We start from the raw sequence: 60,948 nt of genomic DNA, 5'->3' as shown, positions 1-60,948 counted from the left end.
TAGGTTTCTGTTAAGGAGAGAAGGCCTTGCAAAGTGTAGGAGAGCCATGGTACCCGTCTCCTGGTGTCTCATCAGGGAACATCTCTGTAGGATGGACCATCTCTGTAGCGAACAGGACACTCTTTGCCCACCTAAGCTGTCTGGTCTCCAATCACTTACTGATCTGGGCACTTTCCACAGGGGTTTTTGGAAAGGAAGTTTATTGGTGTGGAATAGATGATTGAGCCCCTGAGACCTGCTAGTCCTGCTCTGTGAGAGCTTGTTGGTTGACCCTGACCCTGGGCCTCCCATATATGCAATAAGAAAGATGCGCTTGATCATCTATAACATTCATTGTAGCCCAGAACATTTTACATTAAGACTCAGAGGATTCCTTTGTCCAATGGCAAAAATGAAAGCCACATCTTCCAACACAGGTCCTCCTGTCTATGAGCTTTCAAGTTGTATTTGTTAAATTCCATAGGTCCTTAAGACTATATCCATATTTTTTCCCAAACTCTTACTTCTTCCAGTAAGTTATTTATAGTCATCCTAAAATACAAGTCTCTTCAAAATAGCTGCAGAAGCCAATATTCTCCCAGAAGAGTCAATAAAGGAGACATTTGTTATTTTCAAAATGTTGGGGCGAGATGTGGTGGTGTACACCTATAATCCTGCCTACTAGAGAGGCTGAGGCAGGAGGATTGCAAGTTCAAGACCGGCCTTGACAAATTAGCAAGATTGCCTCAAAATAAAAACATGGGCTGGGGATGTAACTAAGTAGTAGAGTACCCTGAGGTCAATTCCCAGGGCAAAAAATTTTAAAAATCCAACACAAAACAGAAAAAAAAAAAAAAAACCTTTGAGAAATGAAGTAGTAAATAACTTGCAATTATGTAAATTATTTGGCTCTCAAGACTGTCTTAGGGTGAGTATCCTGTGCCCAGTCAAGTCCTATTAAAATGAACTTCTAAATGCAAACGTGTTTTCAGCAGATGAGACTACGAAAGCTCATCTTGCAGTAAGACGTGACCAGAAGTCCTACGCAAACAACTTCCCCTCACAGCATAAGTTCTTTGCAACCCAGAAGCCCAGGTTTAATCAAAGAGTAAGCCACATCCTAAATGTTCTCTACAAATATAAAATCTGGAAACTCAAGTCACATAAAAATACCAATAATGGGATAGAAACCAGTGCATGGAGTAGGAGCTGAAAACAAAGTTCTGTCACCTATGTGTGACCTCAGCCTTTAGTAGTAATTTTATTACTACTTTTAATGACTTTAGTCCTGGGCAAGTGTGACTCTTTCAGGGTCTTTCCTGTTGGGGACTCACTCTCAGGAGGAGAAGTTTGCAGGGTCAAGAAAGTCAGAGCTTAAGGCCTCTTCTCCTTTAGGGCCATTCTCTGGGCACCCAGGATGCTGGAATTTTTGCCCAAATGCTCTGGGGCTCTTTCCAGAACCTGCCCAGTTTCCTCTACTGAGTTTATCTTCTAGAGGGCAGACTACATAGAAGCCCGAGGGGTGGAAAGGGGGCAAATCCATATGTGGGGAGATGGCCAGCAGAGCTTGGCCAGTGGGCTGAGATGTATAGTTCTGTGCATGTGAAGCTTCTTAAAGAGCAAGATGGAGCTGAAGGAGGTAGGATGGGAAGGGAGGTTGCACCATGTGCTGGTGGCTGGGTCTTCTAATGCCAGCAAGTTCTGCCACAGAATTCCAAGGAGCCTTAGAAATCTAAATTTGGATCTAGCCTTCTAGATTAAAAAAAAATGAACGTGTGTAGATATCAAGGTAGAAGGATAGAATAGATAGTCTTTAAAACTTTCTTAACTGAATTGGTAAACTTTAAATACTTAGACCTGTAGTCTATGGACTTCTATTTGGGTTTTTGCCTGCCTCTGGCAAATCTCTTCTGCCTTCCAGGTGTGAAGTTCTTTTGCACCATGAGGACCTGGGTTCCTTAATCTCCACTGGCTCATGGAGCTCTGTCATTCTTTAAATGTTGGCTGAAGAGGCTGAAACTGGTAAAGAGCAATGCATGTAATCTCTGAGTCACAATGTCTTTCTTTCCATAGACGTTTTAATTGAGATTATTTTAGGTGGAAAGGCCACAAATCTGACTCAAATTGCCTTAAATAAAAGAAGAAAGAGATTATTTTGGTCTTCTTGCTGAAGAGAAATACATATTGAATTACTCATATAACTACATATAAATAACTTCATATACATATTTAGTTATCATAGTTATCCACAATTTGTTTCCATTTCTTGGTTCTGCCTTTTATCTAGGTTTCTTCACTGAGGACAAACCAAGATAACCACCAGAAATTCCAGGCTTGAATCTGATGACCCCAGCAGGAAGAGAACAGACTCTTCCTGATAGATCCAACGAAAATCCTAAGATTCTCATTGGCCCTGCTTGGTCATATGCTCAAGCTCTAAATGAATCACTGTGATTCACTGAGCAGGCAAGTGGGGGAGTGGAAGATGGCAGCCTGACCTGAACCACCTGGATATATAGGGTGTTTCCAAAAGGAAGTAAGGGTTTCAAGGCTTGGAAGCAGGACCAGCAGAGGCTGGGTAGGAAAAACAAAACAAAACAAAACAGGTATTTCTCCATTGATACTTACCACAGGAACTGTGAGAACAAAGGAAGCAGGAACATGAATATTTAAGAAAGAGCTAGGGATGAAATAGTCCAGTGGAGAGATGTGCTAGAGGCCAGTTCCCCCCACCACACTGAGCAGGCAGTGGGTCAAGTGTATGCATTCCCCCTTGGCCATAGCTATAGGACCCAAGCTGAACCAATCAGATTGTTGGCACAATACAATTAGAAATTGTGACTCGGAGATCAGGTCTTTGGACTGACAAGCTACATGGAGATAAATAGAGAAAGGTGGTCTGTGAGAGAATGAAGCAGAAATGTGAACAAGCCCAGGAACTAGGCAGCCCAAGTGTGGGGAGGCATGATAATGTGAGCACAGGCTGTGCTTCTTCCTCCAGCCAGGGCTCCAGCTCCCTGTGAGACTCAGCTGTTTTTCTTGTCCTTGACAGTGACTTCAGGTCCTTAGAAAGAAGGAGGAGAAAAAGGAAGAGGAAGATGGTGGGGGGGGGGGGGCAGTGACAGAGAAAGAGAGAATGTGTGTGTGTGTGTGTGTGTGTGTGTGTTTTAAAGCTGGAAACATTTGCTAGTCTACAAAGCACACGTAAAATAATACAGTAAAAATACGAAAGCAGGAAAAGAATGATGTTTTTTTTTTTCTTGTAACTTGTCAGTCAAGTGTTTCTCAAGCATGTTTTGATTTTTATCTTAATTTTTCACAAACATCTAGAGGAGGGACAGGGAAATGTGCACGTGCATCAGCAAGGCCCAAGGCCAAGGTCTGGGACAAAAAACTATCACTACAGGTCTGATGGGGACAGGGATCATGCTCAGCAGGCTATTGGGGAAACACTGTTGCTTGTTATTCTGTAACCCCCATCTAACTCCACTTTCCCCAAAAGATGGAACTTGAGTGGCCCTGGGATCAATAAAGAGAATTTTGGACACTTAGGTCATAACTGTGGCAGCTGTGTTGCTCCTGATGTATGAGTGACATCACCAAAGAATTTTATGTAAAACCAGTGATTATAAACAATCTAATTTTTAGTGCTTTGGGGGAACCTACTACACTCTTCTGTTATAATTCTCTTAAAGCCCCTTTGCAAAGTGAAATACAAGCCCTTTATTGGCATTTGTATGAGTCATTATTTTAAAAAATCAGAAGAGAGCATTTTTGGAAGACAACGAGGTTGATGGACAAGTAACTTGAATGAATCAAATTTCTGCTTCATGCAGTTTTCATTAATTGCTGTCAGAGCCAAGTTGAAGCCTGATTATAGAGCTGTTCTTCGGCTCCCTAAGCAAATCTGTTACTGGAAGAGAAGCAGTGAGCACTTACTTTTTGAAAGTAAACTATATTTTAAAAGTGCCAAGGGACCAGTCTATTTAAAAGAACAATGAAGTGAGTGGAGCTCTAATGAGGGGATTCCAGCTTCGGGGTTTTGGTTTAACTAATGGTCTCTCGGGGGTCCTTTCTGCTGAGTCAAGTGAATAAACAAACACCGTGTGATGGAGGGGTTCTGAACCACTGCGCTAGCTCATCAGCTTCACCTGGGGAGTTGGAGCCCAATACATATGCGCAGGTCCCTCCAATCTCAGAATTACTGAAATGCAGACGACATGGCCTCTTAAGCTGGAGAAACCCCCCAGGTGTTTTAGCTGGAAGATTGCTGGTTAAGAGCCACTCTTCATGGGTCCTTTTTCAAAGTTCTGGTTTTCACATTTTGCAAAGTCCATTGCTTTTTAAATGAGTCACCTTTAGGTAAACTGGCATGTTGCATAACATGGTGGGACCTGGAAAGGAAAACGGGGACAAGAGTCACTCCTGAGAAGTCCTAAACTGGTTTAGGACGTTGGGAGGGCGCTGGCTTTTCCTCAGATCACTGGAGGGAAGGTTGAAGGGGGAGACTGCAGGGAGCTAAATGACTTAATATTCAGCCAACCAGCCTTTTAATTAACTTGACATTCCAGATAAGGAAGCTATTACTAAGTGAGAGTTTCTTAATTGAAAGTGGGAAGAGAGATTTGTTTTATATTTTCAAACTCATCTATAATGAGCTTTATTAATTTTACAATCAGAAAAAAAATTTTTTTTCTTGAAAAAGCATCTGGCGATTTTCAGTCGTTAAAAAGAAGAGGTGGGCATATCTACATGTGGCAGCTTAGCCAGCTCTGCTCTTGCTTCATCAGGAAGCCCGTGCCTGATAAGGCACCAGTGACAAAAGGCAAAGTGGTTGATTCTATTTGTATGCAATTTTTTCCCCCGGGAATTTCACCTACAAATCATTTGTGCCACCGTGTCCCTGGTATTTTTCCAGCCTCACCCACTACTGACCTACACCTCAAGCTCTGAGTCCAACCACAATGAACTCATTTGTAGTCTCTCAGTCCTTCTTTCTTTTCACACGCAATTTCCATGGTCATGGAGTATGGAATACCTTCTCTTCTTTCCCCCTCATTTCCCTTCAGCTTCCAGATTCCTTCTGGCCAGCTTATAAGTCACCTTTACAATCTGGGTTCAAGGAATTCCTCTGAGGATGTCTCTGACTCCACTTGAAAGACTTGGGGGCTCCATCTCCTGGGACCCCTTGGTGAGGCACTTTGGACTGCCATTATAACCACTCATTGATTGTATTGTGACTGTGTGTGTGTGCTGTCCCCTCACTGCTCATGATGGTGACATGGGTATTGTCTGAGGACTGGACAGACGTTCTCATTTGATCTTTGCAATTACCCTGCAAGGAAGCTTCTATATTACAGATGGCCCCTGACTTACAATGATTCAGCCTGGGTTTTGATTTTATGATGATATGAAAGAAAATATATTCTTTGAATACATTCACTAGAAACTACTTTGAATTTTGAATTTAGTATTTTTTCCCTCAAACTAGCCATGTATGATATATGTTCTTTCAATGCTAGGAAGCAGCAGCAGTAAGCTGCAGCTCCCAGAAGCCACAAGATCACAAGGGGAAACAACCAGGATATTATAGTGCGCTGACTGAACTTCGGAGCTTTGTTAGGTGTATTACCGGTTGAATATTCCTAATCCAAAAATCCAAAATACAAAATGTTGTAGAGTTGTAAACTTTTTTTTTTCAAATAATGTACTATTTTACTTTTTAGAGAATATGACTTTTTTAGAAGACTCCAGAGATTTAAGAAAATAGTGAGAGCTCAGTGAGGTTGGATAAAAATAAACATGCAAAAAATTAATTTTATTTACCAATAACACACTTAGAAAATATAACTTTAAGAATATCCATCTGGTGGGAAGAGATATATTCTTCCCTACATTCCTTTTGTATAATTTACTCAGTTTTCTTTACAATGAGCATATACCTCATTTTAAAACAAAATGTATCTATTTCCATTGGGTGGAGAGGGGGATAATATATCCAGCCAGGTGTGGCAGGTGTGGCTCTGGACACCTGTAGTCCCAACTATTTGAGAGACTGAGGCAGGAGGATCATAAGTTCAAGGCCAGCTTGGGAAACTTAGCCAGACCCTGTCTCAAAAAAAAAAAAAAAAAATAGAAAGAGCTGAAGCTCAGTGTTAAAATCACTTTGGGTTTAGTCCCCAGTAAAAATAATAATAATAATTACTATTTCCTGATAGTGATAAAATCCTAGGAATAAACCTGACAAAGAATGTGTAATATTTACATGAAGAGCATCGTGAGGTTTTGTTGCAGGGTGTGAAATTTTGAATGTGTGAATAAAAGTACTGTTGAGTTCTGAGATCAGACGAGATTGGGTGCATTCAGGGTGGTATAGAAAATAGAAAATGGAGTGAGATATTGGTGGAAAAGAATTGAATTCTGAAAAAAAAAAAAACTGAATTCAGGCCATATACTACTTGTTGACTTTTAGTGGAAGTCCACTCTGAACTCTCTATCTCATTGATACTCTAAATATAATGGAGAGGAGCATAAATTCAGTTGGGACTTCATATGTAATGATTAGGTCATCTTTTCCTGAGGGTGGGACTTTGAAAGACTGGAAACTTTCTCTCTATCTGTGCAAGGAGAACAAAACCACCCCCCCACCCCCCGCATCAAGCTTGGTCACTTCTGGATCTTTCCTTGGGCTCTCTGCCACCTTAACTGGCTTTATTTAATGACTTATTTTGGTACTCAGGGATGCTGTACCCCTAAGCTACCTCCCAGCCCCTTTTTATTTATTTATTTTGTATTTTGAGACAAGGTCTCACTAAATCCCCCAGGCTGGTCTTGAACTTGATTCTTCCTCCTTCAGCCTCCTGATTCTGGGATGATAGTTGAGCACCAGCATTCCTGGCCTTAGCTGGATTTAAATAGGAACCACTTTTAATGATAGAGCAAATGTGTTTTTCTCTTTCCATGCATCTGTCTGGGCCCTGTTTTTCTAGTACTGATTAGTGTAGGGTTCCATCCCACTGAAATGGTAGGGTTTGGTGTTTGGGGTTTGTTATTGGTTAGTGGTGAAGGTGGAGGAGGGTGACAAAGGATAAAGGGACCTGATGACATGTGGCATAGACAAAGCATATTCTTTGATGCTAGACCACACACACTGATGTGACATAATGAGGGAGATCCCCAGTGGGTCCTGGTTACTTTACCAGAGGCCTGAATACGGTATAGGGCTATAGTTTTGGTTAATCATAAAATATTGCTTTTTGGGGTGACCTTAAAGAAAAAAGAAATTGACTGCCAAAGCAGAATTCAGTTTTTTTTTCATAATTCAATTCTTTTCCACCAATATCTCACTCCATTTTCTAATGATTTTATGTTCCTGAATAGGAAGAAGCAGAATTGTAAAGATGCTCTCCAAGTTAAACTAGAATTTAATGAACTTTCTATAACTATACCCACAAGTTACCATTGTACCTTAACAATATGACTAACTAGATGATCAATTTTATTGATGAATATTAATTTTACAGAACAGTAGATGTCATTGAGGCATATCTGTACATGCATATAATGTTAAGTACTGATATGACCCTGCATGTGGAAAATTCTATATCTGACCTCATGGGACAGGTCTTAGTCAAAATGCAGCCATACCAAAAATATTATATAATATTATCTTTAGACTATATGGATAAGGTGTATATGAAATGTAAATGAATTTTGTATTTAGACTTGAATCTCAATCCCAACTTATTTCATTATGTATATCAAATATTACAAAAGTTATAAAACTCTAAAATCTGAAACATTTCTGGTCCCAAGCATTTCAGATAAGGAATAATCAACCTGCAAATACATTTTTGACTTATAATATTTTCCATTTATGGCTTTTATCAGGGTGTAGCCCCATTATAAGGCAAGGAACATTCTGTAGTTGAAACGCAATGTGGCCAACTCCCACAAGTGGGTGGCTTAGCTTGGTACAATCCAGGTTTGTCCTATGTCTAAGTTTGTGCTCTTGACCCCCTGCCACATAAGCACATTTGGGCCAGAGACTGTCTTTTCATGCTTGTATCTACAATGCTCAGCCTATGGCAGGTGCTCAATGAGTAATTGTTGAAAGCGTAGGTAAGTCCACTGTAAAGGCCTTGACAGATCCCACTGCAGGTAAATCATTCCCTGAGGCCTTAATTACCTGTCAGAGCTCCCTTACTAGAACACCTGTGGCACTAGCTGGCTCACACAACAGATGCAGGCTCAGAGGTCACTTTTGACAGCAGTAATAGAAGGCGTAAGGCTGTAAGGCAAACCTAAGTGGGCTGCTCAAAGCTGTCCATTGTGGGTGTGTTTTAATTTACTCCAAAAGCTGAGGACTTTACAATAAATATGACTTTATTCAATCTAGTTGAGATTGTCTGAAGAGAATGGAGAAAGTGCTAATCTTATTGACAACACTGGAACTGGACAGTAGATTTGATAAAACTACCATATCAATGTTGTATTTATTGAAGTCGGTCCTTGTATCAGTCAGCTTTTCATTGCTGTGACAAAAATACCCAACAAGAACAACTAAAATGGAAAATGGTTCTAAAGGTTTAGCCCATGTTCAACTCCATTGCTCTGGGCCTAAGATGAGGCAGAACACTATGGCGGAAGAGCATAGTGGAGGAGCACTCCTCCATTTGTGGCAGCCCCGAAGCAGAGAGAGGGAAGGGAGAAGGGGGCCACAGGGAAAATGCACCTTTCCAGGGCATACTCCGGTGACCAATCTCTTTCAGCCACGTACCACCTGTCTACTGTTACCACTTAGTTAGTCCATTCAAACTAGGATGGACTGATGAGGTTACAGCTTTCATCATCTAATCTTTTCACCTGTGAATAATCCTGCATCGACATAGGAGACTTGGGGGGACACCTCATATCCTAACAATAGCAGTCATGGTAGTATGGTTTTGTAAGACAGGTATCAATGGTAGAGGAATCTGAAAAGACTATGTGAGTATTCTTTGTACAATCATATTTTCTCAACCTTTCTATAAGTTTGAAATTATGTCCAAATGAAAAATAAAAAAGCAAACAAATGAAAGGCTAATCATGGAAAAGATGCCCCTCCCTGCAAGAAGACATTCTGAATGGTTTTCTTGGTGAAATTCACTGAGCAGGGGCTGGCTGGATGAGCTCTCCTCCACACTGACTTGTCATGACTGGTTTTCTGTCCCTATTGATGGTCCTGAATGTGTTCAGAGTTCAGCTGGCCCAGTTGTTAGAGGCTACAGGCTTTCCTTGTAGATGTGGCACCGGGAGGACAGTGGTGCTTGTGCTTCAAGAAGCCCCCACCATGTGCTGGGGCAGAGGCACATATGGTGGCACGGCTCCAGCCACAGATGGGCTCCCTCAGGAACAGTGGGGTCTGCAGCTGGAAAGCGCCCCCTCCGACGCAGGGCTGTGGAGACAGAAGCATCTGTGTGACTGCTAACTCGTCCCCTGTGAGTGGGAACAGTTAAGGCTGTCTGTGGCTTCACATCTGCTGGGCCATTCACCACACCAACCCTGTGCATGTCCAATTTTAGACCTTCTCACCCCAATGCTTGCTACTCAGCACATAGATGTCAGCTTCAAAGTATGAGGCCGTTATTTTGCTTTTACAATCACCTCACAAAGATTTTTCCAAGCATCTTCTACATGAGGTCACTTCCTTAGCATCATGAGTTTACAAGTAGCATCTTATTTCACTCTCATGCTGACTCCACTGAGCATGGTACAATTAATATCCTCCCATTTTCAAAAGATAGAAACTGAGACACAGAGGTTAAGTAGTTTCTGAAGTGGCACAGAAAATGGAGGAACAAAAATTTCTCAAATGAACCTGCAGCCTGGCAAGGGAGGTAAGACAATCTGCAATGAATTTTGTATCATTTGGAAGAAAGGAGCTGTCAGGGTGATCCAAGATCTTAGTGGGAAATGAAAGAAGGAGTGGTGATTGCTTTTGATTATGGAATAGGAGGTTGAGGCCTCACTGGGGAAGACGCATGTTCATGAGACCTTATAGAGTGATAAGAATTATGGAAGGGAAATTATTAAAAAAAAGGGGGGGGGGGGTACATTCCAGATGGTGTTGTGAGAGAACATGGTAAACTGTGCTGGTAGGTGAGCTACAAAGTGAGATTGTAGCAACAGACATTCATTGAGCCCCATCTGTGTGCTAGATGGTGTGCAAAACACCTTAGAGAAATCAACTCATTTATTACAAGCACCTTCAGTGCCCCATTTCCATTGCATTTTACAATCCAGTGAATGGAGGCATCTGTGGAAGGTTAAGTGAATCTGGTGTGGTGACAAAGCCCATGAGCTTAAAACATGTTTTATGATAATAGCTAAAGGATAAGGAAGAAGGGGAGGACAAAAAGGAAGAAGAAGAGGGGAGGAAAAGGGGGAGAGAATGCAAAGGAAGAGGAGGCGAGAAAAGGGAGGAGGTGGAGAAGAAGGAGGAAGCTTAGGAGTGGCCTGGGGGTCATTTCTGGAGCTCTTTGAGGAGTTGGGTTTCTGTCCAGTCTGCCTTAACCTTGACCTAGCAGGCTACATCATTAGTACTCACTCCTTGCCTCTGGGCACTTGAGAAGTTCATAAAAAAAAAAAAAATTGCAAGCTCTTAAGATAAAAGATGCTCTGGAAACAAGCCATTTCCCTGCCTCAATCATTTCCTCATTTTTTTTTCCCTCAGTTCTGATTCTGGTGTTTGATGTTTCCCCAAATCCTGCAAAGAAAGAAAAACCGTCTCCTGGCGGTGCAATTTGTAGGTAAAACGTGGAGGAAAATGCATCCCAGGTGGTTATGGCAGGCGGTGGGGGATGGGGCGCTTTTAGCAGACACAACCAGTCCTGCAGGGGTTGGATGGGTAGGGGAGCAGGAGCCACAGTCCCTTGTCTCCTGCAGCAGACACTCCAGTGAGAGGCTGGAAATTCCTACAGGCACCTTCTAGTCAAACCTGAACAAGAAAGGTTCAGAAAAATGTGTGTGTGAGTGTGCATGCCCTAAACACAGTTTAAAAAATTAATGGTTTCAAAAATAAATAAATAATTTTTTAAAAATTAATGTTTTCCTCTATTGAAATGTTGGAGGGTGGGTGGACCACAGGGTGGGAAAAGAAGCTCTCAGGGAATGTTTGCCTAATTGTAAAGATGTTCCTTTCCCAAGTTAAATTCAATGTGAATTTAGCCCTTACTGGAAACAATGATACTGTTTTAGCCATTGTTTCATGTAAAAAGATAAGATCAATCAACAATCATAATCCATGTTGTCAGTGTTAACAGCACAAGTAGATTTCCCTTCAAGGATTCTCCCTCTTGATACAATGCAATTTCTGTCTTGTCTGTCTGAATCCAAGTGGAGGATACTAGTTGAAGTTTCATTTCAACTAGCCATATGGCTATGGCTGCAAGGAGCTGGAGCCAAACTCCCCTGCCTCTTATGACCAACCGGTCTAGCTGGGATTTTGTCTTCTTTTGAAGTGACTGCTGCCCATCCCCCATGCCCTGAGCATTAAGTTAATAGAAATCATCTAGCTTAATCAGGAAGAAAAGTAAAGAAATAACAGGTATCAGTCATCATATCTGTCTCACCTCTTCTATTTTGTGGCACAGGGACATTAAGAGGACAAAGGGTGTTCTAGGCTCTTGTTCAACCTCTTCTCGCCACCTTCTGCATTTCCATAGAATTTGGCATCTGGGTCTTCAGGTGAAACCTCTAGTTGAATTGAAAAATTGCAGGAATTTGTGCCCCTGAAGTTTTTTTAGTCAAGTTTTACCGCAGCAATAAAAATACTAGAGTTGATTTAATTGAATAAGCTTCTGTGGTTGTAGGAAGCTTACCCAATTCTGGTTAGTTTCATGAAATGCATCCATTTGGGGGTTTGTGAATATATGTAAGGTCCTTGGCTTCAAGAGAAAAACAGATATACGTTCCTGTCTGTCTCAGCAGGAAACCCTAAATCAAAGGCAACCAACAACTCAACACATACTTATCTGACGGGTGCATTTGTCCCTGTTTGTAATTATGCATTTATTTGTGTGTGATTGGAGCTGGTATGCTTGTTAGTTTCTAAACTCCACCCTGCCCCTGCTTTCTTGATTACTCTGAATTCTATTGCCCGGGCTGTGCCTGGCACAAAGGACTGTCTCTAAATATCTGTGTAAAAGAGAAAGGAAGAGAGGAAGGAAGGAAGAGAGTAGAGTTTAAAAAAAAAAAAAAAAGGAAGGAAAGAAGTAGTGAGGAATGTTAAAAGTGCAAATGTTCTTTATAACTGTCTTGTCCGTTGTATATAGATTTAGTTGCCATTTTTTCTTATATCTTAATAGTTATTTTATGTTATTTTCTAACTCAAATATTGTCATTTGATAAACTATTTTGTCAGGCATAAGAAGCCCCTGCCCTGGGCCTCATGCTTTAGAGGGTCTTGTTCTTGCTATCCTCTGGCTGCAGCTCTCCCTCCCCAGACTTCCAAATCCCAGCTCATATTCCCACTTCCCTGTCCAGAGCCTGTGTCAGTGTGAGGCCCTCTCTGATCATCATCCAGGGCTTTCACTGCAAGTGAGTGTATTCTAAGCCCAAAGGGTGACTATTTGCAGGAGACAGAGTGTGGATGGAACTGAGGTGTACTTGAGACCCCCCTCTTGGTATGGATGGAGCTAGGAACTGGGGGCAGAAGGGGTGTGAGTGTCACAGGTCTTACACAGCAGAAGCCACCTGTCCCTCTGTGACCAGGGTTCAGAGCGGAACCCTAGGAGGCTGAGAGTTCTAAATTCTCACCTGACTGTACAGTCCATTGTGAAGACCTGTTTGTCAATGTAGAAGGTTAGAACCTCTACAATAGTCCTATTCAACTGCTGACAGCTTGATTTGAATATTTGGATATATAGCATGGAGGCAAATGTGAAGAATACATGTACACATGTACATATGTATACTCATGTGTGTATGTAGCTGTGTGGGTATATATGTGTAGGATTCTAAAATTCACTGTGATTAGACCTTGACCCTGGCTCTGGACTTCCTGGGTCTGCCTGCCACTTACCAGCTAAACTCAGTTTCCCCCCAACAAAAATAGGGATAATCTTACTGCCATTTCACTTGATTATTAAGATCAGTAAATGAGAGCAACTAGCATAATCCTGGGATAATAGAAAAGCTCCATAAATATTAGAAGCCAACAATTTTTCCTGCCTTTTTCACTTCATACATAAAAGTATTTTCTTGTTTCATTACGTATTTATTTCTAGGTCAGAAATAAGTCTTCTGTGTAATAAGTAGCAGCCAAGTCTCCCCACTGTTAGCTCTTCTTGCACTAGGTCCTCTCCTATGTGGTTTTGTCATAGATGCAATCTTACTCCAATGCCTGTTTTCATTTATGCCGTCTTTCTTTCTAGACTGCAAGCAGGGCCATGTTTCTCTCTAGCACACTATTTTATTGCAAGCCCCCAGCCCATTGCTCACAGGACAGGCATGCCAAGTACTTGTTGGAAGGATGGGTATCTACACTAAACCATCCCATTATATTGCATCTGTTTCTGAACTTTCTATTCCTTTGCATAGGTACTACATTCTTTTGCTTGTTTAGTAGGATTGGATGTGTTTTGATTGGAATTATAGAAAATTCTAATCACAAATTATTTGTGAAAGAATTAGGCTTATCAGAACATTATCTTCCATAGTTTGTCTCTAATCATTAGTTATTTATATTACATTGTAATATGGGTGTGTGTCCAACTATAATATTACTTATCTAATATTCATCTAACATTTTAGTTTAAGTTGACTTTCTTTTAAAACATGCATACAAATTTTAGTTTCTTCCTACCATGGACACCAGTGAATTCTTATGTTCGATAATACTAATGATATTTTATAGTCTATCAAAGCAAACTAAAATATTATAATATTTTATAATGCAAGTAAAATAAAGATACAATCATTAAATTAAAAGATGATCATTGGGGCTTTTCAAGGTCACCACTGGTACACCTGGAATTGCATAATCATGTTTTTGGGAACCCTGCTATATATTACTATATCAGTATATTTATTTTAGTTTTTTTTTTTGTAGTTATTTCTACAAATGATTTCCACTGTTAGAGTCATGGTTAGAAATCCCTTCCCTGACTACAAAAATTACAGTCTCCTACATTTCTGTTCAGTTCTTTGATGATTTGAATTTTTGAAACTTAACTCCTTAGTCCACCTGGAATTTATTTGGGTATATGCTGGGAGATTAGAAAAAAATCCAATCTAACATGTTGCTTTTAAAAAAGTCTCTCTTTGTTATTTTGGGAATGATCTTTTCTGTCCCTTATTTGAATTCGTGCCTGGGTCATATGGTAAAAATGTTTCAGTTTGTATTTGTTTCTAAACCTTTAAGTCCACTTGAATGATCTAGCTATCTTTAGATGTAGCATATGCTGCTTTAATCTGCATAACACAGTTAAATACAAGAGACTGCAAGGCCCATTCTTCTTTTTCCCAAAGTTACAGTTATGCTTAACATCAACAGGAGAATCTGCAAGCATCACTCCTGACATCAGCAATGAGGCAGGGACTCTAAGCATCCCTAATTTACTGATGAAGAAAATAAGCACAGAAAGAGAAAGACACTTGCCCAAGGTCACAACTATTAGGCAGGTTCAGGAGTCGTCAAGTCAGGTAGGCTAGCTTCAGAGATGGCCATCTCAATTTCTGCAAAGTGCCCCATATCCAACCAGAGTCTTAATTTTCTTTTTATGGAGTGTGTTTTCTTCCACTCTATTATTAATATTATTGACTTGTCCATATTTGTTTTATTTATTTGATTCTTATGTCTTTGTACGTTTTTATTACATCTTGTTTTATAATTTCTTCTTATCATCCATCCTTCTTAAAACCTTCTGGCTAGAGATTGCATTGCATTATTTTTCTTTTATTTCTGAGATGTGGCATTTAATCATGTCCATATTTTGATTCTTTAGTTAGGGTTACCTGTGATTGTGCTTGCTTAAAAGAATTCTTTTTATTTTTTTTAAGAGAGAGAGAGAGAGAGAGAGAGAGAGAGAGAGAATTTTTTAATATTTATTTTTCAGTTTTTGGTGGACACAACATCTTTATTTTATTTTATGTGGTCTGAGGATCAAACCCAGCGCCCAGCGCATGCCAGGTGAGCGCGCTACCGCTTGAGCCACATCCCCAGCCCCAAGAATTCTTCAACGGATATTTCTTTCATTGTCTGAGTCAGTAACTTTATATATATATGGTCGCACACAAGTTTAGTGTCATGATAACTATAGAATTTTAATAAATACAATTGTAGATTTTCTTTGACATAGCAAAATCATTCTATTATTATTAAAAATTTAAATAGCACTGTTGATGTAATTTTTATTGTTTTAACTGAAATGTGTGGAAAAGAAATACTTTTATGATGAGGATCAAGTGGAAAATAGTTCAGAGTTATTTATGAGAATATCATGGCTGTACCTCATTAATTAGCAGTTTGACTCTGGTGTTGTAAAATATAGTCACAAAAATTCGTAAGTTATTAAAAAATATTTCTTCTTAAATTATTAAAATATTTTTTATGAGAATGGGGGAGTTGTGATCTATAAAGTATTGAAAAAGATTAAAAAGTTTCAAGTATTTTTCTAACCTATTCATTCCACTAGACTATATCTATATCCTACTGGCAAAGAAGGAAGGACCCACATTAGTTAGCTGCCTAAGTAAGAACTATTATTCCTGTTTTACAAATGAGAAAAGCAATGCTCCAGGACTAAATGACTAGTTGAAAGTCAACAGACCAATTGTAGGACACAAAATGCCACTGCTAATCAGATTTGCCTGCCTACCAGATAAACCAGAGCACAAACCTTGTTCTGGAGAATCCCAATTAAGTGCAGAGTGTATGTGGGCTGTGAGCTGGGGCATCTCAGCTGCGGGCAACTCTAAGCTTCAGAAATTTCTCATTCCAGTATCCATCTTCTGATAGCATCTAGCCTGTTCTGCCCTGTGTCATTTCAAAGAACTAGCTGCTTTTTGAATATTTCTTTAAATATTGGAAAGCTATCATTTATTGTCCCTACCCAGTTTTTATCGTTTTAACCCTAAATTTACTGAGCGCTTATCTTTTATTCTATTTGCTTATTATTACTATTTGTCATCTCATTGTCATTCTCAAATCGGAGAACTAAATATTATTAGCTCTCTGTCTAAAGACTGATAGTTCTTTCGATTATTTTTCTCACATCATGGCGGGCTCTCTCTTTTTTCCCGGACATATTCCTATTTCCAAAGGTCAACTGGCATCTGGATTCTAGTCACTGGATTACAATCCGAGTTTGAACCCTTCCCAGAAACATTACTTTGATAAGGTTAGCTGACAGAGATGTAATACATACCTTGTGGGAATGCTGAAAAAATCATATGAGAAGGTGTCCAAGTGTTGAACATGGGGCCCAACTGGGATCAGACGCCAATGCATCTCTTTTCTTTCGCTTCATTTTCATGTCATGGAATTCCCTCGAAAGCTATTCGCATCACTGTGATGACTTTTGCTGTGCCCACATCTCTCCCCAAAGTGGGAAGACAGGGAAAGGAGAGCAGCAAGGCCCAGGAGCCTTCTTCTGGGGTTAGATGTCCTGCACAGCTGCCTTCTTCCTATTATCTCTACCTAGATTTGGAGAGCAGTTATCTCAGCAACCTCTTAAGTTTGATTCTGGCAATACTGACTGTGAGACGACCCCAAAGTCAAACTAAAAAGCAGAGGTGGTTACTAGAGGTACTGCCAGATTTCCTTAAATGATAAAACAACAGGACAAATCATCCTGGAAGCCTGGATTCTGGCTTCCCTCTCCAGCTCCGCATCAGTGAACATTGGATGTTGACTTGGCCTTTTCCTAGTCTGGCCTTCAGTTTGCTCACTGTCAAACCCAAGGTTGGACCACACACTCCTAACATCCTGTGATTCTAGCCCTCCATGTATTTTAGGTATTCAATCTAAAACTTTGGGAAAGAGAGTGTTTAACTGTAAAAAATGTTTGAACTTCACTGATCTACTTTATCTCTATTCAGAAAGAAGAAATGATACCTTCTTGCTGAAGACTTGAGGTTTCAGGCTCCTTATTTTCCATGTATCTAAGATTTTTAAATTACTTTCTTTTTCTTATTCCTTTCCCATATTGCAGAGTGGTTATCATTGATTATTAGCTAAGTAATTTTAATATTTAAAAGTCAAACTACATGTAAAGGCTGATTTAATAAAACTTCAGAAACTTTCACCCTCTCTTATAATTCTAAAAGCTTTATAAATACATGCTAGGATGAGCTTTAGATTTTTTTTTTTTTTTGCTTCAGGGAGTACTTTTTATCTTATTAAGCCTTTTAATTTTTATTTTTAATTTTTTATTTGTTCTTTTTAGATATACATGCCAGTAGAGTGTATTTGACATATTGCACTATTTAATTTTTAAAACTAAGTACATGTTACATTTAAAAATTAATTGAATAAAGATGTATATTTCGGGCTGGGGCTGTAGCTCAGTGGTAGAGCGCTTGCCTAGCTCACGTGAGGCACTGAGTTCAATCCTCCACACCACATAAAAATAAATAAATAAAAATAAAGGTATTGGGTTCATTTACATCTCAAAACATTAAAAAATGTATATTTAGGACTTGAAACAGAAAAGTAAAGTGAAAGCAAAATTGTGATCCCATGACTTAAAGAAAAAAACCATTATTAAAAATCTGATGTATTTTTTCTACATATTCTTTCACTGTCTCTGTTTATTGTTTAGAAATACACATATACATGTGTGAGCACACACATACACATTATTTTTGCCTTTTTTGTTCACTCAACATAAGGAAAGCATTTCCTGTGTTATTAAAATATTTTCAAAAATAGACCTGTGTTACATGTGTTATATACCATACACACTTTAACAAAAGACAACAGAAGAACATCAAAAACCAAAGTGCTTTCACATCCCCTCACACATGTGAGACTTATAACTCTGTGCGAGAAACAGGGCTGTAAATATCTCCAAATTCTAGCTGAAGATGCCTGGCTGAGAGACAGGAAGGAACATAGGGCTGGTTAATGTCATGGGCTCTTGTGCCTCTTGCCAGCTATGTGACTTTGGGCACAATAGTGTCTCTAAGATTTTTTGAGGCCTAAAGCTTACAACATCTTAGGGGGTTCCCTTGAAGGAAAAGAATAAAAACCTTACTCTTGAAATGTTACTAAAATGTGTGATCCTATGAATAAAATGCTAGAACCTCTTCCAGGGCTTTGGAAGGGCCTATGTTAAGTGAAGACCCCAGCAGCTTATGCTGCAACCACTTAAAGGTAAGTCTGCTTCTGTTTGGGCAAGCAATTTAATCATTGCATCTGTAAAATGGGTATAATAAAGTGCTTGCTTAGAGTAATTATGAGGATTAAACAAGATACTCTACTGTAAAACATTTGGTAAACTGCCTGGTACATAATAAGCACTTAATAGATGTTACCTATGATTACTAATTTTAGGCAAAATCATGTAGTTGTGGCTGGAATCATTTGAGTTGTTTCCTGGAGACTGAGTTATCCATCCACATACTTAAGGAAATTAAACCTTCAAGGCTTTTTAGCCTGCCTCCCTCACTCATTTAGTAAGCCTTTATTTATTAAGTTCCTGCTAGAGGCCGTGTCCTGTGCTAGGGTCTCAGTTAATTCTCTCATCTTGATCATTGAAAGCACAACTCAAATATCACCACTCTTGGAAGTTTTCTTGGGACCCTAGGCAATTCACTACTTCACAGGGGCACTTACCCACAAGTGTGACTGGGTTTGGACATGACCAGGGTTCAAGACAAAGGATTTCCCTCTTCCCTGCCATCTTGTTCATTTCGATATCATCCACTGTTTTCTCTGTGCTCAGTAATACTAAATGAGTTGACTTAAAACATGTGCTTGCTTTCACATGAGAATTTTAGTATTTTTTTTTACCAGCTATTAGTTTGCAAAGGAAAACAAGATGTGTATAAAATGAAGTCTCTAGAAACAAATACGAGATTGTCTTGTTAAACTTATTTGCTATTGTGTGATTTTTACCTTTTCTTATTTATGATAACTGAAATTCTCTATTCATTATCAGACCATACTCTGCAAGCTTTTCTCTAGTGGTAACAAAAAAATAATATGGCCACATTGAGAAGTCCATAGGGAATGAGTCTTGGATCAGGAAAAGTAGTTAAGCTCTGGGGTCCTACAGGAGCCTGGGAAAATGAAACCAGAAACTGTGGGGTTAGGGTGTATTATCTATTTAAAAACTAGAACTGGGCTTTGTGAGTTTTACGATGTCTTGATTTATTAAGGCATTAATTGAGAATTAAAATTTTGGATTGTTACATTTATAAAGGCATTTATGTGTTCAAAAACCACCTGACCAGTTATTACTATAGGATAAAATTACAAAAGGCAAATGGGTGTGGATACAATACCAAGTATATTTGCTTAGCAGTATGCAATCCTCGGTGAGTTACCTTTTGTTGTCAGTATAACACCGGGCTAAAACATCCCTTTGAGGCAGGTGGGAAACTGGATACTAGCTTCTCTTTACAGACAACATTGAAGCACAGCTGGGAGCTTGAAATAGAGGTGTCAGGCTTCCTACCCTTACCATAGTTGTCACGCCCCCATACTCTTAGGAGGGTCTTCAATTCTCTGAGTGTCTTCAGAAAACCATGCTGATCTCTGTATAGAATTTACTGAAATATTCCAGTCCATAGGGGGGCAAGCTGGGCTGCATGCACCATTATGGGCACCTCAGGATAGGCAGGTTTTTATCAATTCCTATGGTCAGAATTTTGGCTTATCTTTTATGTGGGTTAGAAGTGTGAATTCATTGAACATTTACAGTTACAGGCAAGAACAGTTCCCACTTCCATGATTCAGCAGGAAAGAATGACATTTAAACATGTCACCTTGGTGAAGTTTGCCTCCCTGGTAATGACCCAGGAACTTCAGGGACTCTTTTGAAGCAGCCCATCTTTTAGTTTTAGCAAATTTAAGAATTAACTCATCTGAAATCTTATCACAGCAGGCACCACAGCAGGAGTTGTAGCAGGACTGAAAATATTTGTGGCCAAGATCCCTAGCACAAACCACCCTGGGGAGGGGGTGTGTCCAGACATCACTTAACCTGCGCACAGTTCTTCATCAGCTGAGGACTAACTTAATCTTATCAATTTTGTTATTTAAAAAAGAAACCTCAGGGGCTGGGGCTGAAGCTCAGTGGCAAAGCGCTTGCCAACATGTGTGAGGCATTGGGTTTGATCCTCAGCACCAAACAGAAATTAAGAACTACAAAAAAAAAAAAAAAAAAAAAAAAAAAAAAAAAGACAACAACAACAATAGCGCTCGCGCGCGCGCACACATACACACACACACACACACACACACACACACACACAAAACCTCAGTGCTCCCAAACTGGAGGCTATAAATTACTAAAAAAAAGAGCTCAGAGCCCAAAAACTAGACAGTTGTGTTGGCATGATGGAGATGTGCTTTCCCTGTGTGCCTTCTTCTCTTACAGGCCCGGTGCAAGGCCTGGGGCTGGGCCTCATCCGTGGTCTTCCCCAGCCAGGGCCCTTTACTTGGAGTCCTCCTTCTTGGTAGGAATCCTCAAGGACACACCCTCCTCATTCCCAAATTAATTGGATTCAGAGTCCATAAATTGGGTTTAATATACATATGTGTGTATGTGTGTGTGTATGTATGTGTGTGTGTGTATAAGAATTTCCTACCAGAGTTCTAGATGGTGGCTTTCACGGAGGACTCTGAGGCATCCCCTTACTGCCATTGCCACCCCCTCCTTACCGAACGTTTTCTTTCCAGAAAACACACTAAACTTAGTATAATGTAAACATCATGAGAAAATAACCACTGTTAAGTGGCTTCGCAGCTTCATTTCCCTAAGGAAATAATCAGCACCTCGTCCCCCAGACAGCTCCAGGTGAGCAAGTAAGGATGGGATCACCCGGGTGCTCTCAAAACTGAAGGCGTTTGCGGAACTGTCTACTGATTACAGAGTGCGTTCCCATCTATTGACACACTGACTTCTCAAAACAACCCAGGGAATGGGCAGGGCATCTATTGTTTTTCCCCCATTCTGCGGATGAGAAACCCAGGTCAGGATGCCTGCTCCTTCTTCCTGGTGTCACCCCGAGCACTTAGGGAAGTCTCTGCCTTTGATTCCCAAGATCGCACCCAAGAGTCTCTCCGTAAGCCTATCTGCAGCCACAGCCACATGGCTCATTGTCCTCAGCAGGCGTCCCTCAGAGCGGACGTGGGCTGTCTCAGCGAACCGCAGGTCCCACCGCTCTTCTGGACAGCACGCGGCTGGGCGCAGGGACAGACGAGGAGAGCCAAGCAGCTCCCGGAACAAAGGAGCAAAGCGCGCGGGTCCCGAGGGGCGGCCGCGCTGGTGGGCAGCGCAGGGAGATGTGCGAGGAGTGGGGCCGCGAATCCCGCCCCCGCCCGCCCCTCAAAGCCTTCTTTCTTCTCTCTTGCGCTTGGAGGCGGTCCTTGGAACATCCGGGAGGGGGCGCAGCTCGCGGTCCCTGCCGGCTGGTCCCGTCGCACCCTCCCTCCGCCGCCTCCCCCACCCCTAGAAGGCACAAAGAGCGGCAGGGCAGCTAGCGCACACCTCCTGAAGGGGCGGGGCTTGGGCGGGGCCCTAGTGCCCGCCTCACAGGGTGCGCCCGCTCCTCGCAAGCAACACGCATGCCCTGCCGTGGGGAGGGGCGGGACCGGGAGCAGCGGGCGCGCACCCCGGGCCGCCCGCGCCTCCCGCAGGCACTGTGGCCCGCGTTCCCGCCGTGGTGGCGCGGCGCTCGTGCGCGTGTTAGAGCCCGCGGAGTGTTTGTCCGCGCACCGTGAGAGTGCAGGACCTGGTTGCTTTGCTTTCAAGGGGTCTCTGGCGGCCGGGCGGGCCAGGCTCGGACTGCAGCTGGCATTTGTTTTTCTGTATCAGGGCCAGTTGGGCGAAGTGCTGCCCAAGGGGACAAAAATGCAGGAGTGGGCCCTTGCGCGGGCGCGCGCGCGCGGGTGACAGTGTGAGCGGGCGTGTGCCTTTGTGTCTCCAGCGCTCCCGCGCAGGTGGGCAACCCGCTCCGGGAGTCACTCGGCCGGTGCGCCCCAGAATCCAGAGTCTCATTTAACGTATCCCAAGGCTTAGGCAGCCCTTTTGGGTAGATGACAGACCCTCCTCCTAGTGGTAGCTTTGGATCTATGGATGTTTTATTTGGGGGTGCTAACGGGACTTTCTAAGGACCACTCTTTTAGCCGGGCCGCTGGCATCAGAGTTGGGCGCCTTTTCTTTTCTCTGTCTGGCGAGGGAGAAGACTTGGGGACAGTGATTATCCTCGGCTGATAGGTACATACAAGTGTCCCAAGCCTGCCAGTCCCGCAATAGACAACAAAGAGAGGCGTTAGCGGCGGCGGCGGGGGGAGGGGCGCGGCCGGGAGGAGGACAGGGCGGGCTGCGGCGGGCGCGGGGGTTGGGGGGGGTGGCGCTCGCTCTCCGCTCGCTCAGCCCGCGGCCTCCGCCCGCCCCCGGCCTGGCGCGCGCCAATCGCCTCCCCCAGCGATAGTGTCAGTAGCATTGTAGTGTCAGCTCCCGCCGGTGACGTTGCGCCTCCCTCGTCCCCCTCCGGAGCCGTCTGGCTGCAGAGGCTCAGTCAAGAGGCGGGTAGGAGAGGAGGAAAAAGCGCTGAGTGAGGGCGGGCGGGCGGGCGGGAGGGAGGGAGTGGAGGAGCCGGGGAGGGGCTCCTTAAAGAAACGCTGCTGTCGCTCGCCTGCTCGCTTTTCGCTCGGCTTTGTGGCCAGCCAGCCGGGCACTCGGGGGGCACGCGCAGCCGCCACTCGAGCTTTGCCCCCACCCCAACCGCCAGCAGATCTGGGGTGGGGACCCAGGCGGGGGCTTTTGCAGCCACTGCCCAGTGCGGACTGCACAGAGCGACCCATTCCTCCCGGCGCCGAGAAAGGAGCAACGGAGCCCTCCTCAGCCGGCCGGCCTCCCCGCCCCTGACCACCCGCTTCCCGGCTGCCTTTGTGGCTGCAGCTTCTCGCCGCCGAGCCGAGGGCGGGCGGGGGCGCGGTGCGCACGGCCGAGCGATGCCCAGCTCGCTGTTTGCAGACCTGGAGCGCAACGGCAGCGGCGGCGGAGGGGGAGGAGGTGGCGGGGGAGGTGGCGGCGGCAGCAGCAGCAGCGGCGGGGGAGAGACCCTGGATGACCAAAGAGCCCTGCAGCTTGCTCTCGACCAGCTCTCCCTGCTGGGGCTGGACAGTGACGAGGGCGCCTCTCTGTACGACAGCGAGCCGCGCAAGAAGAGCGTGAACATGACCGAGTGCGTGCCGGTGCCCAGTTCCGAGCATGTCGCGGAGATCGTGGGGCGGCAAGGTGGGTCTGGCGGGGATGGGGAGATGAGGGGTGTGCAGGGACTTGGGCTACCGCCTCGCAGGGAGGGCGTGTGCAGGATCGCGATCCGGGGCACTGGGGAGCCTTGGGAGGGAGGAAGAGCCGCGCGAAGGGCCGGCGCCCCAGACAAAGAAAGTGCAGGCAGGCTGACTCCTAGAGTCGCGCTGCTGCCACGGCAGGATGCACTTTCTCCTTCTAAAATCACTGCCTTCTCCCCTAGCTCCCTCCACTCAGCCCACCTGGGGAGAGATAATTTAAATATAAGATGCTTGGGGGAGGGGGCCTTTGATCGGTCCTTTGGGAGGGGGGAGGAGGCGTGAGCATCGGATGGGAGGAGGATTCTGGATTTCTGCTAGGCGGAATGGAGTCCAGAGGAGGAACAATGGGTCCCGGGACTGCGTCCTCCCCTAAGTCCCCCAATAGCTGAGGAATCTCCACTGCGGTCGCCTTCCCTGCGCCCCTTCGCGGTGTCTTCAAGGCAGACGGCGCGCCCAGCTGGATCTCAGCAGCATCTCCCCAGATGACTTTTCTGGGATTCTCTGGTTTGGGTTGGGACAACTGCAGTCACTGGGGGACAGCCAGGCAGCCAATGGGCAGTTCCTCGAGCGCCTGGCGGGTGGAATCCGCTGCCCAGCCGGTGGCTCGGCTCGAGGTCTGCGAGGGAGACGCCCCCTTTCTTCCCATTGCGTGTTCTGCTGTCCCACTGCCTTGGTCGCAGGCTGTACCTGGTCTCTGCGGTTACCCCGGGATAATGGGCGTGTCTGTCTGTCTCTCTTTCTCCCACTCCCTCCTCCGCACCCTGGCTCCCAGGTTGTAAAATCAAAGCGCTGCGGGCGAAGACCAACACTTACATCAAGACCCCAGTTCGCGGGGAGGAGCCTGTCTTTGTTGTGACTGGGAGGAAGGAGGATGTGGCCATGGCTCGGAGGGAGATCATCTCCGCCGCCGAGCACTTTTCTATGATCCGCGCCTCGCGTAATAAGAACACGGCACTCAACGGCGCGGTGCCAGGGCCGCCCAACCTGCCCGGGCAAACCACCATCCAAGTGAGGGTGCCCTACCGCGTGGTGGGGCTCGTGGTGGGGCCCAAAGGCGCCACAATCAAGCGCATTCAGCAGCAGACACACACCTACATCGTGACTCCCAGCCGCGACAAGGAGCCAGTGTTCGAGGTGACAGGCATGCCTGAGAACGTGGATCGCGCTCGCGAGGAGATAGAGGCACACATTGCCTTGCGCACCGGTGGCATCATTGAGCTCACAGATGAGAACGACTTCCACGCCAACGGAACAGATGTGGGCTTCGATCTGCACCATGGGTCCGGCGGGTCCGGCCCAGGTAGCCTCTGGAGCAAGCCCACCCCCAGCATCACTCCCACCCCTGGACGCAAGCCCTTCTCCAGCTACCGCAACGATAGCTCCAGTTCGCTTGGCAGCGCCTCCACAGACTCTTACTTCGGCGGCGGGACCAGTGGCAGTGCAGCCGCCACCCCGCGCCTGGCGGACTACAGCCCTCCCAGCCCCGCGCTCAGCTTCGCGCACAACGGAAATAACAATAACAACGGCAATGGGTACACCTACGCAGCAGGAGAAGCCTCAGTACCTTCTCCCGAAGGCTGCCCTGAGCTGCAGCCCACCTTCGACCCAGCTCCCGCTCCCCCACCTGGGGCGCCTCTTCTCTGGGCCCAGTTTGAGCGGTCCCCTGGAGGCGGACCTGCAGCTCCTGTGTCCTCTTCCTGCTCTTCCTCGGCATCTTCCTCCGCTTCTTCGTCCTCTGTGGTCTTTCCCGGGGGTGGCGCCAGTGCGCCCTCCAATGCCAACCTGGGGCTATTAGTGCACCGCCGGCTGCACCCGGGCACTAGCTGCCCGCGCCTGTCTCCGCCCTTGCACATGGCCCCTGGGGCGGGTGAGCATCACCTGGCTCGCCGGGTGCGCAGCGACCCAGGCGGAGGAGGTCTGGCTTACGCTGCTTATGCCAACGGGCTAGGGACACAGCTACCTGGCTTGCAATCATCTGACACGTCGGGATCCTCCTCGTCGTCCAGCTCCTCCTCCAGCTCTTCATCCTCTTCCTCCGGTCTGCGGCGTAAGGGTAGCCGCGACTGTTCAGTGTGCTTCGAGAGTGAAGTGATCGCAGCGCTGGTGCCCTGCGGCCACAACCTCTTCTGCATGGAGTGCGCCAATCGCATCTGCGAGAAGAACGAGCCCGAGTGCCCTGTCTGCCACACCGCGGTCACTCAGGCCATCCGCATCTTTTCCTGAAGGCAGCGCGCGCTTGCGCGCGCTAGGCACCAGGGGTAAGGGGGAGCCCTCCTCTCTTGCATCCTCACTCCTCTGCGCCTGCCAGCCGGCCTCCCCTGGTGCCCTACCTTCTCCCCCGCCTCCAATTCTGAGATCCCAGAGGAGCTTGGAAAGCTGTAGTATCCGCTCATTTTTTAAAATGTAATTTTTAAACAAAGGAACTTGCCAGGATATGTGCATCAAGAGTACTGTAGCCTGGGAAACCTGACCAGCTGAAATGCATGCTCTATAAATAATAGGAACGGCGACATTCTAGTAATGATAGTTTTTACACTGTACTTAATAGGAAGCTTCCAAAAGAAGAAAACCCCACAAGTTTTCCATTTTATTAAAGTAGGAAAAATGAACAATAATTATGATGATGAAGATGATAATAATAGTGCTATGGGATGTGTGGACTGTTTCGTGTGTTTCCCTTTGTGGGTGGGTTCCTATGATGCTCCTTATAGAACACAAGTGGATCCTTTTTGAATGTTCGTGAAAGGGCCAGGAGTTCCTGTGAAACCAGGATACTGCAGCTTTATTAAAGTTAAAGAAACTGTAACATATCTCTTATATATTAAAAACCTTTAAAAGTTTTAAAGAGAAATTGCATTAATACAGATTGAAGTATTTTATTCTTTTTTGACTTGAAAAATTATATTTCATATTGCAAAGATGTTTACAAGTATTTTAATTTAAGTTCAGTGAACTTTTTGTAGCTGGGTTAAATCTTTTTATTTTAGTATGGCCTTATGGCAAAGAACACTGTATTATTTTAATAATCACACAATTGTGACGGAATTACAACCATAAAATGTGTAACGTTTTGAGCAGTATTCTGTTGGGATGGAGATTTTATAGGTTCAGACAAATCTTCTAGATCTGCTTCACCCAGCATATTTTCTATTCAGTGATATAAAGCATATTTTATTCTATATTATTACAAAAAACGGAAATGTATAAACATGTCAAAAGGAACTGTTGATGCTTTCTAACATTTGTATAAATAGAATTCAGTGCAAGTTACAAAAATTCTGTTGCACCACTATAGTTTTAGTATTTCTATTTTAATACATTTGTTTACCACTTGTTTATGTATATGTAGGTGATGTTACTTGAGCTTAAATGTACTTTACTGAGCAAAGTTTAAAAAACAAAGTATATTTTATTTTATGATAAAGGGCCTTTAACCTCATGGTCAAATACTAATATTATATTTGCTGAGACAAGATTTGAAATTGTATCAAGAGTTTTATTTTTCTGACATTTAAAGTTCTACATAATAAAGGTAAAACTTAAGTAATGGTGCTACTTCATTTTTTAAGTATTTCTATATAAATAAAATATTGAAGAAAATCTATCTTGTGCTGACTTGATTTTTTTAAAGCCTCTTGGAATCGAACTGTAAAGAAACACTTTTAAAATATTGAAATATATAACTTATATATAATTGAAATATGTAACTTCCAGGCATATTCCGTGAGTTTTTTTTTTTTAATCAATTCAATGTATTTCAAAAGAGATTGGAATTGTGTTTGGCTAGATAGATGATTTTGGATAATAGTTTATTAAAAAAAATAGCCTAGGGCCCAAGATATTTTGTGGGACCCAGGAATATCTTTAGTATCTTTTGATGACTAAAAGAAAGAAAGGAGGAAATAAAAAAAGGAAATGGAAATATTCAGAGGAAATACTTAAATTTTCAGTCCCAAGAAAGCTATAAATTTGCCTGAAACACTAAGAAAGCAAAATATTGACTTGTAAGGTGATATAAAAATAAATTTCAATGTGGATATTATTATTGAGGAATGGGACCAGCAATGCGAAAGTAGCAGCTCTGGAAATGCTCCGAAGCATAGGGGGTCTGAGGCTGGCTCTATGCCTGCCCTGTGGCATGGGGAAGTTGGTCTCAGCTTCTGAGCGAGTTTCCATTGAAGGTCACTTCCCTGAAGAAGCTGAAGAAGGAAGAAGGGATGGCAGTTTTCATCAGAGGAGGCCTTGCTGGATTTGAGTTTGGTCTTAATAGGCTTCTGCTTGCTGGGCAGGCTAATTGGTGTTGACAGGCTGCCTGTGTTAACTGTTTGTTGTTGTTTGAAGGAAGTTTTTGTTTGTTTTTGGCAGGCTACACCTGTTCCCTGGCTCTGAGGCTTTGTTAAGGGGAGGAACCTTGTGCTTTCACTTGACCTGAACTTTCTCTTCCAGAGTGTCTTTAGGAAATGACCAGACCCTGCCACCAAATTTCCAAAGAACTTCCTGACTGAGCTCCTGCTGAGAGCAGTATTTGGCTGCAGGCAGGTATTTAACTTTAGTGCTTGCAGGTGAATCCAAAGAGAAGCCTATAATATATGTATTGATGGTCCCTTTTCTTCCCTTTATGTTGATTTTTGTTTGTCAGGAAATTTAGTCACTACCTAAGTAACTCCTTCTTTGTTTGTTTTAAATGATACTGTGTAAAGGGAGTAAGTAGACAGTGCTTTGGGGGTGGGAGGAGAGAAAGGAGTGGCCTGCTTGGAGAATTTCTGGCATTATCTTCAGCTCTGAAAAGTTCCCAGGCAGTGTTTACCCCTTTTGCCTCTCCCTCAAGGACTGGAGGTTAGCTGAGGCCTGGCAAGGAAAAATGTTACCAGGTCCAATCCCCCCTTCCCTTTAGCGGTCTGGAAATGTCCAGAACAGAACCAAGATTCTACCCTTACTTCCCTTAGGAATGGAACTTTGCTTTAACAGAATGACTACAGATAATGCAAGGACAGATCAAAAGCCTTAATAGATTGAGTTTCCCATGCGCCTCCCTTTCCATTCATTTAAGATTTTTCTGTGGTCCATATGCAGCTTTGGCAAATGACAAAAAGCTCTGATTTTTGAGAGTGCTGACATACCCTTGGGTGTCCTGTATTTCTTTAAGAGGTTCCATTTGTTGAAATGAAGTTTTAGGGTATATAATTAGTATTGTTAGGTTTCTTGAGGCTGCTGTTCAACATGGGTTTCCCTTGCCAAACTGAAGCCCTTGTCACCAGCAGGGCCAGTGGCACATACTAGTAATATTCGATTACACTAGCTTTTGGTCCAAGGTTAAGCCTTTTGTCCCATCTTCCAGCTTCTGCAGGTGACTACTGTAGATCATTGGCTGTGCAAGTGACAGTCCTTCAGCTGGAAAGATGAAAGGTGCCACATTTATGTCATCTAACTGCTAACAGCTTCCTTTACTACTACTATACCCCTCTGAAATCTTTCTGCAACAACAAAATCCCAGCTCTTCCCTTAATTATTATTCCATATTTTATTTTTAAATGTAGAATAATGATTCTTAACAGGGTTGATTTTGAATGTGCCCTTTTCCCTAATTTGACACTCTCTGGAGACATTTTTGGTGATTATAAATAATGGATAGTATACTGGCATTTCGTGGATAGAGACCAGGGATGCTGCTAAACATCCTTCAATGCACAGGACAGCACCACAACAAAGAATGATCCAGCTCAGGGTTGAGAAATACCAAACAAACATATCTTCCCTGCTATTCATCCACTACCTGGAAATTGGTGGAGTGTTCCAACATTTAAATGCCTAGAGGTTGACCCTCAGTGAGGTTCTGGGTTTACCCACTACCCAGGCTAACTTTAGTTTTATCAGGAACATGGTAGGGGAGGTAAAGGCCAATGTCTGGGCCCAGGAAATCACAACCAAGGGATTCTTTATTTACCAAAGAGTAGTAGATGGCATCTAATTAATAATGATACTGCTTACACAAACCATTCAAAGTACTGTCACTGCCACCCTCTCTTGTTATCCTCTCTACAACCATGAGGCAGGCAGCACTGAGATTTTCTGTACCTGTTTGCAGTAAAATGCAAATACTCAAAACACAGTGCCCCCTAGACTCAAGCCTGGGGTTTTTAACTGCATAACTTCTTATGCTCTTGCTGTCTTGTCAGGTTCCCTATAGCCAGGAGACAGCATTTAAGGACAAGTGCTGCAAGTTCTCAGCAAGGGTGTATATTAGCAATTCTTCCCCTTTCTCTATTTAGTGAGTCCCCTTGGCTCTTGGGGAAAACTCTGATATCCCCAGTGAATTTTAGTCACCAAGTAATGCAGAGCTTTTAAAATCACTTAAGTCTTGTTCTTCCAAGAACTATGAACAAATTTGTCCTATCTCCAGAGAATCTTGAGCCTGTTAACCATGCAATGGTTGGTGGTAGTTGTTCTAAAAACTCTGTGGGGTTAAGGTAACTTGGGAAGAGATGGAACTCATATTGGCTACACTCACTTTTAATCATCTTAAGAGGATCATTCCGCTCCTCGTAGGGAATAAGGATCCATCTAATGCTTGAACTCTGGCTGCCTTTTGCCCTCTTCTTTTCCCAGACCCAGTCACAAACTAACCTTGCCCTAAGCCACACTTGAAAATGCTAAAGCTCTCTTCCTGCCCTGTGAAGGCCAACCTGTTTTCCAGTAACAGGAATGTGGGAGAAAGTTAAGCACCCCTTACATTGGCCCAGTGAATGTCAATGATGATTTCTTTAGATTATTGAGCCCCTTGCTCTGTCCAGGCATTGTGATAATGGTACAGGTGTGAGTATACTCATATCAAAGATAAGGAAGCTTAGGTAGAGAGAAGTTAAATGACTTACCTGAGACCACACAGTCAAGAAATTTTGGATCCAGGATTCCAACTATGGGTCTATCTAAATACAAAGTTGCTATCTTTACCATGATGGAAAAAATGGTTTTTTAAAGGAGTTATTTTCAGAAAAACTGAGCACTCACTTGTTACAAAATAGAAAAGCATGAGAATGATATTTCTTTCTTAATAATCAGTGTAATTGATTTGAATAATGGAGCAGGATCCAGTTGCTATAATGACTCCAAAACACATGAAGAGCACCTATGAGCACAGGGCCATTTCTGTGACATTAATCTCAAAGCTCTTGGCTTTTCTCTGACCAATTGAACAATTAACGTTAACCTTATTCTTTTTTTTGGGGGGGGGGGATTAAACACAGGGCTACTTTGCCACTGAGTTAAATTCCCAGCCCTATTTATTTATTTACTTATTTTGAGACAGGGTATTGCTAAGTTGCTTAGGGCCTTGCTAACTTGCTGAGGCTGGCCTCAAATTTGTGATTCTCCTGCATTAACCTCCAAGTTGTTGGGATTACAAGGGTGCACCATTACACCCAGCTCTTAACCTTATTTTTCAATGTATCCTTTCCAGATACACAGAAAAAGAAAAAAAAACTCCATAAAAATGTTATATGAACTAATTTAGAGAGTAACTAAAAGATGCTAACACCTAAATGAAAAGTGAAATGGAATTGATGGTTTTGCCTCTAGAATGCCAAACTCTTTGACTGTTTTTTTCTTCTTTCTCCTATTGATTTTATTCTCTAGGGCATATTAGAATTGTAGGGTCTAGGCATCATCTATGAATGTGTTCCACCCACCCTGGGGAGTCATCAGCACAGTTTCCAGCTATAGCATGTGTTGTTTTGGGGAGGTGTAGGTGAAACAAATGGCAAGTTGTGACTCAGTTTGCTCACCTGTGAACAAGGAGGTGGTAGTTATTCTGGAGTCATCAGACATGCTCAGTCCATCTTTTGGACTTGCATGGCATCTTTGTGCCTCCTTTCACAGAGGCAACTGCCAGGGTCTTTTACAATTGATTGATTGTCTTTCTTTCCCCACTAGGATGAGGATGCTTTGAGAGCAGGGATCTTATCCTTCCATTTCTGTGCCCCCAACACCAGACACAAAACCTGACCCACAGTGATGCCTAATACATACTCAGAATATAGGGAAAAGACTATTTTTCCTGAAATAACCTACATGCCCATCAAAAGCAGAATTATTTATAAAGTTCTATACCTTCTACATAATGGAGCCCTAGCTATTTTAACAAATGAAGGGATCACCTTGATGTGTGTAAAGGAAAAATGCAAAGGATATGATTTTTTTGTTCTAAATTTTTTTATTTGAGTAAAAAAGCTCTGGAAGACTATCATGGCAGGCAGTCTTGATCATGACTCTGGAAAATCCCTGTCTCCTTGAATGCGGGTTGTGGATTTTGTGACTGACTTCATAGTCCCATAGGCTACAAGAAACTGAGCTCTCTCAATAACTACTGCAAATTAACTTGAAATAGATCCTTCCCAAGTTGGATCTTCAGATGAAACTGCAGCCCTGACCCACATCCTGACTGAAACCTAATAAGGGAACCTGATTCAGAGGCACCCATCTAAGCCACACTCTGATGATCCAGAGATGCTGTGCATTAAGAAATGTGATTGTTTAAGCCTCTACGTTTTAGGGCAATTTGTTATGCAGAAATAGAAAACAAATACAAATATGCAATTAACTGTTAAATAATGGACATCCTTGAAGAATAATACCACTATTTCAGGGTGATGCCGGAAAATCGGCTTTGCCCTTACTAATTGTATAACTTGGGAAGGTTACTAAACTTCTCTGTGCTTCAGTTTTTTAATCTATGAGAGATGGGAATAATAATAGTAATATACCTCAAAGGATTGCTCTGAGGAGCATTTAGAGAGTACAATGCATGACACATAGTGTCATCTATTGATCCATATGTATGCTCTTCTTTTCACTTTGTATCCTATGACCTTTGCATTTTTCTTCTATGTGATTATAAGTCTAAAAGGATTTTAAAAATTGAAAGCAAAGCAGGATGCATGAGTGATGTTAGCTAATTTGGCCTAGGCATTAAAACATGGCATCAAATGCTTATATATTAAATGCAATATACATATATACACATATATAATACATATATATGGCTAAGGATCAAACTTGGCCTTGTGAATGCTAAGATGCACTCTTCCTCTGAACAATACTGCCAGCCCAGACAAAATAATTCTATTATTTGTTTTGTATAGGAGATATACTTTTCAAAATACTTTCATATAAATTATCTCAAAGGAACCCCATCAGTAGTGAATAATATGGACATAATTATTATCCTCATTTTATAGCTCAAGAAACAGCTTAAATAGTTTGCCAAGCAGGGAGTCATTGCTAAAGTAGAGACCAGAGCTTTCTGGAACCCAAGATCTTTCTAGACCAAGCCCCGTGCAAAAGCATAAAAATCTCCTGCTTTTACGGAACAGCCAGAGGTGACTCCAATGAGTTATGAGTACATTTAATATATTGTTTACTGAAAATATCCAAACCTACCACCCATGGATTTTGAGTCCAGTAAAACACACTTCTCATTAAAACCATGATGACATTGCCTCAGTGTTCCTTTGATGACTCAGAAGCACTTCAGGGTCCTCATTATGAACATCAGCAGCTGTGCTACAAGAAAATTATCACAACACACCTTGATAAATAGGACTACAATATTTGGGGTAACATGTCGCAGTCACATTTCCATAGACTGCATCTTAGATGAATTAACTCACCCCTAAATCCTAATCAGAGAGCCCTACTGTACTGACAACTCTGCCTCCAATTCCTCTGTGGTGGGACTTTTGGAAAATCACTTTGCATCTTTCAGCTCCAGTTTTTTTAATTCAGTTTGAACTTTAGAAGGATGGACCTGTTTATTGCTTTGTAAGGTAGTTGTCTGAGGTGCTGACATGAGATCAACCTGAAGAAGATGTATAAAATACCAGTTCCTGGGTCTGCCCATTGAAATTCTTTTTTCAATAATTTTGGAGTGAGGGTTGGAAATGTAGTTTAAAAATTCTCTATTTCTATGCATCAGTAGGGAATGAATGATTAAAGGTAAAAATATATACTTTAGATGACTCTGCAGGATGCTGTTAAAAAGAGTGAAGTGACAATTTTTTGAACAAATTTTAATGTATATCATCAGCTGGAAAACATTAAAGCTCATTACAGTGCATATGATATGCTATTATATTAAAATTGTGTATATAAACAAATACACAAGTGCAATTATATACATGGACTATATCACTGGGGAGGGAATGTGAGGGTCAGGGGTCAGGGGCTGGAGAGAGATTTGCTTTTCCCTGTATATCCTTTTGTACTTTTTGGATATTTCTTTTTCTTTTTTAAATTTTTAAAAAACTTTTAGTTGTAGATGGACATAATACCTTTATTTTTTATTTTTCATGGTTCCAGGGATTGAACCCAGTGCCTCACGCATGCTGGGCAAGCGCGGTACCACTGAGCCACAACCCTGGCTCCTGGATATTTCTTTTTAAAGGACATATTTCCTATTCCAGAACATTTTTTTTTGGGGGGGGGGGGTTGATAATGATGTGTCAATGCTTGCTCACCAATTGTAATAAATATACTATCCTGAAGCAGGACGTTGGAGGTAGGGGAACAGTTTGTGGGAATAAGTACTATGTACTTTATGCTCAATTTTGCTGTGATTTTAAAACTTCCCTAAAAAATAAAGCATATTAATTTAAGATTTTTTTAAAGTGTCAGGCATGATAAATCCATACATGAATGAATGTATGGCTAGACAGAATGACAAAGCTCCCCATGAGATCTGATGTGAAGCCAGGCCTGGGAACCACAGGGCTAGAGCAGCTCCAGGGCTCCTTCAGTGAGGGTTTCAGTGAAGTGAAGGGTAGCAGTTTGGACAAGTGGGTCAGATGCAGATCATAGAGAGTTTGGGAGGCTCCCCTGAGGGTTTTAGGGTGTGTCTTGCACACATTGAAAACATGGCTTTCATATTGTTTTCTGTTAACTGGGAGCTGCAAGTGCTGGGAAAGTGCCATGACCCTGATCCAGGAGGCATCTGAGAGGCAGTAGAGTGGGATGATGAAAGGACAAGAGGAGGGAGTTCTAAAAAGGCCTTAAAAAAGAGTTAAGCTGAACTGTGAAATTGGTGATACTGGTCCCTTGTGACCTGCAGTAATGGCGATTGCATGTGCTTCATTCTGAGGAGTGAAGATGGATGAAGAGATTTAGAACTCTGCTGCCTTAGGGCATCGCAGTGAAACTCAGGCTTCAGGATGTTTGAGGTGATGACTAAATGTAGTGTCAGGGAATTTGAGACCCAGATGGGAGTCACAGAGAAAACACTTTTGTTTATTCTTTCCTGAATACGTCTTGTGGTTTTATATATTTGTGACTTTGCTTGAAGTCTTCCCACTGCCTAGGAAATAGGTTGATTTTTAGAAAATAAAGATTCATGGGAAGACCTGGTGGGATAGGGAAAAGGACAGTCTACCTGGAGTTGAGCTTAAGACTCCTCAGGATGTGGGGAGCTTGTCAAGGGTTTGAAATGCCAGGAGAAGTGTTTAAGGTTTGATGGGATCAGGATGGGTCTTTGAACAGAGCAGCCCCATTAAGGAAAGTGATAGTTTAGAAAGATGAGTTTGCAGGTGGTAGGCAGGGTTGGTTTCTTGCAAAAGTGATCAGTGATCCAAGATTGAGGTGATGAGGGCCCCAGGCCAGAGAGATGGCAGCTGGATTGGGAAGGAGCAGTTTAAAATGAGATGCTTCGTGGTTTTCAGAATCTTAGGACAAGGAGGAAGCTTAAAAGTCATCTAGTTCAAGCAGTGCCTCTACCAGTGCTGGCATTGCCTCCTCAACTCACCATTTTCTTGAAGAACTTTAGGACCACGAAAGTCATTACTCTTGTGCCTTTTGGCAGGTCAGTTATGAGACAGCTCATCCTTGCCTACAGTCAAAAACTGAAGCACTACTCAGCAGCTTTCATTTTCCGCATCAAGTCAAATTTCTTTTTTACCTGACAACCCTTCATATATACTTGAAGACATCAATCATGAGACCCTGAATCTTCTTGCTTCCATTCTACCCAGTTTTGGGGCTTTAATGTTTTTGTAAGGGATGTGCTTTGGAGCCACTTACCCTTCTTAGTGTGTTCATCTAAATGGATTCTGGTGGTCCAAAATTGGATGGTCACACTCTAACTGTAGATTGACAGGGGAAGAGCAGGGCTACCTACCCTTCTCCTATAAGTGGCCTTAGATAGCATTTAATTTCTTGATGGATGAAATTATAACAGAATTAACCTATAATGAGGTTAATTCTGTTATAAATCATTATGGTTTCATCATGTCTAATGCCAGGTATGATTTGGTGAATAACTGGAGATAGAGGGTGTTGAGGTCTGCACCCACTGTTCAAATAGAGACTTTCATATTGGGTTTGGCCATGAGCTAGCTGGGGAATTGTCCATAGGGACCACCATCTTTTTAGGCATTTAAGGCTTTGGTGAAGAGAAGTGGGGAAATATTTGGCAACCCTAAATAGACAAGAAGTCCAGATGAAATTACAAAGTACTTCTTGACCCTGCGTCTCCTTCCATATTCTGTAGAGACGACCTCTGATGGGTATGCTGGTTGCCTTCTACTTTCTCATCTTCCTCTTACATCTTTGATGCAATCCTCTTGATATTCTCAGTATTGTTGACCTTGCATAAGGGTTCCAAATCCATCCTAAAGAAAGTCTAGCACCATCCTCCTGTTGGGAGACAGGTCTGTATGGTATATATTGAAGGAGAAATTATATAGATACATATACATATAATTATGAGTATATATTTACTATATTGTATAGAGCATATAATAATATATAGAGTGGAATATCTACAACACAATTAAATCTAATACTAACAGCTTCTCATAGGATAACATCTAGATGCTATTTTTACTAATAGGTCCCTCGTTTTTATGTTTAACTTTCAGAAAAAAAATCTGTGCTAAAATATTGTATTAGGGTTTTTCTGAGAAACAGAACCAACGGACTGTATAAAGAGATAGAGAAGAGGAGATTTATTACGGGAATTATCTTTCATGATTACAGAGGCTGAGAAAAGTCCCATGATATGTTGTCTGAAGGAAAACTAGAGATAATTTGGCCGGAGGCTGAGGGCCTGAGAACCCGGGGAGTCAATAGTATAAATCTCAGTTCAAGGCCAAGGGCCTGAGAACCTAGAGTTCTGATATTCAAGGGCAAGAGATGGTGAATGTTGCAGTTCCAGGAAAGAGTGAATTCACCCATCTTCTTCCTTTTTGTTCTTTCTGGGACTTCAGTGGATTGCATGGAGCTGATACACATTGGTAAGGGCAGATCTTTATTCAGTCTATTGATATTCGAATCATAATATCTGCAGAAGATACCTTCATGGATGTATCCAGAAATAATGTTTTACTAGCTATCTGGGTTCCCTTTAGACTGGTCAGGTTGATACCTAAAAATCACCATCACAACTGGTAATATTATATTTGTAACACAAAATTTACCAGTTGAACCATTTTCAAGTGACAGTTCTGTGGCATTAATTATATTCCTATTGTTCTGCAGCCATCACCTCTATCTCCAGAATTTTGGTATCATCTCAGACTGAAACTTTGTACCAATTCAGCAGTAACTCCCCATTACTTTCTACCCCCAGCCTCTGGCAGTTGATATGATACTTACTCAAAGAATTTGACTATTCTAAGTCATGTCTCTCTTTTAAAATTCTTATTTATTACAGACTTCCTTCCCAACAAGGGAAGGTGGATGGAAAGAAAACTGCTTTGGAAAAAAAGGGAAACTTCTGTGAATATGCCTTGGGCTATAGTTTGGATCTGGAATTTACTCCAAAATTCCACCTGTTAAAGTCTTGATTCTTGGCTTGGTGCTATTGGCAAGTGGTGGGAGCTTTCGGTGGTGGAACCTAGTGAAAGGTTAGGTTGTTGGAAGTGTGCCTTCAGAAGCGGGTGTAGAATTCTCATCACTTCCTTTTTCCTTTTCTTTGCTTCTGGCTTCATGAGAGGAGCAGCTTGCTCTGCCACACAATTCTTGTGCCATGATGTGCTGCTTCACCATAGGCCCAGAAGCAATGGGGCCAAACATTGAACTGGAGTCTCTGAAAGCCAAAATAAACCTTTTTTTCCAGTATAATCTGATTATCTCAGGTATTTGTTACAGCAATGGAAAGCTGACTAACACACCAGTAATATTCTGAGCATGCTGAGAAATCAAAACTTGCTTCCCGCCTCTATCCAGAATCTCACCTGAGAGTGTTGTTGGAAAACTCTCTACTCCAGTAATCCTCAAGGGAGAGCCCTTGGGAACAGCTGAGGATGACTTCACCCGGGACAGAGTGAAGATATAGGGAGATAAAATGAGCAGAGGGTTCCGGAACAGATCCTTCCTTGAAGCCCACAGGGGAAACCGACCCTGCTAATACCTTGATTTTGGACTTCTTGCCTCTAGAATAAATTTCTATTAAGACATTCAGTTTTTAGTATTTTGGCAGCCTTAGAAAATGAATACAGGAGGGGTTTCTGTTGGGTGACACTGGATATATTCTCATATGATATGGCTGGGCAGTTCTCTCAGCTCTGCTGCCTCCCCTCCACCCACTCTAAATGTGACCTCAGCAATTGCCAACCCAACATTTGGAAAAATTTCAGTGGCTTAGGACAACTGTTCAGTGAGCTTGTGGGCTTAGCCCCTAAATCATATTTAAACTTAACGAGCCGTTAAGCACACTGAACAGCCGGGAGATTCTCTGCACTTTGCCTCTGAGTTCTTAGCAAGGGGCAGGAGCTGTTCCTCCCTCAAACACCAAGAGGCCGTTTCTTCCTTAACAGCTTCAACTTGTGTACAGACTGCCCATGGCCATGAAGTCCCCTCTAGGACTCCATTTAACAAGATGGTACCACACTGTGATGCCATTTAAAATGCACACAGTTTTTGCATTTGAAACTTCCTGTGCTCTGAATTCTATATAGTTTGCTGTTGTGAAAAGATTCAAAATTTGACTGTTTTTGGAGATTGGTCTGGATGCAAGAGTTTCAATGTTCTAATCATAGAAGAGAAATAACTGAGTTGCCCTGGAAGGGATTTTATTCTGGTTTCCAAATTCAATATACAGCTTACTTCCATCAAGAACCTAGAGATCTGGATTATTCATTCTTCTTGCGAGCTACTTGGTGGCCTCAACCTTACTAAGCAGAGGGCATGATATTTAGCAGCAATTCAAGATCTCATCTTGTCTGCCATTTACCCAGTAGTCTCAAACTTCTCATAAATTTACAAGTGAAATTGGAGAAGGCTTTTCTCCTTAAATGGGAAATATAGATTTGAGGTTTTCATTCATTTTCATTCCTCCTTTGGATTGGAGTTGTTGGAATCGGGCTGGCACTTAGCCCTAAGTGTGTATTAATGGTTATTGAGCTATTGAAATGAAACTTTTATGACAATAACACATTGATGTACATGCTCAAAGAGATTTGAAACAATACTACTAATAAATGGATCCTAAATGCATCCTCGAAATTGTTGGTCTCTGGTATGTACTTAAAACTGGAAGTATCTTAGTGTAAGATATGCTACTTAGCAAAGTGTAGTCATTATTAATAAAATAATAATGCATTCATTTATTCCTATACTTTATTTGTATGCAGTTAATGATTTTTTCATCTCAAGTATAACATTTAGTGAGCTTGAGGGTCAACTATGCTCCCAGTATGGATATCGTCCAGCTTTCTGTGGCATAACATGTGTTCTCTGCAGGTTTTGTCTCTATGCACAAACCTCATGAGTGGATCTTATATTAGAGAAAGTATCTCAAACAGATGTTTAAATGAAGTTTCTTCATCATGCAGCATTTTGAGTATTTATTTAATGTGTTTTAACCCCTGTTCCCAACATCTTGCATTTCAGTTCTCACAGCTGAAGAACATTTCTTATTTTATGTCCTTCCTCTTGATTACTGCTTGTTGATTATTCCCATCTTGTGCATCCATTTGTTTAATCTTTCTTTCTGTTGACAAATGTTTTTAAGTTTATTTCTAAACTCAATTTCAAAAAGGATTCCATTCAAATTCAAAAAAAAGATTAAACTCACTTCTAGAAAGAGAAATCATGTACCTGTCACCTATTAGTGTCAATGTGTATATAACTCAGTAATGGAGATTTTCAGATTAGCTTCTCTAATTGTATATTGGTTGGTTGAAATGATGATGATGGAATCACACCTGGGGAGGGGGTTGAAAATGTTTTTAAGACACACACACACACACACACACACACACACGAGTTTTAAAATAAGCATACTGAGGCTCTTTCATGATATTCAATTCTCCTTTGTAGGCTTTTTTTTTTTTTTTTTGTCTGTGGTTGTAAACGTATCATTTGTCTAAGGATTTGGAAATAGACTCCAATATACATAGCAAGATAAACCCAAAGCAAATTGTCTCAGGTTTTACTCAAGTTGTGTACAGCCCTGTCAATGTTTGGATGAGTGTCCCCAAAAAGCTCCTGTGTTAATGCATAAGATAGAATGAAAACTGTAACCTAATCAGTGGATTAATCCATTTGATTTATAATTTGAAGGGATTACTGGATGGTAGCTATGGGCAGGTGGGGCATGGCTAGAGGAAATGGGTCTCTAGGGGCATGTCCTTAGGGATTATATATTTTGTTCCTGGTTCTTCCTGTGCTTGTGGCCCCCTTTTTAGGTATGTTTGTCACAGTGATGAAAAACTGACTAATACAAACCCATAGTCCTATGAAGGAACTTTTTAAACTGGGAGAACCAGTTTATGATGGACAACTGTGGATACATGGTCATTTAGGACCCATTTTACAAATTGCCATTAATAGGCACAACCTTGTGAGTTTCTCACCTATAGTCACCCCTAATCTTCAGAGACAATTATCATTGAATTGATTAACGATGTTGGTGCCTGTCATTTCTGATGGCCCTGGTGAATAGTAGAGCCACTGGGCCTACCTGTGGAATATAATTCTCTAGTGGGTGTTTTGGCCTCATATAATATGTACCCATTTCAGCATACCCACTGCCCTGAGACTTTTTATATCCATCCTCTATCAAAATAACTCAGGCATGTCCTTTTTGTTCAGCAATGGGCCATCTCTTTCTCGGGGCTTCTAAAATCTACTGTAACATCAAGAAACTGCTCCCCACTGAGACATATTCTCAGATTATCACCTGAGAAATATTTAGTAATTAGGCAGCTGTCTTGTGCCATGGAATGTGCCATGGGAGAAATGAATTGGGGACTGAACCCAGGGGCACTTTACCACTGAGCCGCATCCCCAGCCCTTTTTATGTTTCATTTTGTGACAAGATCTTGCTAAGTTGCTGAGGGTCTTGCTAAGTTGCTGAGGCTGGCTTTGAATTTGTGGTCCCAGGAGAGATGAAAGTCTTGCAGTGAGTCATCCAGTTCTAGGACCTCATCTTGGAGCTCTCTCAGGAAGCATTATGCTAACTTGGACCCTCTGAGAAGGACAGGCCAAGATGGAATTAGGGATGTAAGAGATTCCTTGTGGGAAAGCCCTACTGAAGGATCAAGGGAAGAGGAAGGAGGAGTGAGTGGGCGATCTATAGACTGCAGTGATGATCTGTCACCTGTGAAGGGAGCGAGGGAAGGAGGGAGGCTGATGGGAAAATCCACAGTAGGTCTCCCATCAGAGGAGTCCTGTGTAGGGCAGAAATAACCAGTCCTAGTACCTCACCTGGGCTTAGGCACTGACTGGAGGGACAGTGGCCTTGGCTCTTCTGACTGCCTTCCTTTCTCTCTCTCCCCCTCTTGATGGATGCCCCTCACACTCTGCTGTAACCTCCAAGCTCCTGCTAGAGGCCTCCACAGTTGCATATTCACTTTTACCATCCCTCTTCTCTTTGAGTTTCCTGGGCCCTGCTCATGACTGACGAATTGGATTGTGTCTTCAAAGTTTCCAGATGCAATAGATGTCACTTATTAGAATTCACTCTAGAAGTTAATCTGAATTCGAGAACTTTGACGTGAGAGGAAAATGTTTAGAGAAAGGCAATTTTATTATTTTCAAGTCTATAGATAACCTGCTGTAATATTGTCAAGAGAAAGAAGAACACCTCTATATCAGAAAATCTTGTAGAAAGTCTTTACAGAAAGATAAGATTTACTCTTGTTCTTTAAATACATTTGCTGATGTAAAATACCTTAACTTTAAGAAGTCAATATTTCCTCTGCTTAAACTACAGAATTACCAGGGAAAATTACATATATTTTCCCAAGTTCTGATGAACAGTATCATTCAATATTCAACAAAAAGTATTGAAATAAAATATTAAGCTGACAGGCACTTTACAAATACAAAATGTACAAAATTTGCTAAACTATATGTATGGTATGCTTCCTTAAAATTAATAAAACTTTGCCATTAGGTATTACTGTCCTTGTTTTATTTAAAAATCGAACATTGTAATTGATATTTCCTCCAAGGACTTGGGACACAGAATTTGAAGTCAAAGGAGTGTAAGCCTCTAGCATGGGTGGGAAGAAGTTGATGGGTTTTTGTAGGGTGGAGATAAATTTGTGTATTCCTTGAGACCAAAACCTTTAATGCAGGATTTCTCCCAGTTTTGGCATTTGGGGATAGTTAATTGTTTGCTGTGGGGACTGCTCTGTGCTCTGTGGGATGTTTAGCAGTGTGCTTGGCCTCTACCCACTAGATGCCACTAGCACCCTCCCTTCCCCACATGACATCCAAGAATGTCTCTAGACAAATGTTCCCTGGGGGACAAATAACCCTGACTCAGAATCTGCCTTAGGTTATAGACAAGGAAGGAAATGTGGAGACCTCGTGGGGATTTCCCTTAGTGGAAGAGGAAAGATATTTTTGACTCGATCGTACAAAGAATCACCCATATATACCCAGGAAAGCCCCATGGGTAATTGAAGCGGGATCTCCCATGAGGCCACAAGCTATACCTGTGGGAAATCAGAGAAGTGAGTGGAGAACCCTAAAGGGAGAGGCAATTGAATAGGACACAGACACTCTGTTTATGCTCACCAAGGACACTCTTTCTCCATGCCAAATCTTTGACATTGCAGGATAGAGCAGCATTTGTTCTCCAATAGACAACACACACGCGCGCGCTCACACAGGGTCCCCGGTCAGTTCCAATGGGGCTGTTGAAGATAAGACAGAATCTGAAAGAGCAGGGCTTGTCCCTGATACAGAGGAGGAGGACAGGCTGTGGGCAGTGACCTTGGCTGCAGTAGCTGGTTACTATTGGTGGCTTTTTTTTTTTTTTTTGGCTGGGTCAGCTGCCAAGGGAGAAGAAGAGGCAAAGAAAGAAACATGTTGAGTCCTGCAAGAGCAGCTGGGTGAGCAGAGATAGCAGCTGCACAGGCTGGGAAAACAGCTGGAGAGACTGCAAATAACAGGAGGCTTGGAAGGAAGAAAGAGAAGATCCTGCTTGCTCTCAAGATGAGAAGGGAATGTGCCTACGGACCTAGGGTAAGACTCTTCACATTTGAGAGAGAAATCAGTAGGGGGACATTCAGTCCTTTCTTTTCAGGATCCCCATCAGAGGCATTTTAATCTATCATTGATCCCTCTGTCTGATTGTATAGCAAGACTGGCCCCAGGAGCAGGTGTTCTTGGAGAAGGCTTGCAACAGCTGATTTTATAGGATTATTTTAGAGGGACACCTATGCCCAGGAGAAAAGCTGATTCAACCAGGCCCTTACATGGAAAATAGTTATTGAGACCTGACCACATAGTTATGGGGGAGTGGGATTTGGGGGGATGAGTGGATGGGAGAGGTCCAAGGAGTGGCAGTGGTGTAGTGGTGTGAGTGTGTGTGTGTGTGTGTGTGTGTGCATGCACACATAGGGAATAGAACTTCACTCCAGGTCTCTGCAGTATGAAGAACCAAAACAGTCACCAGGCCATGTGGAAACCTTACTGGATAAGATAAATAGGCCTATACTCTGTCATCTATGTGCGACCGTATCCCCCTTTCTTCCAGCAATCCTCAAGCAAGGAGAACCACGCAACAAATTGAGGAGATCCCAAGACTCGTGAAGAAATTGGAGTCCACAGAGTACAAGGCTATGTTGCTTGAAGAGAATTTTTATTAAAGTCTCTTAACCATATCTGTAGCAGAAAAGTGAAGGGAAGCTGCAGAAGAGAAGAAGAGGCAAAGAAAGAAATTAGCAAAAGAAGTTAGGTTAGAATGGACCAAGAGAGGGCTGGGTTTGTGATCAGCAGTAGAGTGCTGGCTTAGCATGGGCGAGGCCCTGGGTTGGATCCTCAGCACCACATAAAAATAAATAAGTAAAATAAAGGTATTGTGGGGAAAAAAAAAAAGAATGGACCAAAATCTCCTCCTGGCAGGAAAATTTCTCTGGGATGATGTCTTGAAAGAGAAAATGCATGAGTCACCTTGTCCCCATTGCCCAGCATAGGAACCGGTAGAGAGAAAGCATCAGCATATGTTTATGGATTGATCAGATGAATTAGTTAATTAATTAGAGGCTGAATGCCTCTTTGCACATTGGAACCCTGCTGGGCTCCATCAGTGTACTCTCCACTGGCTTCTGCAGGCTGTCTGATTCCTCTCACAGGGGAATGCCTGGCTCAGGGAGGATGATGATTGTGATGGTCCTTTGGTCCCAGCTCCAATTCTAGCCATCCTGTGGTCATTGACGGAAAATTGGCCCAGAGTTGGGAGGAGTTTACAGGCCAAGACCAAATCCAGAGGTACATGGATGGGCTAGCCCCTCAGAGAAAAAAGTCAAGGGACAACGTACTGAACTTTGCTACTGCAAAGAAGAAGGAGTGTCCTGTCATGGGTGTTGGTTCTAAGGCATCATCAGTCCCTCTGATATCGGCTTTGATTGTTCCTTAGACTTTCGTGGACTTCCTAACAGGAAACTCCCAAGGAACTCCTGGGATGGGAAGGGTTGGGAATGACTTTGAATATTTTGTGGACTTGAAAGGCTTTGGGTGTAAAAACTGATCACATTTGATGTTTCATTTTTCATTTGGGATGATGTGATTAGATCTGAAATGTAATGTCAAGAACAAAACAAGTTGTGCCTGAAGGAACAGGAGCAAAGGGAGGCTGGGTGGATATAGGGTATAGGGGATCTTAGATCTTAGAGGAAGGTGTGGGGACATGTATCCCTTCCAGCTGACTCCAGCCTAGAGGGTGGCAAAGAATGCCCAGGTTATAGTTGATGGATATGCTAGGAAGCTCTGGAGCTTTCAGTGACACAGACGTGGGGGATAGAATCTGAAGGCCCCTTGGAAGGCCATGGGATTCCATGGGAGGAGTGCGTGTGGGGAGACTGCAGGACTAGTACTTGCTCACTGCTGCATTTGAACTTGTTGGTATGGCAGAGAGAAGTGGAGAAATACAGGGAGATACATGCATATCCCTGAAGATCAGGAAGGAAAGTCCTCATGACAGAAGAACAGAGAGGGAGCTGGAAGTTCTGGAGTGGAGAGATGCTCCCTCAGAAAATGTAATTGGCTGTGGAGCATTTAGGCAGAGTGCCGTTTCTTTCCTCCTCTGAAATTTGCTCCCAGACAAAAATAGTTGCTTCCATCTTTTATCCTGAAATAAGACTCAGGATCCAGTGTGTGTTTTTTCTTCTTCCTTTTGGAAAGAAGGCAGAGAAAATAATGCAAAGTTTTTTTTCAGAGAATCTTCCACTGACATACACTGTTCCAAGCAGATTTCATTAACTTGCATAGCCCACTCATTTACATAGAGTATATGCTCAACAAATGCTTAAGGCAAAGTTGTTTTAAACAGTTCTTAATTATTTTATCCATTTTGATATCTAGAAAACAGAAGAGATTGTTAAATTAAAATTTGGGAACTGGATGTATATCACATAGCTAGTTGATTGTCACATATGTTTTCTCTTCATTGTGGGAATACACTTAGACTACTTTTCCCAGCCTCTCTTATAATGAATATGACCTTGTGATTGAGTTCTGTCGAATGAAATGTGAATGAAAGGGATTTGCTCCATATTCCAGCTACCAATATGTTCTTCCTGATATGCTCCAGTTTTGAAGATAATAGTGCTTTAAGATGGAAGGATTCTGGATTCCTGAATTGTCACTGGGGGAGAGCTGCATGCTGATTAGAAACATCTATTTTGGATTTATGTGAGCTAGAAATACACTACAGGTTGAATATTCCTTATCTACAATATTTAACACTGGAAGTATTTAAGATTTAGTTTAGATTTTTAGATATTTCTCTCTCTCTCTCTCTAAATGATATATCTTGATGATGGGATTCATGTCCCACAAAATTCACTTATGTTTCTTATATACCTGAAACACATAGACTGAAGATAATTTTATGCAATATTTTAAATTTTGCCTGTATCTTGATTGCAACCTAACACATGAGGCCAGGTGTGAAATTTTCCACTTGAAATATCACGTCAGTATTCAAAAAGTTGTGGGTTTTTGAGCATTTTAGATTTTGCACTTTCAGACTAGACATACTCAACTGTAATATTATGTTATGCGAATGAGATTTTGTGGTTTATCTGCTGTTACAGCTAGTGTTGCCTTACCTAATTCAGAAATGGCAATTTAAAGTAAGGTGTTTCTATAACAAAATCCTAAAATACTGTATATGACATTGGATTACTTACCTGTCAAATAGTGAAAAAAATCAGATGGAAGAAAGATAGAGACCCATTTATGTAGCAGCAAAATATTTGGCGAAACTGTCACCTTTGATAATTTTAAAGGCAAAATACCCGTGTAATGAAACTGAGACTGGAGAAAATGTGTTGGCTCTTACTTTTTGCTTTTGGTATTGTATCATGATAGACAGACACACTCAGGAAATAATTGGCCAATTTGCAAGCATAAGTGAAAGGAGAATATTATATAGAGAAAATCAAATGCTTTGGACAATACATATAAGAAAAAAGGCCCTGGGCTGGGGATGTGGCTCAAGCGGTAGCATGCTCGCCTGGCATGCATGCAACCCGGGTTCGATCCTCAGCACCACATACAAACAAAGATGTTGTGACCGCCGAGAACTAAAAAATAAATATTAAAAAATTCTCTCTCTCTAAAAAAAAAAAAAAGAAAAAAGGCCCTGTGAGATTACCGTTTAAACACAGTGATTCAGTCCTATGGTAAAGATCAGACTAAAGATGTGGATGTGGCCTTATTGATAATTATTTGAGATGGCCTCAAGGTAGCAGCATTAGGAAGAGAGATGGAATGAATGTGAGGAAGTACTAAAAATACTAGACTTGAAATTTTTACCTAAGAAAGAATTTGGAGCATGGCACATGGAGCTAATTGGAAGAAAATATGTCAGAAAGCTGCTAAGTTTTTGAAATAACTTGATTGCCAAGGAAACAAGTAGCCTATATATAAAAAGTTTTTGATAGAGCCTTAAAACAATCCCTGCCCTACAAACCTGCACCGGAGTGTAGGCCCCAAGAGGCCCACTCACCGGAGCCCTCTTCAACTGTGACCATAGAGGAAACTCCTTCCAGAGGACTGTTTCAGGCATCATGAGCACAACTGACAAGAAGTGACCCCCAGAGGGTGGAATCTAGTTCTAGTGAAGGAACTTCCCCAGGGCTAGGGGAAAGGGGCCTGGTAGGATTTCAGTGCTATTTTGGGTCATTGATACTGTGGGTCTCTCATTCTTCCAGTTTCTTTTTTTTTTTTTTTAATTTTTTATTGTTGGTTGTTCAAAACATTACATATTTCTTGATATATCATATTTCACACTTTGATTCAAGTGGGTTATGAACTCCCATTTTTACCCCATATACAGATTGCAAAATCACATCGGTTACACATCCATTGATTTACATATTGCCATACTAGTGTCTGTTGTGTTCTGCTGCCTTTTCATTCTTCCAGTTTCTAAATGAGAGTTTTTAATTGTGGTTTTTCTTGCCTGTGATCCACCATGGTTTAATTGGTGTGTATGTGTGTGTGTGTGTGTGTGTGTGTGCGCGCTCGCGTGCACACGCCCGCGTGCATGCAGATAATCTGTCTTTTTGACTCATTGGTTGCTGAACCATGAAGAGCCCCACCTGAATCTGCTCATCCCCCAGGGATCCTGGACCACAGGCTGGATGCTGTAGCTGGTACACAGGGGTGTGCTTTATATGTACTAAGAAATGGATTTGGTGCCAGAAGGGCAGACTGTGGCAGACGCTGCTAATGGTTCACCTAAATAATCTCCTCTTTCTCTGGACATTATATAACCCAGCATCCCCTACCATAATTGTGGTGGTAGGTTTTCGTCACTGTGACCAAAATACCTGACAAGAACAACTTAGCAGAGGAAAAGTTTATTTTGGCTCATGGTTTCAGAGGTTCAGTCCATGATGGCCAACTCCATTGCTTTGGGCCCAAGGTGATGCAGTACATCATGGTGGAAGGGCATGGTTGAAGAACATTGCTGCATTCATGGCAGCCAGGAAGCAGGGAGGAAGAGGGGAAGAGGCCACTGGGAAGATGAACCTTCCAGAGTATGCCCCTAGAGACACACCTCCTCCACTCACGCCCCACCTGCCTTCAGTCACCATCCAGTCAGTCCATTCAAACTAGGATGGACTGATGAAGTTATAGCTTTAAAAATATAATCATTTCACCTCTGAATATTCCTCCATTAACACAAGGACTTTTGGGGGACACCTCAAATCTAAACCATAACAGGTATGTCTTGGTTTTAAGCCAATGGTATGTGGATGAAGGTGGTATGCATCATTCCTGGGCCTGGCCCATAAAACCCTCCCCCACCCTAAATCATCTAGAAGCCACAGGGTAGAGATAGTAGAGCCACAGGATGGAAGGAGCTGGGGCACATGATACACCACTTGAAAGAAAGCTACCTGGTGAATGAGAGCACTCTTTGGGGCTTCACATGGGAAACAATCCCCCATTTGTTACTCTGCTGAGATTTGGGGTTTTGTCCACTTTCAGTACCTACAGTCACTTCAACTAACACAACTTTAAAGAAACCATGTATATTTTCACTGATTCCCGTGGTTCTCTTGAAAATCACCTTTACTTCTATTTATAAATAGATCCTGCCTCTTTCTGTAAACTGGAAGAAAGGTGGAAAAATCATTTGTCAGGGAATTAGGGGATTTGGCTATAGCCACTGTTCTGGAACTTTCTCCTGGCTGCATGACTTGTACTCCAGTTTATTCATTTGTCCCATTAGAGTGTTAATAAATGACCTGGTAATTTTACTAGGTAAGTGTTTAAAACAAATGAAAGAAGACTTGTCAAGCTGTGTTCAGACTTTGAAAGCACTGTGTAAATTCTTCAGGTCTCATTCTTGTTAGGATCAAGGACTTTTAAGACCACACAAAAACATCACTTTATGTTCAAGCATGAAGGAAAGGATTTAATCTCCTTTAGATTTATTTTTCCAATCCATAGCCGAGGGATAAGTAATCCCTCTCTCACAGACCGGTTATAAGGATTTAATACAGTAATATGTACAAGGTGCCCACACAGGTGTGGTCAGTAACAGCTGCTCAGGAAATGCTAGTTTTCTATCCGTTTGTCTTACCCTGTTCTGTCCTCTGTTGGACATTTATGATGCCTGCTCACATGGGTGACAATGAATGTCATAACACTGTTGCTGCACCAAGGTAAGTTCTTACCTGGGAAAGAGAATGAAATTGTCTATTTTTCTCCCCCCATGAACCTTCTCCATCTTCCCTGTTGCTCTCACCAGTGTGGAGGGTGGTGCTAGCTATCATTTGAAGACCCTAGCCCTGGTCCTCACATTTCTCTCTCAAGTTTTCTGCCGCTTCCTCTCCCTACTCTTGCTCTCCTTTTTCTTTTTCCAAGATGCAGTGTCTTTCTTAATATCTTCTCCTTTTCCTTGTGTTGTTCATATTTTTCCTTGACCTTCCACTTTTTCTGTCCTCCTGGCCTTTCTCCTTACTTCTCCTACACGGTCTTTCCCCATCATGGTGTGGTGTTTCCCCCCTTTCCCCCTTGGTGCTCTGGACACACGGTTGGTGACCTTGTGGACTGGCTTCCGGCTTTTCTGACAAAACACTCACTTGTCTTGGTGGAGGTGGTCGTTAGTATGGGGGGAAGGTAAATGTGTTTAGAAAGTGCAGTTTCATTTTATTGTAGATCAGTAGGATGCTGGCTGTCCTACTAAAAGGGAAAGAAACAGTTTTCTTGAAGACGGATTCTTATAAGAGCCTTAAAAAAACATTATTCCAGTGTTTAAATATAAATTCTACTGTATGATGCTATTCTTTAAAAAGAGGTACATGTTCTTTTTTGTTCAGTCATGATTAGCTTAGACAAATCTTCCATTTATCAATAAAAGGAAAATCCCGTTTTGTTCATTCTTGGAGGCAATTACTTCTATATTCTGTTACACGTAATTAGATAACAACATCAACGGCAGCAATAATAGCTAGCATTTACTTGGAGGCAAAGGTGAATAGGACAGAGTCCTTGTCCTCAACAACTCACAGCCTGTTTTATAAATCTGGTTCCAATTAAATTTAATTACCAGAGCCTCCTAATGTCACACTTTATTCAGCATAGAAAAAATACAAAGTTTTATCCTATTTTGTGATTCAGGGAAGACTGATAATAAGCAAATCAAGCCATTCTGTTTCTTATTCTGCTATTAAGTAGCAATTAACTTCCAATTTTCTTTCTTTCTCTTTCATCTTTCAGCTCATCTTAATTCTGGGTGAAATGGCAGCTTTATCATATACATTGAATAACTTTCTCCATTTTACTCCACTCCTATTCCATTTTGATTAAAAGTCAAAATGCTATAAAATGGGGGGGAAGCCTGCCTCAGGGAAGAGGTCCTCTAGAGGCCATAATTTGGAAGAGTTTCTGCCAAATGTAGGGTAAAGTGAGTGGGCCAGGCTCAAGGAGGGCACTGATGACTTGCTGGTAACTCCCCTCCCAAAGAGCAGGAGAGTGGAAAGGGTATAAGGAAACACATATTGGTTTGGAACGCAGAAGGATACGTCTTGGGACAGAAGGGGAATCCATCCCTGGGATCCCTTCCCTGCTGAATGGCCAGCAGCTGAGAGCATCTGAGTCACATATGGCTTTGCCCAGCTGACAAGGAGCTACAGTCTTGGGGTAGAGCCAGAGAGCAGCTCTCCTATGTATCCGTGATCAACCCTAGCTGGTACCTTTGGGGCTGGACTGTAAGCTGCAGAAGAGCAGGGAAGACTGTCTCTCTTATCACCATGTCCTCTGTGCCTCGCCTGCTGCATAATAGGTATGCAATAGATGTGAGAGAATTGAGTTTATAATGCAAATTTATTTTACCAGCCCTTTGCAATCTGCACTGCTTTCTCTGTAGGCCCGTTATGTTAGTGTTATAATGGGGGCTCCTTTTATTGCTGTGCTTGGGTCAGAGCTGCAGTTCTCTGGACCTCAGCTCTTCTGACCAATCAGTTAAGTGGAATATAAACACTGTTCCATCGAGAGAACAGATGTTCCACTGTCATATGCCATTGGAACTCTTGTATTTAATTCTGATTTCTTTTCAAGTGGTTTTCTTTCTCTAGAATCTAGAAGGCTTAAGACTGCTTCCTTTTTGGTCTTCTGTAATGTCACAATGACGTGTTTGGGTGGGGATCAGTTCTCAGTCATCCTGCCCCAGCACTTTGTAGGGATTTTTAGTTTGAAGATCAATGTTTCCCTTTAGGGGAAATTTTCTTTCACTTTTAAATAGGTTTCATTCTGTTCTAAAACAGCATTCTGAAATGTAAATTTTAATTGTTTGAGCTTCTAGGCTTGAGGCATTCAACTATTACAAGTCCTTCACCTTTACTTTCCCACCCTTTTATTGAAAATTTTTTTTAAAAATTTGGCAATCATATATTTAATATGCTAAAACTTGTTCTTATTTATTGGTTGCTATTTTTTTTGTTTTGTTTTGCTAGCCTCATCAGTTTTTTTGAGGAAGAGGTAGTGACAGAAGCTTATCTTCCATGTCACTAAATAGAGACATGGAAGCTTATCTTCAAGAAAGAGAAAGAAAAGAGGCTTGACTTGAAGTAGCAGGGAGTGTGGTTCCTGTTGCATGACCAGCTGCTCCTTGCTCCCACCCAGGGGACAATTCTGGAGCATGTTAGTGTGGGGTAAGGGACAGTTTTAGCTGACAAGTCCTCTGCAAGGAGGAATTGGAGTTAAGGCTCTGTCTCAGAGCCTTGGAGCCCAATTATAAGAAAAAATATTGGAGATGTGGTAGCATCAAGTGTCAGCCAAGCTGAGAAAACTCGATGCCAAAAATGATATGTGTAAGAAGAAATTAGGCCATGCAGAGACAACAGTCGCTGAGGCAGACACAAGAGGCAGCCAGTTCTCCTCAACACGGGGGCAATATCAGAAGATAATTCACTCAGAACCTTCCATCGGATACAGCAAATAATAAAGAGAGGTATTTGGGTCTCTTTGGTAGCAGTCTCTATTTAGTGACCTTCAGGACATTTCAATGTACCATCTCCCTCATCCACCTGATGGCTCAGGAGAAGGTGCACTTGGAAAATAGAACAGCTGACCTCGAGGCCAGGATGAGCTCAGAGGGACACCTCAACTCTGGAGAAAGGAGGATCTAGGACCTCTCCTGCATTTTGAAATTATTGGGCAGTGTTTGGGAAATACGCAGGATTCCAGTAGGCAACAGGAAGCTGGAGGATGCTCAGTAAACTAGACGACTTTGTTTAGGGGACATGCTGGTTCAGTGGTAGGACAAGGATTTTGTGCACAGTGAGGAACCAGAGCTGATGGAGGGCATAGAGGGATTTGAAAGGGCACAGTAAGGAGAAAATACCCTTTACCAAGTGTTTCCATGCCCCCTGTTCTTCCAAGAAATTCACCCATGAAAATGTTTCCAACTACAAAGACCTGCAAGAGCAGTGGAGGGTCTGCCATTCATGAAGAGACAAGGCTCACGGCAACCAAAGCCAGAGGCAATAGTTTCTAAGAGAAAAATCTTTTGGATCATGTTCTGGAATTGTTATTTGAGAAAGAGACAAAGAGGTGAAATTCTAGAGAGGGGGATGTTCTAGAGTGAGAGATGGTAGGAAAATTGGATGTAATCTGCACTCAGTGATTTAAGAAGGTAATAGGAAGAGAAGTCAGGATGGTAAGGAAGTTTGCATGAGAAGTATCTCTGTAGATTGATTCATCAAGGACCCAGAATGGCAGATTAGAAGCAAGCAGCACTTTCCAACTTCTCCACAACTCTGAATACAAGCAGCTGGGGAACAGTACACTCAGAAGGCTGGTGACTGAAGGATGCACTGAAGTTCAGTATCAGATAGTAAGAAATTTGGAGGGACAAAGATACTTTTTTCAGGGTGGAGGATAAGCAGAAGCATATTGGTGTCAAGCCTGCCATGTGGCCCCGGGGCACACAACAGAGGTGAGCGGTAACACAAAGGGAACGAGAGAGGAGAGAGACATGGCAGACAAAACTGGCATGAAAAAGCTGAAGATTGGAAAATCAGTCTGAATTTAAGTGATTTGGTATCCACATAGTGGCCTGGCACTTGAAACGTGCTCTGCATTTCTTAACTTCCATGCATGGTGCTGTTGGGGGTGGGGGGTGGCTATCTCATGCAGATCATGCCGAAGTCTGCTGCTTGGAGAAACTTCTTTGAAGATTAGCTCAAGAAGGATGCAGGGTGTATTAGTGTCCCATTGCTGCTGTAACATATTATATAAAGAGCAGTTTGAAATAATAAAAAATGATTGTCTTATAATTGGGGAAGTTATTAAGTTTTAAAAAGTCTGATGGGGCTAAATTTAAGGTGCTGGTAGGGTTGTGTTCGTTTTGAAGGCTCTAGAGGAGAATCTGTCCCTTGCCTTTTCCACCTGTAGAGGCCATCTGTATCCATGGCTCATGGTCCTCTTCCAGCAGTGACATCACTTTGTTTTGCATTTCTGTTGTCACAGTTCCTTGTGTGACCCTACCTCTCCCACCTCTCTCTTTACTAAGAACCCTTGTGATTACATTTTTAAAAATCACATTATTTATTAATTCTAATTTGTTATACATGATAGCAGAATGAATTTCATTTCATATTGCACATATAAAACACAATTTTTCAAGTCACTGATTGTACACAAATTATTTTCACACCATTTGTGTCTTCATACATGTACTTAGGGTAATGATGTCTAACTCATTCCACCTTCATACCTATCCCCTTGCCCCCTCCTTTCCCCTCCCTCCCCTTTGCCCTATCTAAAGTTCCTCCATTCTTCCCATGCTCCCTGCCATCGCCATTATGAGTCAGCATCCTCACATCAAAGAAAACATTCGGCCTTTGGCTTTTTGGGATTGGCTAACTTCACTTAGCATTATATTCGCCAACTCCATCCATTTTACCTGTAAATGCCATGATTTTATTCTCTCTTAATGCTGAGTAATGTTCCATTGTGTATATATACCAAAGTTTCTCTATCCTTTCTTCTACTGAAGGGCATCTGTGTTGGTTCCACAATTTAGCTATTGTGAATTGTGCTGCTATAAACATTGATGTGGTTGCACCACTGTAGTATGCAGATTTTAAGTCCTTTAGGTATAAACTGAGGAGTGGGATACCTGGGTCAAATGGTGGTCCCATTCCAAGTTTTCTAAGGAATCTCCATACTGCTTTCCAGAGTGGTTGCACAATTTACAGTCCCATCAGCAATGTATGAGTGTGCCTTTGTCCCCACATCCTCGCCAACACTTATTGTTGCTTGTTTTCTTGATAACTGCCATTCTGACTGGAGTGAGATGAAATCTTAGTTTTGATTTGCATTTCTCTAATTGCTAGAGATGCTGAACATTTTTTCATATGTTTGTTGACTGATTGTATGTCCTCTTCTGAGAAGTGTCCATTCATCTCCATAGCCTATTTATTGATTAGGTAATTTGTTTTTTTGTGTGTGTTAAGTTTTTTTGAGTGCTTTATATACCCTAGAGATTAGTGCTCTATATGATGTGCTTGTAGTAAAGATTTGCTCCCATTCCATAGGCTCTCTATTCACCTCATTGATTGTTTCTTTTGCTAAGAAGCTTTTTGTTTGAATCCATCCCATTTATTGATTATTGGTTTTAATTCTTGCACTATGGGAGTCTTATTAAGAAAGTTGGGGCCTAATCTGACATGATGGAGATTTGGGCCTACCTTTTCTTCCATTAGGTGCAAGGTCTCTGGTTTAATTCCTAGGTCCTTGATCCACTTTGAGTTGAGTTTTGTGCCTTGTGAGAGACAGAAGTTTAATTTCATTTTGTTACATGTGGATTTCCAGTTTTCCCAGCACCATTTGTTGAATAAGCTATTTTTCTCTAATGTACATTTTTTGTAGCCTGTCTAATATAAGAAAACTGTAATTATGTGGGTTAGACTCTGTGTCCTTTATTCTGTACCATTGGTCTATAGGTCTATTTTGGTGCCAATACCATGCTGTTTTTGTTACTATTGCTCTGTAGTATAGTTTTAGGTCTGGAATAGTAATGCCACCAGCTTCACTCTTATTGCTAAGGATTGCTTTGGCTATTCTGGGTCTGTTATTTTTCCAGAGGAATTTCATGACTGCCTTTTCTATTTCTATGAGGAATTTCATTGGGATTTTGATTGGGATTACATTGAATCTGTATAGTGCTTTTGATAGTATGGTCATTTTGACAATATTAATTCTGCCTACCCAAGAACAAGGTAGATCTTTCCATCTTCTAAGGTCTTCTTTAATTTCTTTCTTTAGCATGTTGTAGTTTTCATTGTAGATGTCTTTCACCTCTTTTGTTAAGTTTATTTCTAAATATTTTTTTTGAGGCTATTCCAAATGGAGTGGTTTTCCTACTTTCTCTTTCAACAGATTTGTCATTGATGTGCAGAAATGCCTTTGATTTATGCGTGTTGATTTTATATCCAGCTACTTTGCTCAATTCATTTATTAGTTCTAGAAGTTTTCTGGTGGAATGTTTTGGGTCTTCTAGGTATAGAATCAGATCATCTGCAAATAGTGATAATTTGAGTTCTTCTTTTCCTATCTATATCCCTTTAATTTCTTTTGTCTGTCTGATTGCTCTGGCTAGAGTTTCAAGAACTATGTTAAATAGAAGTGGTGAAAGAGGGCATCTCTGTTTTGTTCCAGTTTTTAGAGGGAATGCTTTCAATTTTTGTCCATTTAGAAGGATGTTCGCTTGGGGCTTAGCATAGATAGCCTTTACAATGTTGAGGTATGTTCCTGTTAGTCCCAGTTTTTCTAGCGTTTTGAAAATGAAGGGTTGCTATATTTTATCAAATGCTTTTTCAGCATCTTTTTAGATGATAATATGATCATATGATCATATTTTTATCTTTGAGTTCGTTAGTCCCATCCAGAGTACATGGGTCCAGTCCAATCCAGGATAATCGCTTCATCGGAAGATCCCTAATTTAATTACACCCACAAAGATCCTTTTGCCATATGAAGTAATGTTCCCAAATTCCAGGAATTAGAAGTGTATGTGTTTACAGGACTAGTAGACTGTCTGCTGCACAGAATTGAGGTAGGATTAAAAACAAACAAACAACGACAACAACAAAAACAGAAGAAATAGGCTTATTTATTTATTGAGATGAAAATTCCAGAAGAGGAATAGATTTCAGATATAAGGCAGAGAGGTAAAGACTGATGAAAAAGGCTCCTGCTATGATTCAGATGCAATTTGTACCCCACAGTGTGTATGTTAGAAACTTGGTCCCAGTTGGTGGTATTGGGAAGTGGTATGAAACTTTTAAGGGATGACCCTAATGAGCTATTATTAGATTAATTGAGGTATGTTCTCTGAATGCATTAAGGAGTCCTTGTGGGACTCATGGGTAGTTCTCAAGAGAAGGTTTTTATAAAAGAGCAAGACTGAATCCACCCAACTTCCATGGCTATTTTACAATGTGATCTCTTTTTCTCACATGTATTTCTACCATCCATTATAAGATTCTTACCAAAGTCAAGTGATGTTCTTGAATCTGCTAACTATATAAGCCTCTGTCCTTTATAAAGGTATCCAGCCTCAGTTATTTTATTAGAATAATGAAAAATGGACTGATACACTCCCAAGAAGGCAGGGGAAATGATATCAAAAGCACAGGTATAGGAATAGTACTGAAAGAGAGGAATGACTGGATTAAAGATGGAGGATGGATGCAGAGATAATATAATTTGTAGCTGGGTGGAAGGAGGTAGCATTATTTTTTTTGAATTAGAGCTTTATAGTTATACATGGTATCTGGGCTCATCCTGACAAAATCATACATGTGGGCAATTTGATTTCAGTTCACGATTCTCCCCTTTTTTCTAATTCCTTTTTCTTCCTGTCTTCCCTCCCCTCCCATTCTCCTTGCTCTACTCTGCTAGATTTTCTTTTGTTCATCTATTTATTTGTATTTGATTAGTTCTTTTTACTTATACACGGAGGTGAAATTCTCTATGATATATTTATATATGCACACAACATGAATTTTAAAGAATCCATTGCACATCGCCTCCCCTTTCCCGTCTCTCTCCTCTGCCCCTCGAACTTCTTCTACACTACTGATCTTCTTGGTATCCATTATATCTTATTCTTCCTTCCTCCTTTTCTTTACTCTAATGCCCACATATTAGAGAAAATCTTCGACATTTTTCTGAGCCTGGCTTATTTCACTTAGTATGATGTTCTCCATTTCCATCCATTTACCAGCAAATGCCAGAATTGTATTCTTCTTATGGCTGAGTAGAACTCCATTTTGTATATACACCACAATTTCTTAATCCATTCATTTATTGACAGGCAACCGAGTTGACTTCATAATTTAGCTACTGTGAATTTTTGTGCTAATATAAACATTGAGGTAGCTGTATGGCTATAGTATGCTGATTTTAGTCCTTTGGAGAAAATACCAAGGAGTAGGGTAGCTGGATCATAATGGTGGTTCCATCCCTAGTTCTTTTGAAGAATCTCCATACTGCTTTCCAAAGTGGTTGTACTAGTCTGAAGTCCCACCAACAATGTTGGAGAGTAAGGAGGTAGTATTTGTTCTCAATGGAGTCAGAGATGCAGGCAGAATTAAGGATGGAAGCTGAAGACGGAAGGCTAGTCAGCCATATGTAGGAGATCAAACAGTCCACAGTGCCTTCTTGTAACAAATTCTCTGTGACCAGTTTTTTTTTTTTTCCTGTTTTGTCCTCTTTCAACTAAATTTAGATCTCAGCAAGGGCTCCTCTGATGAATACTCTCCAGCTTCAAGCCATCCCTGCTTCTGGTTAATGAGAGAAGTGGGAAAGGATGAGTTAGGGGGCACTCGAAGGTAGATTCTAGAAGACCTCGGTGTGATGAGATCTTTACTAAACCTGTCAAATATGATACTTTTTATGTTTCAGATTCCAGCAACTTCTTCCCAGGATTCAAACACCCTTATCATAGGGCTCCAGAAATGTGAGATGACGATCACCACTTCAGGCTATTCCTGAGCACTCACTGAGACCCTGAGGGTGTAGATCCACAGTCAAATCCAGTCCCCTGGTGACAAAGAAGAGAGTGGGTGAGAGAGGGGCAGACTGCCTGTGACTGCCTCAGGGAGAGGCAGGATTGATGGCATCTCAATTTGATAACTTAGCCTTTCTGGTTCTCCAAGGAGACACCTCCCTGAGGAGAGGGAATCTTTGCTGGGGCCGAGGTGCAGGGTCTGATGAGAGACATACAAACTATGCAGAGTTAACTTTCTTCAGCAACCTCTTTAGAGCTGCCTGACTGCCTCTTAGATTTGTGCTTGGAAGATGAGCTTCCAGCAGTGGTTCAAATAGGAAAACCATAAAACCCAAACAGAGGAAGGACTGCTTGAGTCTCACGAGTAGGGAAGTGACATGTGGCCTTCAGGTATGAGTCTGGCTTAGAAGGCAGGGAGAGGGAGCTCAAGATTGCTGTGACATAGCCCTGGAGGCGTGGGGGTGGTGACTGCTTTCTGGTAGATGAGATGGGAGGTGCCCTGACAAAGTCGCCCAGTTATGTAGTTGTACTGTGCATGATGAAGGGATGGGCAAGACTTTGGGAATTAAACACTTGCTGCTTTTAGAAAATTCAAGGCTTTAAGTTTGGCAGGAGGAAGGAGGAAGGAAGAGCAGAAGCCTTGGAGAGGAATTCATGATTCAAAGTATACAAGAGTCGGGAATTCCCAGGGCGGACGAGGGTTGACCAGGAAACCGTGATAGGAGCACTTGGCCATGTCATTTCATGAATATTTTTTTCCTGTACAGCCAGACCATTTACTAATGTGGTCTACCTTTTTATCCTGGAAGAAGAAGTAGAACAAAGGAGACTGTATTTTCTAGTAGAGGCTCTTCCAGGAAGAACTTGGTAGCAGCACATTTGTTGCAATTGTTCTTATCATATGATGTCTTATATACCCTCCCCGACCTACCTTCTGATTACACCATCAGAGGTACTATTGTTTTTGAAACTTGAGAGTTCAGGGACAATTTTCACATTTAAGGGGCTGAAAGGGCTGCAGTAGCATCTGTATTTTAAGACATCTGGAGTTTGGACATCAGGCAAGGGAGAAGGAACATTTGGAATTAGACATTAGGGGAATATGCACAGCATATCAAAAAACAAAACAAGCCTTAAGTGTCTTCTATGTCTTGTTTTCATTCACCTGACCTTCATTCCTCACCTTCATATTCTTACTGGTAGAGATACTCTCTCTTTATTGTCAATTTGAAGCAATTAGAAGAAGCACTAGCCGATGTGTTCAAAGACATGGGGATTCTTGTCTTCTTCATCCACGTCTCTGTAGCTGAACAACTTTCAAGAGTCACCTAACTTCAGCTTTTTAACTTGTAAAATGTGAATAATAATAATAAACTTTTCTACCTCTTGTGTTAGTTATTTTGAGAAATGAGATTCTGTTTACACAATTGCTTTCATAACTCTAATATGATACATAGCATTTTACACAGTGGAAAAGCGAAGATCAGGGGAAAGGGATTGCAGGGAATAGTAAGAGATGGTCAGGGAGAGAGTGTGGGAGGCCAGGTCAGGAAGCATCTTGCATGAAATCCCTGTGGAAAAAAATCTTAAGTGTGGCATTTTGAAGTAGGAGACTGATATTGTTAGATTTAGACCCTAAGTATATTTCATTTTCAACTCTTTAAACCTTGAATTTCAGGAGAATGAGCTGAGAAGCAAAGAGAGCAGACGAGAGATAGGAGAGATGGTTACAATAAAAATAATGAGTCTGAGAACTAAGATAATGGTAAAATGGTTGAGATAGGCAGTAGAGGAAAAATTAATTTGGGAAGTAAAATCAAAAGCACGTGGTAATCAACTGAGTGGAGGAAGACAGGAAGAATAGAAGAGTCAGTGAATGGTGACTCTTGAGTTTCTGGCATCAGCATTTAGATAGATGGAAGAGAATGTATGGGGGAGGAGCAGGGTTGGGGAGCATAAAGATGCTGTTATCTGAATGTGTTTCCCACAATTTAAATAGTTTCATTAGCAACTTCAATTGCATCTGTAACCTAATTCTCTGTTGCCATGTTGGGTGATGTATTCAAAGATTCAGGGCATTAATTTTCAATGCAACAGTTTTGAGAAGTGTGCCCTTCTGGAGACATTTAGCTCATGAGGCCTCCACCCTCATGAATGGATTAATGCCCCTGTGGGTTTGTGGGACTGTACTTACTCTTGCCAACCATTCCTCTTCTCCAGAGGTCTCAGTTAGCAAGGCACCATCATGCAACCAGAGACTGAATCTGCTGGAAACTTGTCGCTTAGATGTCTCAGCCTCTGGACTGTGAGAAATAAAAACAGTGTTCTTTATAAACTGCCCACTCTGTGGTATTAAGTTATAGCAGCACACAATAGACTAAGAGAGAAGGTGGTTTCTGTTTAGATGTACTGAGTCTGTGAGAACATGGGACAGGGAGGAGAACACATCCAGTGAGCAGTTAGATACAGGAATCTGAAGTTTGAGGAGAATGTCAGGCTGAAGATTCTGATTTGGGAAAAACCAGTTTGTAGATAATTTTTTAAAATCTTAAAAATTTTCCCAGAAAAATGAAGTTTGCAAGTCAGTGGGAGTAAAGAGAGACCTTTTAAGAACATCAGAATTAAGACTATTAATTTTCTGATTATGGCTTGAATTGTGGCTTAAAAGGACACAAATTTGTTATCTTACAGTTATGTAGGTCATAAATCTGACACTGGGCTAAAATCAATGTTGTCAGCAGGGCTGTGTTTCTTTCTGGAGGCTTCAGGGGGAGAATCTATTTCCTTGACTTTTCCAGATTTTGGAAGTTCCCTGAATTTTTTGATTGATAGCTTTTTCCTCCATCTACAAAGCCAGTAATGAGTCCTTTTCAAACTTCTATTTAAGCAGCTTTCTCTTCTGCCTCTTCTCGTCCACTTTATGATCAGGTTGGGCCCACTTGGGTAATTCAGACTACTCTCCTCATCTCCAAAT

The 60,948-nt window shown here is 42.0% G+C and overlaps 1 protein-coding gene across 1 annotated transcript; it reads left to right on the top strand.

Annotated features, from left to right (window-relative positions):
- The first annotated feature begins 23,149 nt into the window (after positions 1-23,149).
- Mex3b (mex-3 RNA binding family member B) lies at positions 23,150-27,035 on the top strand. Its single transcript, XM_027921486.3, has 2 exons — positions 23,150-23,435; positions 24,264-27,035. The coding sequence occupies exons 1-2, from the start codon at positions 23,150-23,152 to the stop codon at positions 25,712-25,714; spliced, it is 1,737 nt and encodes a 578-aa protein (XP_027777287.1). The 3' UTR covers positions 25,715-27,035.
- Positions 27,036-60,948: the final 33,913 nt, after the last annotated feature.

The sequence above is a fragment of the Marmota flaviventris genome, chromosome 2 (genome assembly GCF_047511675.1).
Source record: "Marmota flaviventris isolate mMarFla1 chromosome 2, mMarFla1.hap1, whole genome shotgun sequence".
In the NCBI taxonomy this organism is placed as follows: Eukaryota; Metazoa; Chordata; class Mammalia; order Rodentia; family Sciuridae; genus Marmota; species Marmota flaviventris.
This window is presented reverse-complemented; position numbering and strand designations above follow the sequence as displayed.

Bases quoted from the DNA above. Each gene is read 5' to 3' on its own strand.
- Mex3b (XM_027921486.3), top strand. From the start codon at position 23,150: ATGCCCAGCTCGCTGTTTGCAGACCTGGAGCGCAACGGCAGCGGCGGC. The intron at 23,436-24,263 runs GTGGGTCTGGCG...CCTGGCTCCCAG, and splicing joins GGAGATCGTGGGGCGGCAAG to GTTGTAAAATCAAAGCGCTG.